Source organism: Zophobas morio, unplaced genomic scaffold (genome assembly GCF_036711695.1).
Source record: "Zophobas morio isolate AGI-343-1 ecotype UQ-CSIRO unplaced genomic scaffold, CSIRO_AGI_Zmor_V1 ptg000450l, whole genome shotgun sequence".
Lineage (NCBI taxonomy): Eukaryota > Metazoa > Arthropoda > Insecta > Coleoptera > Tenebrionidae > Zophobas > Zophobas morio.
The window spans coordinates 33878-105966 of record NW_026972553.1 but is presented as its reverse complement, the minus strand read 5'-3'; the positions used below and the strand labels follow the sequence as shown (position 1 = coordinate 105966).

Sequence of the window (72089 nt, the reverse complement as noted above, 5' to 3'; positions counted from 1 at the left end):
GTGTGATAGTTATATTATCTTTTGAACGTAATTTTATACTTCTTGTATATTATATATTTTTTAACTTTTTTAAAAGGACTTTATTGTTATTAAAAATATTATTTTAAGTTTTATGTTTTTGGTGAATTTATATTTGTAACTACTATTGTTTATAATAAATATAGCGTTTAGCCTGACTGTCGAGCTTTACAAGTGGATAAAGGACGATGTTCGTCGCTATATAAGTAACATAAAACCAGTTCAGGTGTGTTATTTTTCATGTTTATACTCGTGAAGTTAAACTAATAATAGTAGTAATAATAAAAATAGTAATAAGTAATAATAATAATAATTAATAATAATAATAGTAATAATAATCTAATAAAAGGCAAAGGAGCTCAATGTTGCCTTTGAAAATATAACCATAACTCCAACGCCCTTGCGGTTAACAAGGTTTTATTATTATTATTATTATTATTATTATTATTATTATTATTATTATTATTATTATTATTATTATTATTATTATTATTATTATTATTATTATTATTATTATTATTACTTTTAATACTTTTATTATTTATCAAGAACACAACAAGAATCGAACCCTACTTTTAAAGAAAACGAAGTTAATGATTTCAATAACACCAGTGAAAGCTCCGATGAAGGCACGAGTAAGTTTTAGGATTATTTTTATTGCATATACTGTACAATAAGATATATACGAGACTTTATAGAGGAAGGCTTTCTTATGTTTTATATATTTTCTAAATATACTTTTATATATTTGTGAAATTATATATATAACAACTTTTTATACGGGTTATGCAGGTTAAGAAAAATATAAATAATAATTTCAATATTTTTTATATGATAAAAAAATTATGAATATTTTTTTTAAGTTGTTATTATTGTTATTTTTCTTATTAATAAATTTTAGTGGTAATATACTTTTAAGTGCTTACAAATAATACTTGTTATTTTTGTTCAAAATAAAAAAAAAATACTGTTCGTATATATTATATTATAAAAAACTTTTATAACATGTTTGCAAAGTTATCAATTTATTTTTTTCTTTACGACGTTATAAAATATACGTTTGCAATATAATATATACGAAAAAGAAAATATCAATATAGACGTAATAATAAACAGAGGGATTATACTAAATATATTAATACATAAAAAATTATATAAATATTTAGTAAAAACCCCTTTAGTTTTTTTAACATTTCTATATAATAATTTACCTTTAATATTTGTCTTTGAAGTATTGCCAAAGTAAAATAACTTTTGTTACTTTATCTTTTAGAATTTATCTATTTATAATAATATTTTTGGAAATTTTTTGAAAGCTCTTTTAGTTTTTTGTATTCGATAATTTGTATTAATAAATAATATTTAAAAAAAGAAACTTTTATAACTTGTTCCTAAAGTTATTATATTTATTTTTTATTTTTTATATTTAAACATTAATTATTTTTTTTTACACATTAATATATAAGCAAGGGCAGCAGTTTTGGAGGAAATTGATATCCTTCAAAACTTGAATGACTATTTCACAAACATAGTATATTGTTTATGTTTATCACTTTTTTATTATACCTTTTTATATTAAATATAATATTTTCTTTAATATTTTACTTTTTTTTAAAGTATATCTTTTTATTATTTTTCTTAAAAAAATTATTAAAGTTTTATACTAAATAAAATATAGTCTGATAATCTATACTTTTATAAAAAGTATTACTTAATATTATTTTTTATTATTTTATTTATTTTGAAGTTTTGTTGAGCTTTCTGATTTGTATATAACTTTTCCCTCTTTATCTTCATGCAATCATAACGATAAAAGAAAGAAAAAAAATGGTCACTAAAACGCGACGCATTGGAGGAATTGACTAAAAAAGTAACCAATAAAAGGCTAAAGCAGGGCGACTTCACTCCATTGGTCACTTCATTAAAAGAAGTATTTTTAGAGTTATTTTTATGAATAGTGAAGATTTTTTTTTATTGTTTTATTATTTCTTATTTTTTTATTGCTATTATTATTCTGTAAAGTGCCTCGTTGATGTGAATGTGAATGTTTCTATTTCTGCGTTAAACTGCGTTGCTGCTCTTGCTAAAGGTCTGGGAACTGCCTTTTCTTCCTATGGCTTACTCGTTAGTATTTCATATCTAGGCTTTTTTTATTTTTACTTATTATTTATATTTTATATATAAGTAATATTATTAAACTTTTACTTTGTTATTATTTCATTATATGGTGAACAGGATAATAATAAAATTCTTAAAAAAAAAAGTAATATAAATGCGCTATTTTCAAGACAGTCATTCAGAAAGTGCATAAGAGAGTGTAAATACTTGCGAATTGTGAATTATTAGCTGTAAAAATTCTATAATTTGCTATATTTTGGGCTAAACAACTTTTGGGAAAGAACATGTTCAGCTGCATTACTATTATTATTTATATTAACATTATTTCTTTTAATTATTATTTTTGTTAGTTACTTCCTTGCATTTTTGATAAATGCAAAGAAAAAAAGAAAAACGTTTTAGAGCCTTTACGTTGCGCCTTGGATGCTATTTATGAAGTGGTATGAAAACTTTTTTTTTACTTCACAGTAATGCTAAACTTAATTCAAAATTTTCTATAATATTTCAATTTTTTTTATAATATTTTAGCTTTTATATAAAGTTAAATTTTATTATTAATATTTTTTTTATATACAAAAAAAAGGCGGAGATTAGCGAAGTGCTTGAGCTTTGCATAGAAGGTGGGCTGAGCCATAGAAATCCTAATGTGAGGAAGGAAAGTTGTGATTTTCTTACGAGGTACTTTCAATATTATAACTAAGTAAAAGAAAGTTCTAATACTCATTATTTAATTGTTTATTCGTTATTATTATCATTATATAGAAAAGTTGTGATTATCATTAGTTATCTAATGAAATCTGTATTTTTTATTTTTTTATTATTTATAAAAGAATTTAAAATATTTTATTCTTTTTGTATAAAAAAGTTATTATATTATTATTGTTATATATAAAAATTTGTAATCTTTATTTTTTATTATTTATTATTATATAAAAGAATTATAATTTATTTATTCATCATTATAATATAAAAAGCGTTGTGGTTATTATTTTTTTATATATATCAAAATTTGTAATTATTATTCTCATATATTTATTATTAACATTGAAATTCATTATCATTATTGTTATATAAAAAAAGTTATAATTTTTTTACGAAGACGTACCGTTACTTATCTATTATTATATAAAGAAAGTTGTTGATTTTTATAATTTATTTATTTATTATTAATAGAATATTTTGTTCTGTTGATAAGCCCATTCCGCCTACTTTTCGGGATAAACTTTGTTTGTGTTTACAGCAAGTAAGTTAAAATAATAACCAATAGTCGATTACACTTGACTGTTAAGCATTTTTCTAATATTTTAGTGATTGCAAAAAGTATCTTGATAAGAATATTATATAAAACTTTTAATAAATATATTTGTTTACGAATATTATGTATAAATTTGTTTGTTGTTGTAGTAAAAGTAATCTTTTCGGTTTTTGAAGAAGTTTTTAAAATATTTATATTAAGTGAAATAATGGAACCAATAAATGGTGTTCCGTTTCTCTAATGAAACTTAAAATATGAAATAATCAGTTTAATTTATGAATTTTCTTAAAATATAATTATATATTTCATGGAGAAGTAAAAAATACTACTATCATAATGATAAGAGTAATGATAATGATAATGAATAAAAATATTTTTCACTTATAGCTTTTGAATGACAGCACTCCGGAAGTTCGGGGAAGTGCCATGCAAACTTTTGGTATAATTATTTAGTGTGAAAACTTAATTGTTTTCCCCATAAAAAAAACTAAAAGCCTTATTATTGGTTAAATTCGTTTTACATCAAATATAATAATGAATGTGTAAATTAGAGTTACTGTTGACTCTTTTTTTAACATATACTGTGATTGGTTTATATTGTGCTCCAATATAATTGTAACGAATGTGATGATGCAATGTAAATCGGTTGGGCACTTTATAGACATCACTGATTGCTTCATAAATTCATATTATATTAAAAAAAATACTTTATTTTCAATTTTTTGACCAATAGGAAAATTCATGAAACTTTGCTAGAAGAGTTTTACTATAATAATATTGTCATTGTATTTTTGATCTCGTATATATATTTGTCTTTCATTAAAATTACTACCACTACTACTGATAATATATAGTAATAATAATGAATATTTCATAGGAACTCTTATTAAACTTTTTGGGGAGGCAGCTCTTTCAAAGTATCTTAAAGAGTTGGACACTATTAAAACTGCTAAAGTGAAAGAGTTCAGCGATAAAGCAGGTTGATATGAAGGCAGTGAGAGTTTTTTAATGATATAAATTTTTTACTATAATAAAATTGTTTAAAAAGTTGTTAAAGGAATGAAAAACGAAAATGTTATGAGGAATGTTCCCCAAAAACTTATCAGTAACAATTTTGTACTTTTTTTTAATGAATATATTTTGAAAAAGTCCCGTGCATTTATAGAGGAGCCGGCAACCAAGTTACCGGCTAAAGAAAAGCACTTGGCTAAAAAGCCTGCATTAAGCGGCTTGGCCCCCAAACTTGCAAGCAAAATTTCTATTAAGACGGACAGTTTGAAACGTCCTGTATCCAACAAAAAAGTTAACGAAGGAAAACAAAGCGTTACTAAGGAAAGCTGCTCGTCAAACTCTATTGATTATGATAAGGTTATTCATTATATTATTATTGTTACAAACCATTTTATTCTGTTACATAAGAAACCAAAACTTCCCGAAGAACAGCTATTGCAGGCTGAAGAGGCGATGAGAATATGTTGGCCAATAATAATTATTATGTTTATTTTTTATTTCAGCATAATTATAACTTTTATAATAGTGGACTCTACTATTCCCGCTTCTATCAAAACTGGACTGAACAGCAAACTTTGGAAGGAACGCTACGAAGCCTCGAAAGAGTTGCTAAAGTTTTTAGAGAATTCCGTGCAAAGTAAGAAGAGCCTCTTTGCTAAGACCCGTTCATTATTTTCTATGGCTCTTTATATTTATTATTATAATTATTTTTTTTTTATTACAATATTATTATTAGACTTCAATATGTTGTTTTTATTATTCCTTATTTCTTTTGCTGCATTCTTTTGTTTTTGATATTATTTTACTTTATTTGACTTTTCTATTTTATTTTTTATTAGTAATTTTTTTTATTTATCATTTCAAATATGTTTAATTCTTTTATATTTATTTATATTTTTTAATAAAATTGAAAAAAATTCTTGAGATGGAAATAAGATATTTAAATATTTATAATTTAAACAAAAAATAGCAAATATTAATATGATGGAGATATGCACAGAAAATTATGAAATAACTATAATAAATTACTTAGTTAATAATAAAAGTATTTACAATGACTAATATTTTGGATGTATTGATATAAATAGAAACGAAATATACCATTTTTTAAACTTATTTAACCTTTTTTGGTTACGCCATTATTCATTTTTTTATATATCAATTATTTATCGGTATATTATTATTATAAAATATATTTTTTAAGTACATTATCATTATTAAATTTATATAATAGGAAAATATTATTATTTACTATTTCTTATTTGTTATTACTACTAAGTTTTTCTTGGATATAATTATCATTATTCTTATTTTTTACTGTATATTATTATTATTGTCATTATTTATTTATTTAGTAAAAAACATTATGAATATTATTAATTATACACTAATTTTAATTATTCATTATTTTTTATTTTTTTATTTTTTTCAGGTCGATTACCTCTTCAAGCTTTTGCTCATTATATTATTCATTATATAAAAGATACAAACTTTCAGGTTTTCTATTATTTATAATAAAAACTGCTACTCAATATGTTATATTGTTGCTTTTTAGGTTGCCGGTACTCTTTTACAGTGTTTATTGCAACTTTTTAAAACGGGCAAGGTGACTATCCAATCAGTCTCGGTAATTTGCGAGGCTGTGCTAGATAAGCTTCCCGATATGAAGGTGAATTGTATTATAAAAGTTTTTTCTCGAACTTTTATGTAATTTTTTTTTAGCTATTAATATCATTTATGAAATGCTCGCAATATTTTTTGCTTATATAATTGAACTAATAGTTGAGCGGTATAAAAAAAGTTTTTGATAGTAAGCTATAAAGAAAAAAGTTATATAAATGTGTAATCATTATTTTTATACTTTTTCAAAAGGATTATAAAATTTTGAAAGAAATCATCCATATATTATTATCTATTACATATATATTTATTACTTATTTTTCATTATATATATATTGTAGGTAATAATATTCTTTTCATTCTTTTTTTGCTTCTTTTACCCAACAACAACAAAGACAATAATTATAAAAATTTAAAACCCAAAACAGAATGGAAAAGCCGCAGGAGAAATTCTAAAGCTGCTGTGCGAGCGCACCTCATTAAGCCACGTGTTTGAAAAAATTTATGGCAGCGCGCTGGCCCATAAGAATCCCAAAGTTTTATCTAACTGGTTTATATTTTTTTAATGAATAAAAAAATAAAAGAGTATATATTAATTATTATATTATTATAATGATGTTTTAAGAAACTTTAATAGCAAATAATAATAATAATCAAAGTTTTTATGGTATATAATACTTTTAAATAAATACTAAAGTTTAATAATAAAATAAAAGCATAAATATTTATATATATAAAATAAATAATATTCACTGTTTTTCCGTGCACTAATAGTAATATAATTGTGACAACCACTAATTTCTAAGAACTTTATTATACTATACTCTTGTGTATAATCTAGTACAGTTTCATTATAATGGATAGTTTTACGAAACTTCTAATATTTCAATCATTATAAAGATTAAAAATTTATTATTTTTTCTTCCTGTTGCTTCTTTTACTTTTTATAATAATATTTTTTACTCTCCTTCAATTATTTTAGTAATTGCTATTATATATTTATATTTATATATATAATTTTTATGAAAGTTTAATATGGTTGAGTGAAACTATTCAAGAGTTCGGACTGCTTTTAAATTTGGATAAAAGCATATCCTTTGCGAAGGTAAAGTGATAATAATATATAAATTCTAGTAATAGTATTCTTATAAATAATTATACTAATACTATATTAATATTACTTTTATAAGAGTTTATTGTATTTTTTATTATTTTTTTATAATATTTATTTATTATTTTACGTATTTTTTTTTTGAAAATTTATTTGTACCGATCTTTTCTTTATATATATATGTAACATATATATTGCAATATATTAATATTTCATTAAAAAAATTGATTGTTATTTCAGTTATTCAATATTTTATAATCAAGCTGACCAGATATAGTTTTCTGTAGTTTTTTTAATATATATTTTTATTTATTTTAAAATATGTATTATCCACAATAATTCTATTTTTTACTATTTCTATATTTATTTATGAGATTATTTTTGTTAATCATATTTATTTAACTTTTTTATATAAATTTATAAATATTAAAACATATAAATATTATACAAAAAGTAAATAATAGAAAAGTTATAATATTGTGAAAACTATGAAATTTCCTACCAGAGAAATATGCTTTGAAGAACCAATCATGCTACCTACAAGTTTTTTGATCCTTTTTTTAAAGAATAGCTCATTATTATTATACTTATAAAAAAAAGTTTTATTTTAGCAGTAAATCTTTTATAGTATTATATAATACTATTTAGTGTTTACTTGTAGTTCTTTAAAAAATTAAAACCAGTTATCGCTGTTCACTTTGTTTACTGGAAAAGAGCCTTTTTTTAGTAGTATTCTGATTAAAGTTAGTGAAGTTTGTTATTTATTATTTTACATTACGGGGAAAAAACTTTTTATAGCAAAAGCATGAAGATTTTTTTCTATTGTTATAAACTTTTTATATGATCCTCATTACCGTCGCTACTCACTCTTTTTACTAGCGCGGCGTGGCCAATCATATGGCTTAAAGAGATTTTTTTTACGACTAATTGGAAGTTGTATTTTCAACCGGCTTATTAGTGCTTTTTTATTGGGTGATTTCGTTATTTCATCCTTCGCACACATGCTTTCAATTTTTTGGGGTAAACAGCTGAATCGAATTACTTCCAGTCAATAAAACTCTTTTGGGTCGCCCGCCTTTTTTTATATTAAAAAATTCTTCTTTTTATTTATCTAGAAATTGTTAAATTTATATCCAACAAAAATGTGTGAAATTTTTCATAAAAATTTAAATACTATTAACAATCCCAGCAAATTATTATTGCATATTTATGGACGCAAAAGGCACTAAAAATAATGGGCTCTTTTATTATTTCAGAATTTATTGTATTTCTGGTATTATTATCTCTACAAGAGGCAGCCAATAAGCCTACTTAAATTTGAATTAGCCACTCAAATTTGAGAAGTAGATATTGCAAGTTAATGACTTCCTCGTGTGCTTCGTAGAATAGAGCTGGAAAATATATGCTATACATGACGGCCAGACTTAATCTGATTGGATTGTCTTTGCCTTTTTTATACTTTACAAATAATTTAATGATCTAATTTTATTGGCCAATGCACTGCATGTACGCCTTTATTTTATATCCATTTTAAAATGAATTCACGAAAAAGGCGTGCGTTTTCTGCCTGGTTTTGTTTATTATTATATTTACAGCCATTGAGCTTAAGAAATACTGGAATATAAATAATATTTGCTATATTTTTAAATTTAATTATACTTCTTTTTACTGCTTTTTACGTGTTTCATGATCATCATATTTTTTATTGTTCAGCTTAAATTTTATAAAAAATTCTGAAATCTTTAATATTATTGTTATTATTTCTATTTTTTATTGATTGAACAATTTTTTATAGTAGAATTAAAAAAAACAAAAGAAACTAAAAACTTGTATATTTTTTATCTTTTTTGAAGGAAAACTATTTATTCTTATTATTATTATAATTTCTATTTTTGTTAATAAAACACTTTTTTAGTCGTAATAAATAAAACAAAAGAATGCCTTAAAACTTCTATACGTTATTTATAAACTTTTTTTAAGAAAAACTTTTATTAGTATTATCGTTATTTGTATATTAAAGCATTAAAAGATTATTTTTAAAAACTTTTCTTGTAGTAGTGATTACAGAAAAAATTTTATTATCTTATTTTAACTTTTTTTAAGGAAAACTTTTTATTTATAAAAATTTATTAACTACTTTTACTGACGTAGTTTACAAAACAAAAAAACCTTTTTATAATTTTTATTATTAACTAATAATTTAGTATTTTCATTGTTTATAAAATTATATGTTTCATAAAAAAATTTTATCATAACTTTTTTTTAAAGAAAACTGTTATTACTTTTTTATTAATATAAATTTATTTATTAACCACTTTTATTATAGCTATAATAAAGAAAACAAAAGTACCCAAAACTTTTTTTTATTTTTTTTTAATTTTCATTATAATTATTAGTTATAAAATGGTATAATACTACGAATAATCCGGTACTTTTTCGAACGATAACGTTACTGAGGCGGTAAAAAGTACGGTTACTTCCTAAGTGCTTTAGTGATTGGTGTATTAGGATTGTGGTATAACGTTGCAGTGCTTTTCCGGTTATTCTATGGGTTTATCAACAGACCTTTGCCACTCCCTTGAGGGTCTCTTTCGAAGCTTCCTTCACAGTACTTGACGCTAATATAAAAAATAAAAGATACTAAAAACTATACAGACATATTACTTATTAACTTTTATTATTATTGTTATTGATATTATTATATATAAAAATTAATATATCGATATACCAAAAACTATTTATAATAATTAAGTTTTATTATAATCATTATTATTATTATTAATATTATTATATATAATAATTCACTGATTAAGCTACTAAAAACTTTTTTATCTTTAATTTTTAACCACTACTATTATTATTAGAGCTGCTTATGCCATAGCAATCCTATTGTTCGCAAGGAAGCTGTAAAGTTTTGCACGATATTGCGTTTGTTAGCTGGAGCGCATATAGAAGTAAAATTCCAGGAAGTTAAGTCTCCTCTTTTGTTAACGTTGCAATCAGAATTTTCCAAGGTTATCCTTTTTAAAATATTTTATTATTTTTTACTTTATTAACTAAACTTTTATTTATTTATTATTATGTGGAAGATTTACCGTTTCAAATATTTAAAGTAAAGAAAATTATGCGAGTATATATTTATTATTAGTAGTAAGGATCGTTTTAATAAAATTTAAAATAATATATTAATCAGTAAATTTTATGGAAATTGTCTCAATTTTCAAAGAAAATAATAAATATTTTCTTTAAACTTTTTTAAATATTTATGAAGATATCATTTCTGTATTCTGCGTAAGAAAAATTATTGTTGGAAGTTTTTACTTTTAAAACAAATTAGTAGTGATACTATAATAATAATATTTATAATAGTGATAATAATAATAATAATTAATAATAAAACTTTATGTTATTAAAAATTTTCCTTAAACTTAATAAAAAAGTCATTAAACTTTGTAATAAAAGCTCATCTACTTATCTATCATTATTTTTTTTAAAGGTTTCCGGTATGCTCCCCCCCAAGCCCACTAGAAAAATAGAAAACGAAAACTTTCTTCCTGCAGAAAAGTATTTATTATGACAACTTTTTATAAGAATTTACTTTTAACAAAATAATAATAATAAAATTGTTAAAGATATTAATAACTCATCTATAATTTTTTTACATTAATAATGAAAAGAAATAATAAATATGAAAGAAATACTCTTTGGTAATATTTATTATGTATAAAAGTTATAAACTTTATTATTAGAAGAATAATAATTAAAATTCATATCAATGTTTATATAAATGATATTTAGTGATATACATATTTATAAAGAAAACATACATTAAATAAAGTTTACTTAATATTTTATTTTTTATGAGAGTGAAAAATATATATAAAAGAAATATATTTACTTATTAAAACTTATATATATATTATTATTGTTTTATATATAATAATATCACAGAAATAAGGGAATATAAAGTTTTAAAAAATTATAATGAATTTAAAATATATTTAGAGTAAATTTTACTGATATATATAATAATATAAAACAACTTCTTTTCTATCTGTTTTGCTTAATATGAAAGTAATAATAAACTTATATATACGTACAGGGGAACTTTTAATATAGTATATTATAGTAAAATTTATACATAATAGCAAATGACTTAATATAAGTATAAAACCTTTATTTCTTTTAATTGTTTTACGTCATGTAAAAATAATAATAAATGAATATTTATGAAAGTATACTTTAACATTAATAAAGCCAGAAAAATTTTAAATAGAAAATATATATTATTTATGAATTCTAAATATAATAAATATAAAACTTTTTCTTTCTTTTCTTTTACTTTATATAAAAGCAATAATAAACTTAGATATTTATTAGGGAAACATTTAAACCAATAAAGCCAGTAAATATTACTGGGAATAATATTATAATTATAATTTCATTACGTGAATTTTATAAATAATATATAATATAATAAATAAAAACAACTCTTCTTGTATTCATTTAATAATAACCTTTTTTGTATATTTAAAGAAAACTGTTAGCTGAAACTATTACAAAAATAAAATATAATAATAGTGAATCCAATATTTTATTAGCAAATATATGAAAAGTATATTTCTTTAAAGAAGACTTTAATAAAAATATATAATTACTATAAAATATTATAATAATTAAATTTATTATTCGTAAATATACATAAAGTAAATAGAAAACAATTTTTTTAAAACTTTTTAACTTCATATGATCGTAATAAGAAACTTTTACGCAAACTGTAAAAAATTTTCAAACCAATACAAATTTTTATAATTATTTTAATATTAAATAAATAAATAAGTATATGTATTATAAAAATAAGTATATTTACATTGGCAGGTATTGGTTTGTATATATAATGATTATATACAGATCAATATCTATACTTTTAGTTATAAGTTATATTAAAAGTAATAGCAATTGTTATATTGAAGTATTAATAAAAGCATGTGTTTTAAAAAATCTATGATCAACAATAATAATAATCATAAATTTTACTTTATATGGAACAGTATTATTTTTTTATTAATAAAATAAAAGTTATGATGGTAATCTTTAAAAAAGTAATGAAAAACTTTTATTATAGTAATTTACTAGTTTATATCTCTTTTATAAAAGTTTTTAGTAGAGTAAATCTATAACAAAAACTATATTTTACATGGAAAAGTGTTTTTTAATTGATATAATAATAGTTATGATAATAATATTAATGAAAGTAATAAATAATTTTTATTATATTAAAGTAATAACAATTTATTAGTTAAAAACTTTTTTATAACAGTATTATATATTTATAAATATTTTTTAATAAGCGTTTACATATCTTAAAATCATTAAAAAATTTGCAGTTTTTATATAGTCTTGCACTTTTCTTATTATTTTACATTAAAGTATTTTTTTGTTGCGACTTTAATGACGTACACAGTAGCCAATCTATAATATTTTTTTGCTTTTTCACCAATTTATTGTTTCATTTCCACCATTAGTGAGACAATATCTACTGTGGAAGCGGCAAGAACGGATATTCGAGGCTTCCTAGCAAAAGAACATATTTGTATATTATCATTATCATTACTGTTATTATGATTTTTCAAGTTTTTTTGTGTAGTGATATTGCTCTTGTACTATTATTTATATATTTTTTATATTATTTATTTTTATAATAGTAAAAGATTTAAAAGATAGTAATTGGCGCACGCGGAACGAAGGAATGCTCAAGGTTTCTTAAATTTCATTACTCATATTATTTCAATTTCTATTAGAACATATAAAATATCTTTATTAATATACTTTTTATAAATATTAAAAAGACAAAAAATATAAAATATTTTTTGATGTTATAAAAAATAATAAATTAATAGTAAGAAAAGGTTTTTTATATTAATTTTATAATAACAAATATTTTTTTTAGCTTCAAAAAGTTTTCGCAAAGGCCAACTTTTGCGTGGAAGCGAACATAGGAGAACTACCAGAAACTTTGGTAAGTAATTTGGGTTCTATTCACTGTTTTTTGTACCGATAAAGGTATTTACTACCAGAACACTTGATATTATTATTTGCTGCTTGTTAGTAATTACACAATTTTTTTAACATGCCAGTATCCACGACTATTTGATACAAATAAGAACCAAGTTGCTTTGGCTCTCCACGTGCTTGGTGATATGGGTATGACCAAATTTTTGGGGATTGAATCTCTTTATAATTATGCTCTTTTAACCAAGTGCACTCATTGGGCTCTGCTTTTACAAAATATACCAAAAAATACATACCTGCTGTTTTGGTATGAATGGAACTTCATTTTGCAACTTTTTAAATTTAAATATTGTTGTGGTGTTTTTTTTTTAAACTTTTTCTATTTTTTATGAAAAACTTACTTTTCATTATTTTATGAGAATTGTCTCAGCGATAACAAAACAAACGTTCGAGAAGCGGCGCTAAAAGTATTAACCGCAATATCCAATGAAATAGCTTTAGAAAATTTGTTGGGTATAAGTTTAATTATCACTATCACTGCCACTAACTATTGTTTAATATCCATTCATTATTTTTAACGTACATTATAATAATTTATATATATATCATTAGTACGCTTTATCTCTTATACCTTATTACTTTATATTTTTTCTTGCTGTTGAGTATATTAGTGAACGATTTGTGTTATTTTATATATTATTTATATTTTATATGTACTTTTTAATATTTACTGCGTATCTTTTATTATATAATACTTGACATACTTTAATATTATTGTTAATTATAATATTTATTTAATTATTGTTGATTATTATTTTTAATATTCATTTATATTATTAATATTTAAAAAAAACGAAGGGAATGAAGACTTTTCAAAAGCACTTTTACAACCTCAACCTCTTCTTCGTGCGGAACTACTTTGCTGGCTTTCTTCTTATTTTTCAGAAAAGCCTTCAAGTAAAGCTCTGACTGAGACCGCTTCTCAGCTATTGGCCCCTGTTATTCACTGTTTTGAGGTTCCTTTATATGAATGGTTGATTGATTCAATAAGAGTACATTTTTTGCGTATCATATACTTTACCTTTTTTATAAATACCTACGTATTCTTTTTACCTTTAATTCTGTACTACCCTGCAAGGACCGTAACGCCGACGTACGCAAAAAGGCGGGCACGTTGCTTTCTATTTTTATGAAGTATTTGAATTATGAAAGGTTTTTTTTCCTTCATATTTAGTGTAGTTGAAGTTTACCTGCATAACACTTTACAAAACAGTATAAAAAGTAAAGTTGAGACAGCGCCAATCAGCAAGTTTTCTATAACATATGCACTTTCTCTTTTGGAAAAAGCAAAATCTGGCTCTGAAGTTTCTGTTAAAACTCTTAATATATATAAATACTAATATTGATAGCAGTTAAAAAAAGTTTAGATATTAACTTTTTTCCTTAATTTTTTTGCTAGTCTTCTCCCAACGAATCAAAACTCTCTTATTCCACGCGTCCGTCAGCCCCCGAAAATACAACGGCATCGTCAGAAGAGCCCGAAACGATCACTTGCCAATACCATTCTCTAACTAATGAAGAGCAGATTCCGCATGCTTGGCCATTAGTAGAGTCTAAGCCAATGAAACAACCCGCTTTTGAAAATTCTAACTCTGATATGAGGGTTTTTGTGTTTGATCCAGACGATAGCAGCATCTCATTCGACATTATTGTATCCCATCACCATTCAGTTGATGTTAATTTGTTGAAAAAATTGATGTTGCAATGCGTGCAACGTGTAATATATTATTTTTATTACTAAGACTCTCCACTTATATTCTTTCTACTTTTAAGGCACTTTTTTACCAACTTTTTAGTGAAGCCAATAGAGAAAAGTTAGAAGGGCTGCAAACTTTATGTGAAGCATGTTCTTCTGAACAGAATAATAAAGTTGTTTATTTATTAAAAAGTTTTATACAGAATTTTTACTTTTATACAAAGATATTTTTTTATTTAGTGATGTCTAATAGAATAATTTTACAATAGTAACAAAAAAAGTGATATAATATCTTTTTAAGTAATAAACTATTCATAATTATTATTTTTTTATTCTTTAAAATTTTTCTTTATAGGCTCTTGTCAAATGTTTACCTCTTTTATTATATTATGCAAATTGGCTTTTAACACTTCCCTCGTCGCCGCTTCATTTAAAAGTAAAAAAGTTTTATAATATATATAATATAAAATAATAGTAATTATATTAATAAAAATTATAAAAATAAGTTGAAAATATTAATTTTTTTTATTAATATATAAATAATAAAAGTTTTAACCAATTTTTATAAAATAAATAAAAAATAAACAGTTGAATAATAATAATTTATTAAAGTTTTCTTTGAAATTCAATCATGATAATTTTTGTTCAAACAAATATTATTATTGTTTTAAAAATATTATATTAATAATTCCATTATGAAATTTTTTTATAAAAAATTTTATGTTAAAATTATTCAAATAAAGTTATTAAGAAAATTTTTATTAAATTTATTAAAATAATAAATGTATATTAATTGCGTATTTATTCTTATTATTAAGTATTAACAAGTTATATATAAAAGTATAATGATGCTATTGATAATAAAATTGAAAGAAATCTTTTCATAAAAAGTATAGAACATGAAAATTCTAACGGGGTTTTTATCTGTAATGTAATATTAATAGAAGTTTAAATACAGTAAAAGAGTAATTATTGCTATTATCATTATATAATAAAATTCAAAAGATCTTTATATAAGCATAGTATCAGATGATAAATTCGTAAAAAGGTTTTTCTTTAACAAATCATAATAATAGTACAGTTTTTATACAATAAAAGGGTCATAATTACTGCTACTATCATTGTTATATAATAAAATTTAAGAGAAATTATTATAGAAAGTATGTATACTGAAAAATATTAAAGGTATTTATTTAAAATATAGTAATAATAATTATAATAAAGTTTCTCTCCAATAAAAAGATTACTGTTATTACTATTATAATTGTGAATATATTAAGGCACTTGAACTTTTAGAAAGCCTTTTGAACTGGACTTCTTATTTTGGCGGGCGGCTCAGCGATCAACAGATTTCTTTGTTTATTGGAGCGCTTTTTGAAAAAGTTTTCTTATTATTATTAATATTATTTTTAATACTTTATTATTATTATCGATAAACCTTATACTAAAACTTTTTTTATTTTATTATTTAAAAAATAAATTTCTTTATAGTTTACATAAATAAATTTCTTAAGCGATTATATTTTCTTAAAACTTTTTTATTTTATTATTTGAAAAATAAATTTCTTTATAGTTTATATAAATAAATCTCTTAAGCGATTATATTTTCTGAAAACTTTTTTATATCATATTATAATTATTATTTATGAACCTTTTTTTATTAATTATTTTACTTTTTAAAATATAAATTTTTTCTTTAATATTATAATTATTTGAAAATCTTTGTTTAAATATTTTTCTCTTCATTATTATTTATCCGTTTCCAATATTTATTACTATTTTTATTAATAATGTATTTCTATTATTATCATTCATATATTATCTTAAAACTTTCTCTGATCATTATAATTATTAACTTTTATATATATTTTAAAGTTTGAAGACGTTTCTACCTGCGAAAAAGCTAAACTTTTGCTACGCACGTTGTGTAGTTGTTATCCCTCTAATAAAGTTTTTCTTCTTCTTCTGGAAGCTGCAAAGTCGGAGAAAATGCTTATACGAAAACTTTGCTTTGAGGTATAATGTTATTTATTTATTTCTTCTTATTTTTATATTATCATAATTATTAACTATAGCACTATCAAAAAGTTAGTTCTTTTATTTACATTAAATTTTTATAAATATGAATATATATATATTTTTGTAACGAATATCTATAAAAAATAATACTTTTATTATTATGGCATTAATATAGAACTTTAAAGAAAATTCTATTTAAATATTTATCACTATAAATATTAAATTATTATAAGAAAATTTATTAAATATCATAATATAAATATCCATAATTTTATAATAAGTATTAGAATATCAATATTATAGTTATGAAATTAATGACTATATCAAAACAGATATTTATTAATTCTTATAATAAATATTCAGTTGATATTATTATTATTATGAGATTCATATAAATTTTAAATATTAATATATTTATAATTTTTATAACAAACTTAAATATAATAATACTATTTAAATTAACTTTATATAAATATATTCATAATTTAACGACTATTTTAATACTAGTGCTATAGTTATTTCATCTTAGGCAGGTTCTAGCTTACATGTGATCTCGACAAATTGTGTTATACTTCCAGGTTTCCTACGGTTTGACAATAAAAGATTCTAGGATTTGTTCTGTGTCATCTCTTGCATCTGTTGTTGATATACTAGCCGGATTGTGTCCGTCCTTTGATCTTTGAATCATATAAATATCTATCATCCCTCGTTGATCCGGCTGGGCCTGTGCTGAGCTTCCATTGTTTCACTTTTTAATGAGAAGCATCTGGGTGGGTTAAGCGAGATTTTATACTGCACCTTAACAGAGGCGAATAGTTCCGGATGATAGCTATGGGTGTGCACTCCAGTATTTGACTCAAGCGTCACGAGTTAAAAGGCTACCTCAGCGAGCAATCTTAAGTTGCACTATTGGTGCTTTATCTCGTCAGTGATACATTATTTGTATTGTATTAGTTAGTGCTCTGGTATTACTTTACGAAAATTGTATCTATATATTAGACGTAGATACTCTTTGGCTGAGGTATTTTGGCTAAATTAATAAGTTCTTGCTTCTAATATATAGTGCAATGGTTGTATAATAACATATAACGAAACGTTGTTACAATAGTGCTATTTACTAAAGTATACTTTATGGACACAATATCGGGGGGAGGCCGCCTTATATATATACATACACTGGTAAATAGCGCTATTGTGTCAGTATACTTTATGTCCTAATATTATATTACTGCATCATTAATGAGAAGCCGGCATTTTTTTTAGCCACAACATATATGAATATATTAATACTATTATTATGACTTTTATGTTAATATTAATGAAAGTATATAGTTTATAAAGTTTTATATCAAATATAAATTTTTTTTTATTAATATGATGAACTTTTTATATACTTTTAAAAAAATAAATATATGGAATACAAAAGTTATTAAAAAGTTTTTATACTAATCATAAAAAATTTATATTACGGCTATTATAAAATTTTATTTATATTTATATTATTTACAGAAATAAATAATGATAATATTTCTTTTTATTATTATTATTTACTATTTATATTTATTTTTATAGGAAATGGAGGGCGTTCTTGAGAAGTACGGAATTACTATTCTTCCTAAAAACTTTTTGGAACTTCTTCTTTTTGCATTTGACTCTGAAGATAAAAGTGTGAAGCGTTCCGTTTTTTCTTTTTTTAAAAAAGTTTATTTATTTATGATTATTATTTATTAATATATTTATAATAAAAATTATACTGTTTATTATTATTACTTTTTTTAATCTTCGTAAACCTTATATTTTTACTTTTTTAAGTTATTATTATTATATGTTTATTATGATAATAAAATTTGTTACTATAATAATATTTTTAATTTATTTAATTATTGGTTATAATTATATTTTTCATTATTATAATTTTATAACTGTTTAGTGTTATAGCAAAGTTGGACCGAAAATGCTTGAAAAGTTGAAGGGTTTATCTTATTCTTATCATAAAATTCTTTGCATAGAGCTTGGCTTAGGCGGTAATATATATTATTATTATTATTATGAGCCCTTTAAAAATTGTTATAAAATATTACATCATAGAGCGATAAAAAGTTTCTACTTTTATGTTTTATTATTTTTATTTTAGATTACACTTATAATTTTATGTAACGTTTTGCTTTGGTTCTTTCATTTATAAATCAATATATATATATATATAGTTTTTGTTTATAAGAAAAAATGTTTTATTATGTATTGTTATACTTTTAGGTATTTATTTTTATATAAATATCTGTAAAAAGTTTTCATTACAAAATATTTTTTATGTAGCGTTAAGCTTTATTTTTTTATTTTTAATATTCAAGTTTTTTATTATGTTCTTAAAAACTTTTTATATGTAGCGTTACGCTTTAGTGCTTTTATGTATATATAAATGTATATAATTTTTATTATGAAAGTGTATATTTTTATACTTTCTTTGTACTATTGTTGAAGTGTTATAAATACATTATAATTTTTTTTTATAGGACAATAAGATGTGTTAACTTTCATGCTTTAGTATTTTATTTCTGCTCATAAATATATTTAATAAATATTTTCTTCGTTTCAAAATTGTCGAATGTGTTTTAAATAATTTGTATAAATATTTTTAATATAGCAATAATAAGTTTTTAACTTTTTTGTTCAGTTTCCGCATATAGTAAATATATATATTATATAACTTTTTCTTATTTATAAATAATGAAAATTTATTATTTCTATTCATGTATATTAAAAACATTTTACTTTTTGGCTTACTGTATACATATTTCTTATACTTGTATTTTATAATAAAAATTTTGACTGGATGGGCTAATGGTTATTAGAACTAGACGTCGTTGAGCTTTTTCGCTCTTTCGCTAATTAGCCAGATTTATGCGTGACTGTTTAAATAAATAAAAGTGTTATAAAAAATAATAATAGTTATTTCATTAAAAAATATGTTTTTGTTAACAGCAATTAACTTAGATTTTATAATTTTTTATAGTTTGTTATTATGTAACTTTTCTGTTTTAAGTAAATATATATTATTATATAAACATTTTTTTTATTAACAATTTATTTTAACACTTTTTTGTTATATTTGTTGAAAGTTATCAATTATATTTTCATTTATATTATAAATAAAGTTTTTTATTACTTTTTTCTAAATAAGTTATCTTTAACTTTTTTGGTATTATTTATTATATTTATATTTATTTCATTTTTGCAAATCACAAAATGTTTCATTAAAAAAACAAAGTAGCCGACCTTTTTTAAGAAAGTTATAAGAAATAAAAGAAACAAAATGTATAAATAAAAGTATTTCGTATACTAAAAAAGTAAATTTAATTTTTTTGTTACTTTTGCTTTAATTTGTTAATTTTATTTTTTGTTATATTTAGAAGCTGAAACCGCTTTAGAGAAGAATTTTAGTGTGAACCAAAAGTAGTATTATATTGTTATTATATTAATATTTATTTATTATAATTATTTATGAATATAAATTTAAAAGTATTTTTAGAGGAAATATAGTTAAACAATAATTTAATAGTAAAAAATAAATAATATTTAAATAAATATTCATTATTATTATTCTCATTATTATCACTTATACGTAGAAGCAACACGACTCTCTCAACTAATGAACCCAATAATCCCGACACCACTGCGGTGATTGGTTCAGGTGATCACTAAAAGAGCTATAAATTTGATAAAGAGCCAATACTGTTTATTTTAAGTAGAAAGCAAATCTCTTGATTTGTTGTTGATTGATATTTTAAATGTGGAAGATATTACTTCGACGATTTCTTCCTTGGAAGACCTTCAACGTCGACTACTTTCTACTAATAAAGTAATATGAAAAGAAAATTAATATTTTTTTAATAAATATCCATATTATTTTTAATCCGATAATTATAAAAAAATGTATAATAGGTAAATATTTATTAAAAAATTTCTTTAATAATACACAATTGATAACTAATAATAGGCAATATTTATAATGCTATTATGTAACAAGAATAAAAGTTTTTTAAATAATAATAGTTAAAAAATTTATTATAATGTTGATATAATTATAAATAAAAATAATGAAAAGTTATTATTTCGATTATTTTTTTACTATCAAAGTACTAACAATGTAATAATAAGTAAATAACGAGACAAAAAATCAATATTAAAAGATATATCATTATTATTTATGAAAACTTCTAAATTTTTTATTTTAGTTTTTATAATAATAAATAAAAAAATTAAATTCAAATATAAATATAAATGTAAGAATAATAATAATGAAAAGTAAATATTTTGACTATTTTCTAATAAAGTATAAATAAATAACGAGTCAAAAAATAGATATTAAATGATATGAATATTTATGAAAAATTTTAAGATTTTATTCTTTTTAGAATTTTTATTGATAACGCTTACAATATTTAAAAAGAATTATTAAGAAAATTTTTTTCTTGTTAAAGTTATATTGAATTTTATTAGCGGTGTTACTATTATAAAACTTTTTAATGAAGTTATTATATATATATATATATATTACTTTAAGTACTTATTTTTAGTATTTTATAAATAATAATTATTAATAATATTATATGTAATAGGGGGTAAAGAGAAATACCAGTATTATAATAAAGGAATTAATAAAAATAATAAATATTACACCGAAGTAATGCATAAATATTTACAAAAATTATTAAGAACTAACATAAGATTTTATCGTTAGTATTTTTCACTGAAAGCAATGAACTAATATTTTAAATTCCAAAAAAATCATAAAAATGTTATAGACAATAATAATTGAAATTTATAAATTTATAGCCAATTAACAACAAAAAAAAAATAATTTTTATAAAGGAGGTGGCGGATTATCCCTTTTCAAATATTCTAATGCCTTTAACTATACAACTGAAGTTTTCTTTGAGAAAGATTCGCGATGTACGTTTTTATTATTTTTTTTGTGTATAATTATGATTATATTATATTCTTACTGCTTTTTTTATTATTTGTGTCTAATTCTATATATATTTTATTTTATCTCTTAATATTATTATGGCCCGTGTACAATTTTATATACATTTCCTTAAATGCTTTAATACAGTTATATTCAGTATGTAATTATATATATATATTAATTATATTCCTTTAATGATATTATTATTTGTACGTATTTATTAAATTTCTTTATACTTTTATTATCATTATGTATACAATTTTATATAAGTTTAAATATATTTCGTAATACACTTATTATATGAATATAATTTCTTTAATTTTATTATATACTTAATAAGGATCTTGTTAATATTTTATAATTATATTTAAGTTTTATTATATTGTATAATACTCCCTATTCCTCATAAACAAACATATTAGTCTGCATTATCTAATCATCCTGATGATATTAAGAACGAAATACAACTTTTTCGCGCTGTTTACGGTCTTATTATTATTATTATTCTTATTATTATTATTTATTATTATATAAAGCTTTTATAATAAATCCTTTAAAAAATTTAGCACTGTATAATATTATTATTTCTTTATAGTTTTATATATATTAATAAAATAGTATTAAAAAAATTTGATTTATATATTTAAATGAAAAAAAGAAAGAGCGATACTTTTTTATTATATAATTTAATATATATTACTAAATAATTGATTTAAAGCGACAAAAATAAATATAAAACATGAAAATTTGAATATATGGATGTTATAGATAAAAATATGGAAGAATTATGTATTAAATATAAAAGTTTGGGTTTAAATATTAATACTAATAATATGTTAGATATGTCAACACATAATAAAAGTAAAAATTTATATTATACATTTTTTGGGCCATTTTAATATTATCATTTCCCCCCCTTTCTTAGGTGCACTCGTGGTCTTAATAGAGCGCCACGGCGGTTTTAAAAGCATCACTAGCGAGGAATTATCTCCGCTTATTCGGGAAGTTTTGTCTTTTTTGTCCAATCAAACTGCCTGCGTTACTTGTGATGCGGTTCAATGATACTTGTTTATTTAATTTATTATTTTGTTTTCCTTTTTTTCTTTTTTATTTATTTGTTATTAATATTATTATAAATCATCTTGATTTATTATTATTTTTGTTCTTCTACTTAAAATTTATTATTAATATAGTAAATTATCTTTTTAATTTTTTTGTTTCTATATTCTTCTAAATATTATTATTATACCTTTCTTCTATATATTACTTATAACTGTTTACTTATTTGTTATTATCATCTTTTTTAAAGAAAATTTTCTCAAGTTTTCCCCTCTTTTATAGCACTTTGGGCCTCTTGTTACTAGAGCTGTTAATGATCTGGCCTCACACATATTAAAACTTTCCGATAAAACTATTATGTTGTGGTAATTTTTTTTTTAACCTTTTATAAAAATAACGAAAAGTAATAAATATAAAGTTAAAAACTATATTAAACTTTTGTAATTAATAATAAAAATTATATTAGCAAATATCGAATAGGAATAAGTAAAAGTGAAAAACTTGAAATTTGTAAATAGTAATATAAAAATATTTAATTTAAATATTTTCATTTCATTTTTTTAAGTATTTTATTAAATTTTCTTTTTTAATTTTTATGAATTTATTATGATTAATAAACGTTTCGTAACATTTTTTGTGCGACACTATTTTAAACTTATATATTTCTTACTTTTGTTTAAAATAATTTTATTTTTTAAGTTTATATATTAAATATATTTTTTCATTTTCTAATTCACTAAAAAATTATTTAACTGTGCTTCATTATTTATACTGTATTTTTTTAATTTTTTTTTACTTCATTCAAAATTGTGAAGTTTTTCTAATTTTTTTTGGTCCCTTTTTAATGGATACTCTTCATTATTATTTCCCTTTTTCTATAGTAAATAATGTTATTATTCACAATATATTTTGTACTAAAACATTCTGAATTTTATAACAAATATATATTTTTAATTATCACCAAATTTTTTATTTTTCTTTCTATTTAATTTTTTACTTAACTTTTCTTAGTACAATTCTAATTCCATGTGTTTTTATATTTTCTAGCACATTATTGGACCTTCTCACCGAATCAGCTAGATTTTCAGATGTGAATTTTGTTCATTTTGTCTTGAAGGGCATGTGGAAGTTATGCAAGCCAATGAAGGATAAACCAGGTTCGTTATATTGCCTTTATTATTTTATTTCATTATATTTCTGTTATCATTAGAGCTGGTGATGTCATTGGACTGGAAAGTGATATACGCCTCGCTTAACCAATTTTTTAGGGCGCATCCAGCAAAATGTTGGCAAGAAATATTTTGGAGGTACTATTTTTTATATTCTCCTAAACCGTTATAAATAATTATATAACTTAAGAGTTTTTTTAGGGCTTGTTTTTTTATTTATAAAAAATAAACTTCATATGCAGTTTTCTCATATTATTTTTTGAAAATAGTATATTTCATTTTTTTTTTAATATTTTAATATTTGTTTACCTTAGAAATAAAGAAGAAGATCAGCCTTGCCGCACTGCAAAGACTATTGTTTCTTTACCAGTGCGATATTTTCCTGCAGGTTTCATTATTATTATTATTATTATTATTATTATTATTATTATTATTATTATTATTATTATTATTATTATTATTACTATTATTATTATTACTATTATTATTATTATTAGAATATATAGAAAACACCTTAAAGGAACTAAATGTTAAAAAAGGAGAAATGCTATACGAATATGCTTTAAAATTTATTCGAATTAAAAATCCGCAATATCAATTTTCTTCTGCTTTCACAAAAGTATAACTTCCTTATAATTTTTTTGGATCTATAAAAATATTAACAATTTTTTTAAGTGCCCTGAACAAGAAGTCAGTGATTGTAATGAATCTGAAATTGCGCCATCTACACTCGCATTGGTCAGAAATATTTTTGAGCGTTTAGAAACAAAAATTAGGCAGCCGGCATTCGAGGAATGCGAGCTTCAGGAGGTTTTTATATCATTCTTTATAATTTTATTTATATGTTTATTGGCTTTTCAATATATTATTTTTCATTCGCTGTACTTTTTTTTATAAATTTGTTTAGTGATATTGATTTATTTAATATATTCCTTCAGTTCAAACAGTTTTTCATTATTTTTTTAATTATTATATAAATTACTATAATAATTACTTTTAAACTTTAGTTTATATATATTTTTTTGCTATATATATTTATGATTTTTATTGTTTAGCTTGTAAAAGAACTTTTTCGAATCCAACGAGAGTTTCCTGAAAGTTTAAAAGTACTACCAAAGCTTATTAATAAGTTTCCTAACTTTTATAAAGTAATTATTTATTTTTTTACTTTTTTATATTGCAACTATTTTTATATAATGTTTGTTATGAAATATTTTTTTTTATTTTATGTATAAAAAGTTTATTATATTTTACTTGTTCATGTATTTATACTTTTAAATAAATATAAGTTTACATCTTTACTGTTAAGTATATTTAATTTACGTTTTTCTAATTTTTTAATGAAAATTTAATATTAATATTTTATTGCATTTTTTCTACATTTTTAGTGTAATTTTATAGTTTAAGACTAATTTCTTTAGTGATTATTTTATAATATTTTTTACTGCCTTTTCACTTTTTTCTTTTTTTTGAATAAATTTTTTCTAATAGTGTCTATATATTGCTCGAGTGTTTCGTTATACTTTTTGTTTTTTTTTGCTTTAGTTGATATTAAGTACACTTTAAGTATGTGCTAAACTTTTTTACTTCTCGTTCATTAAATTCATTGTTATTATCATTTTTATATATTATAAAAGATTTATATTACTGAATTTTCTTTGATATTATTGTTTTTACTGCATATTTACTTTTCATAAATAATACGTTTATAAATATATATAGACATACATTCGTCGCAATCTTGATTATATGCAGCACGAGCAAAACAGTTTATTAACTTCTTGTAATGAATATTATATATTTAATTTTTTATTAGTTATTTATTTTTTATAATAAATATAAATTTATTATTGTAAAACATTAATTTTTTATAACGGAAATTTTATTTTGCCATTATTGAATACTTTTTGAGTATTTTTTACTTTTTTTTTTTTATAATAAAAAATAAAATATGAATAAATACTTTATAAATATTATAACAAGAAAAAATATATATAAAATATTAATATATAAATATTGGATAAAAATATAAAACTAGTAATACGAAATGAATAAATAATAATTTTATAAAAATATATATTTTTATAAAAACTTTGATAATAAAAAAAATTTAATAATTGATTTTATTATTTTATTATAAAATAATTTTATAAATTTAATATAACTAGTTCCTTTTGCTCTTTTATAAGAATTTAATATTAACTTTTTATGCTAAATATACTAAATTATAAACTATTCTTTTAAATATATCCAATAAATCACAAAAACATAAATCTTTTATTCATGTACCAGTTCACTAATATAACTTTATTCATTTTAAATTTTTAACTTTTTCAGCACTTCCACTGCAGGGAAAAGCTTTTTTAAATGAGGTACTATTTTTTTTGCGACTGTGATTAGATAACTCTATAACTTTCATCTCATTACAGTTTTATGTTTTCTTTTATTTATTCTAAATTTAGAATGCTTAAGTCTTTTCATTAAATAAACTTTTGTTTTCCACTATGATTTCACAAATTATTTTTAATAAGAAATTAAAATTTATTTTTTTTATTACAAAAGCTTTTGTTAATGAATTTTATTTTAACTACATTCTTAATAGTTTATTTTATAAAAAATTTGCTATGATTATTTCTCATTGTGAAAGCTGCTTTTAGTAGTAACTTTTATTTTACTAATTTAATATTTATTTATGTACTAAAAATTTTAGAATAATTATTTTTTTTACTATAAGATTTTTATTCGTAACTTTTATGTCACTACATTTTGATGTAATAAAGAAATTTAGAATGATTATCTTTTTTTACTAAAATACTTTCATAAACTTTTATTTCACAGCAATATTTAATTTTTTTATTTAATAGTAAATTTAGATTGCTTTTTTCTTTCCTTTAAGGTTTTTATTAATAACGTATATCTATAATTTTATAAATTTTTTGTGTTTTTTTCCAATTTAAAAAAATAATTTTATTAATAATTTTAATTTCGCTCTAATTTTACAAGAATTTTTACTTCTGAAAATTTTAATTTTATTTTTTTCATTAAAAAAGATTTTATCAATAACTTTTGTTTCATTGCATTTATAATTTATTTTTTTACTATATTTTTTTAATATACCCATTAATAGGTAAACTTTTTTGTATCAATTCAATAGTTTTATTAATTTATTAAATAAAAATAATAGAAACTATTTTTCGTTACAACTTCATAATTTCTTTAAATAAATTAGCATTTTTCCAATTTGAAAAAATTAGGATGCTTGTTTTAAAACAATATATATATATATATATTTTTAAAAATCTTTTACTCAGGAATTTTATTATATTACAGTTTTACTAATGTTTTTTAAATAGCATTATTTAGTTTATCAAGAAATTTAGAAAGGCATTTTTAATTTAATAAATTTTTTTAAGTGAATTATTTCATTATAAATTTATAGACTATTGAATTATACAAATTAGTTCATTACTTTACTTATTTCTAATAAGACAATTTTAATTATTAAATTAATTTTTTTTAAAAAAAAATTCAGACAAGCGGCAAAGATGAAATAACGGCGAGACTCGATAGACTAAAAAGAGAAACTTTTATGGACGTTGATAAATAAAAATTTAATATATACTAAAACTTAATAAAGTGAATCTACGTCTGTGATTTACCTTCCTTTCATTATAATTGTAGTGAATTACACCCGAATAAAAAATTTTATATATAAAAATATTGACTTAATAAGAAATAATAATTTGTTTCATTTAATTACTATATTTATAAATTTATTTATTAAGTATTTATAACTCTACTGTTTAATATAAATTAGTATATAATTTTTTTTCGAAATATGATTTCTATAGCGTAGAATTAGTTCAGTAATCACTATTATTCATAAATTCATTAATAAAATTTATTTTAAATTATTATTGTATATTTCCAGTAGTAAATTTTGTCCTTTTTTTTAAAATATTTCCGACAGAAATACACTTCAGTCGAGATTTTATAATTGTCGTTTACTTTTGTAATATTAAATTTTTTTGATTATTTCATTTTTTTATAACAATCACGTTATATAAAGAAGTTTTAAAAAAATCATTACAAAACTTAATATATTACTGTAGCTTTTTTTCAAGTAAAGACGTTGCGTTAGTTAAGTAAAGTTAAAAACGACTCAAAGTTCATAAAATTCTTAAAAGTTATAATATTAATGCACTTTAATAGTCATTGCAATTCAAATTTATAATAAATTTTTTTTATTGTATATTCTTTACGGTTTATCAAATAAATTGTTTAAATTAACATTTAAAATAAACTTTTCAAAGAGTTGCATATTTAATCAAAAAACAGCTGGTAAATAAATAAATTAAGGACAGAACAAAATTATGTTATCGAGATATTTCTGTACATTTTAAGTAATAAAGGTTTACTTTTAAACTTTTCAATCAGATAATCTGTTTATAAGAATATTATTTTTGTAAATAAAAAAAATATATATTTTTACTATTAACTTTTAGAAATTTTATATATTTAAAAGAAACTACTTTACAGGCAATTATCGAAGCATATTTATAATAAGCATTAATATATAAAATGAAGTTTCAATTAAGAATTTTAAAAAAGCAAAAAAGCAAAAAAGTAAAAACATTAATTATACAATGTAGAAGAAACAGAAGCTTACTAAAGAAAAACTATAAAAGTGGCAAAACGGAATATACAAAAAAGCTAAAAATAGGGAATTAAATAAACATTGCAAAGAATAGATGGAACGACAATTAAAATAATTTATTAGTAGCAATTTTCACTTCAAACTGCACTTAGAAGACTTTCCTGTACTTTAATTTTTTTTTTTTCCTTTTTATATTTTTTAAACTCTAAGTTAGAGATCTGGAAACCACCTGAGACTGTTGTAAATATAACATCTGTCAGAATCATAGATTTGCCAGCTTCGATATTAGAAGGCATCGAAAAAAAATAAATTTTTAAAATTAATTATTTTTATATTTACAAATAGCTGTTATTCCTGGATTTTTATGGAGTTATTCGAAATAAGTAATAGGCTATAGGGAATAGCTCTTACCAGAGAGAGCCAGGAGGGTCAAAGTTATTACTACAGAAGTTACGTTTTTAAGAAACCGAGGATGAAAAGTAATTGACGAGTGGACTAAAATTGCAGGTTAACTCAGTTAAAAAAAAACACCCTTCGAGAGGAAAAATTTATGCTTTAATCTCTATAAAAATTTCGCTATTACCGTGTTAAAGTTTCATATGATCTGAACAGAAAGCTTAGTTAAACTGTTTAAACTGAGGGTCTATATATATATATATATTTTTTTGGGATAAGTTCGAGGTACCTGATCTAAGCCTTTTGAATTTTTCAGCCAATGGATTTTTCCGAATTTATGTTAAAACCCGAAAGTTTGTGATCTTGTGCTTTATTGTAGGGAAAAACTACCAAATAATTGATTAAAGAGGGCGTTAACTCTGATAAGTCACGTGCCCTTACCACTCGTCTGTGCCAATGCACATTGTATGCCTGCCCCACCCCTTCTCTACGAAGCAATAAATTAATTGTTCTTCCTATTATTCTCCGTTTTATACAAAATTTTATAACGGCAGTTTTAGAAAGTATTGTGGGTCTAATCATTGGCTTAAATTAATTTTGCAAAAAATTACGAATTTTAAATTTCGCTAATTTTTTTAAAAATCGAGATATTTAAGTTCTAAAGCGATGCTCTGCTTTTAGTGGAATGCAAATAATTCGTCTTACTAGTATCTATATTATTATAATTCAACCCAAATAAATTGTTTAAGAGGTGCTTTTCCTCTAACTTTTTATTGAGATCTAATAAGATTTAAAGCAATGTTAAAAAAAAAAAATTGTTTTTTTTTCTTTGATGGCAGGCTTGCATGTAAATTAGTCTTTCTAATAAATGATATAAACTTTGTATAATAAATCCTTGTTTACCACCAAAACACACGCTTATAAAAATTCTTATAAAATTTGTTGTGCTGGTAATAACTTTATTGAACAGTCATATTTTTCTGGCAATTTTTAAAGTAACTCAGTTGAGTGTTCGATGTGGTTTCTTTTATTTGGATGACCACCGATTAATTGTTATTAACATGATTTGAAATTTTGTAAATCTAAATTTAAAAATATTCGGATGGAGCTTTATTAATGGTAAAGTAAACTTAGACTATTAATTGTGCTAACAAACTTTATATGAAAACTGAACTTGTGTAGAAACTCTTTTATGCGCAGCCTTTAAAGCAAAAACTTTTACTTTTAAGACAATTTACACGATTTTGTATGCAGTTCTAATCTTTAAAGAGATATTAATTAAGAAATTTATATATCTATATGATAATTTAAATAATTATTAAGCAAGTTAAGAAAAAAAATAAAAAGTTTTATTCTTAAATTAAATTTTGGAAACATCTATAACTTTTAAAACATCCTTTTTGCAAAAAAAGCAGGATCTTTCGTTCAGCAGATGCCTTAATATGCATTGGGCGCAAGACATGTGTCCGCTATAAATTCAAAAAAAGTTAAAAAAGTATTCCATTGAGCATTGGTGGCTTTATAAACCAATGAAAAAATATAAGCAAAAAGTAAAGAATGTTCTTATAAACACTTTTATATAAGGAAATATTTAAATTTACAAATAATATAAATTGTAAGTAAATATTTATATAAACACAATATAATAATAATATTTCCAGATTACAGTACAGTTATATATAAAAGAAAAAGTTAGTATCACATGCGATAAAAATATGTGAAATTATTGGTTGCTCTTTAAACCAATGAAAGGGTAAGGAGACACTTTATGTTAAAAATAAAATTAACTATATAAATAAAATAGTAAAAAGTTATAGCACGAGCAAAGCAGCATGCAGCCTACCATGGCTCAAACTTTCGATCAATAGTATTGGTACAACAAATGGAACAAACTTCTCCCATTTGCTCAGCTTCCTCACTGCTCATATTCTTATCATAATACAAAAAAAAATAAAATGTAAAATAAACTGATATTAATAAAAAATGTTATATAAATAATTATCCAATAAAAAATATGAATAAAGTGGCAAAAGAAAACACCTTTTTGAGCATATAAACTTCTCGAATATTATCCAAAAGTAATGAAAAGCGATCATAATCAGAGCCGTGAAACGATACTTAATAATAATAATAATAATAATAATAATAATAATAATAATAATAATAATAATAATAATAATAATAATAATAATAATAATAATAATAATAATAATAATAATAATAATAATAATAATAATAATAATAATAATAATAATAATAATAATAATAATAATAATAATAATAATAATAATAATAATAATAATAATAATAATAATAATAATAATAATAATAATAATAATAATAATAATAATAATAATAATAATAATAATAATTCATACGGTCATGCTGAAGTTTTAGTTTTTCAAAAACCTTTTCAATGTTGTCCATGTGGAAGCCGGGATCGGACACAAGTTGCTTTAAAAACACGTGCCCAAATTCTGTTAAAAATTTTTATAATGATAATAGTTAATGAATTTATTAACAAATATTATGACTATTTTTATTAGTAAAAGGATATACTAATAAAAAAAGAAATGTAAAAGGTAAGCATAGCAATAAGTGAAAAGGGCAGTATAAGTAAATTGACGCCGATTGTGTATAACCAGCATTCATATTGGCAAGTAAACTCACAACCGGTCGCAAAATAAGTAGATCATCAAAGCCTATTGGATGCCAAATAAGGAATATCCCGTCCGTAGGAAGATTAAAAAATTTTAATATACCTTCCGTAGTTTGGTGGCCAAGGGTCCGCTGAACCACGTGGAAGACAAGCTGCGACAACCGCGTGGTGTTTATTTGTCCAGTAACCTCGTCCAAAGAAAAGTATTGGACAGCCAAACGGGTGACGGTTTCCAAGTGCTTCAATGGTAAAGAAAATAAATAAATTCTACATACTTTCGATATATGTAAAATAAGTCTATATAACGCTACCAAACAAAACATTATCTGGCAGGTTATGAAGTCGAATAACCAGTTCATTTATAATAAGTCACAAATAAAAAAGACCGTACAGAAGGCTCCAATTTTAATAATAAAATATCCCCAATTAGTTTAATTTGCCACACTTGCACTAAAAAAATACAACTTTATATTAACAAACTTTTGTAAATGTAGTTTTGTTTAATTGGTATTTTTATATAAATTCATTAGTATTACGTCCTCATTATAATAATAATATAAAGCTTTTATTGCATATTTTCATTATTTATGATACAAAAAATTACATAATTTCATTATTTTCAAAATAGTTTAATGTATTTTCTTTACTTTTTATTTTTCTTTAATTATAATTCTTACTTGGTTACTATTAATAACTTATATATTACTGTTAATATTAAAGAGTATTTTTTTACTTTACATTATTTTTTATAAACTTTTTATTATTTATAATTATTAATTAATTATTATTAATAACTAATAAATTTTTTGCTAAAAAAATTTTTACTTTTTTTCTAATTTATTGCATTTATGTAATCATAAATCAAATTAATGTGCTAAATAATGTTAGTCCTATATTAAATATGGTAATAACAATTATAACAATAATAACAATAGTATGTATACTTGCAACAAATTCACAGTTATTTCTGTAAACATATTAGATTCTTGAGTGAGAGTATTTATTAAAGCGAGATTGTCCGCCATTTCCAACGATTCAGATACAGTAGCGGAAAGCTCATTAAATATAATGAAGTGGAATAATAATCATAAAAAATAATAAAAACTGCTATACTTTTTGAAGAGTAACAAATAATTCGGTAATAACCCAACAAGAAAGATTAAATAAGTTGTTAATAAACATATTGAGCGTTTCTGGTTCGTTAATAGCAAGACTTTGAAAGCATTTCTGTAATAATAATAATAAAATAATAATTAAAGTAATAATGCTAATTATATAATTTTAACCATAAAAACAACAATAATGTTACAATAATTATTAATAATGAAATAATAATAAAAGTAAATTTTATGATATAATAACTAATAATAAACTAATAATGAACAAAAATAATAAGATGAAGAAAATCATTAGTAATAACATAATAATAAAACATAATTAACATAAGAATAACCACAACCACAACCACAACAGAGTAATAATAATAATAAAATATCAACAACAGTTAATGATAACATATATATAATAATAATAATAAAAGAAGAAGAAAAAGAAGAAATATAATAATAAAGAAATATTATTATTAAAATTATAAATAAAATAATTGTAATGATTTATAATATTAATAATAAAATAATAATAAACCTGCATAACTATACTTGGCCGTGCCAGTAACTCGTTATTATAAATATCACTACTTCTGGGGGAAGAGCCCTAAAAAAATATAAAGAATACAATGATAAACGAATAAAAAAATAAACATAAATAATAAAGAAAGTATAAAAGATTAAAAATTTAGTAAATAAAAATATAAAATATATAATAAATACTAAATAAGAAAAAAAATAATTAGTAAAAATATATAATAAATATAAAAAAATAAATAATAAGATAGAACTGAACAAAAAAAGTAATATAAAATAAAGAAAAGTGTAAAAGAATATAAAAAATAAAAAATTAAATAATAAAAAAATATAAAAAATGTAAAGAAGAAAATATATACATTATAAAAAAAAATGTAAAAATATAAAAGTTGAGAGAAAATAAAAAGTAAATATTTTAAAAAAAGGTAAATATATATATATATATATACTAAGATATTTGAGAAAAAAGTATTAGAGTATAGAGGATATAATAGTAAGTCATAATAAAAAAAAAATAAAATTATAAATAAATATATTTAAAGAAAAAAATATAAAAAGTACATAAAATTAAAAACAATAAATGACACGAAATAAAAAAAGTTTTCACGTTTAATAAAGAGGAAAGTGCGAGTGAAACAGTAACCCAAAAGCGTGACTTGAAGGCTAATAGAAACTTTTTCATAAGAATCTTTGAAAGAAAAAAATATATTTATATATAATATATATTTTTATAAGTTTTGATAATAAAATGTTTTTTAATTTAAAAATGATAAATTATATATATTTTTATAATGTTTAATAAAAATAATAACTTTTTTATAAAAATAAATATATTATATAAAAACAATAAATTATATATATTTTTATATCAAGTTTGATAATTAAAAGTTTTTTTTTTAAAAAAAATATAATGTTGTATAAAACAATAATAATATATATTTTTTTAAATAAATTTTTATAAATTATCATTTTTAAATATAAATATATTTATTTTTATAGAAAAAGAAATTTATTTTTGGTTTTATTATTTTTATTACGTACTTATATTATTTACTGTAATTTTTAGAATAAATTTGTATTACATAATAATTTTTTTTGTGCGTTTTTATTATTACAACTTTAATTATTAACTTTTATTATATTATAAAAAATATTAAAAAAATAAATATTTTTTTATTTAAAATAGTATATACATATTATGAAAAAAAATTAATACTATAACTATACATATTTATCAAGTAATAAGTTAAAAGAATAATACGCACTAGAGAAAAGAGAGCATTAAAAAATATTTAATATAAAAGTACTAACATATTATAATATATATTCATAATAAACTTTTTTAAAAAAGGAATAAAGGTAAATATAGAATATATTAAACTTCAATATAAAATAAGCGAAAGAGGTAATTTTTAATAATAATAATAATAATAATAAAAGCGCAATAAATAAATAAAGGAGTTAATAAGCAGTATAAATAATAGTAAATATAAAATACTATTATAAATATTTTTTTACTATTGATAACATATTATAAAAGTATATAGAATAGTATTTACAATAAAAATATTTTTAGTGAAGCATATAAATATATGAATTATTATATAATTATTGATAATAACTGTATATATATATTACATTTTCTTCTAAAAAGGTTTATAAATAATATTAATAGGGGTAAGTATAATAAATGAAATAAACTTTTTACACATTTATAATTATAAATTTAGTAATATATTACTATTATATAATAATATTTTTAATAATAAGCAAAAAATATTAGGATAAAAAAAATTGTAACAAATATAAATTAAGTTTAGCTTTCTAAGTATTTTTAATATCAATAATAATAAGTAAACAATAAAAGTATATAAAGAGTAATAATCAAATATATATATTAAGTGAAGAAAATTTTATGAAAATATAGATTCGTTACAAATAATAACTTTATATATATATATATATATTAAATACTTTATAAAAAAGTTTATGTTAGTTTAGAATTTTTAAATGAAATAAAGCAAACTTTACTAAAACTTTATTGTTTATTATATAATAACTTATTTACACAAAAAAAATATTTTGTTAATTATAATAAAGAAAAATGAAAAAGTTAGTAAAATTTTATATTCATTTTTGAAAAAATTAATAATTATTACAAAATTTAAAAATTTTATCAAATAAAAAAGAAAATGTTTGTATTCCTTTAATATAATAATTAAAACTTATTTGTAAGTTTTACTAAATAATAATATTAAATAAAAGATAATAAAAATTAAAATAATTACATAAATTTTAAAAAGTTTTACTAAATAAAAATATATAAGAAAATGAAAGTAATAAAAGTTTATATTTATTTCATTTAAGTATTATTATTAAAATGTTATATAAAAGTTTTATTACATAATAATAAGAAAAAGTTAGTAAAAGTTCAGTTTATTTTTATAATACTAAAAATAATTTCTTTTAAAGTTATACTAAATATCAATAATTAGGATAATAGAAAAGTTAGTAAAATTAGTAAAATTTATATTCGTTTTATATAAAAATAAACATTTATTAAAAAGTTTTACTAAAAAGTAAAAATAGAAAAATTTTTTAATTCATATAAAAAATGTTAATAACTAAAAGTTTATTTTAAAATTTAATAAACAATAACAAAAAGTAAAAGTTCTAAATCATTTTATATTATTATATGATCATTAATAATTTATTTAAGTTTTACTAAATAATAAAAATAAGAAAAAGTAAAAGTTCTATTCGTTTTTTTGTATAAATAATTATTAAATTTTATATGAAAAAATCACTAAATAATAAAACTGATATTTTATTTAAAAGTATTACTATATAACAATAATAAAAAAAAGTTAGCCGAACTTTTAATTCTTTACATATAATAATAATTACTTTTCTTATAAGTTTTACCATATAATAAAAAAAAGTTCCAATTTTTTTATAATATTAATAATTTTATAATAAAATTTTCCTGAACAATAATAATGATAAAAAAGTAAAAAGTTCCTTTTTCTACGTAAATAATTAAAATTTATTGATAAGTGTTGCTAGCTATTAAGAAAAAAAATTTATAATACTCATATTTATTTTAAATAGTAATAATAAGAAAAAATTAATATACGCTCATATTTATATTTTAAAAAATAATGCAAATACGTAATAAAAAAATTAACTGATAAAAAAATAACACCACCATTTTTAATGAACTGGTGTTCTCCAGCGTACACAAGTATACTTCCGACTTTAAAAGTTTGCATAAAGTTTGCAGTATAAATTCTTTAACGTCTTAAAAATAATAATAAACTTAAAAATTGTAAAAAATTAATAATAACGATGATTATAGAAAGATGAAGAAAAATAATCAAGTACATTTAATAATGATAATAATAATCATAATACGACCACAATCATGATCATAATAATAATTGTGACAGCAAATAGTTAAAAAGTGAAATCAAAATGCTCTATTCAGTATCTATATAAAAGGGATGCGTACAAAATGGACTGGTGGTAATATGTTATTATAAAAACTGTCAATCAAAACGAAACTTACATGTTATATATTTATTATAATTTTGGTAACTATTTTTTATTATTACTATTATTACCAGGATTGCATATACGAGCATCTCCAAAGTGATGAACAAGAAATGAAAGCACGTGTTCCGCAATGGGCAAATAAGCTAAAAATATATAATTAAATATTAAACATGATTAGCTAAAAACGATTAGCAAAAATAATAATAACAAATATAATTGGTAACCGCAGATTTTTAAATGTGAATAATTGGCCAATAAATAAATAAAAAGCTAATAAATACTGTATTTTTTTATCACAAGAAAAGAAGTTAAAACATTTTATAAGGTTTATTAACAAAAATATAGGTAAATTATTTACTTTTACTACTAGACTCGTAATTTTTCTTTAAAGCCAATACAGAATTAAGTAAAGCATCAACGTAGTATTCCGGTATAAAGGCAAACTCCTGATATAATAAAAAAATATATAATAGTAATAACAATAATAATAACAAAAGTATTATAATAATGCATTATTAGTAAAGACACGAAAACTTATTTATATAAAATAGCATAAAATAAATAAACGATTTTAATATAATACAATAAATATAAATATAATTAAAAAAAAATAGAAAAACTTCTTGTTAATATAAGAAAAGTATTATAAATTATAAGTAATTTAAAAAATGAATAGTATTTATATAAATATCAATAAGTAAAATAATAATTTTAATATTAATAATAAATAAAATATATATTATAAGAAAATCCAAAACTTCATATATAAAAAAAATAATAATAATAAACCCGCGACTCAGAAAATTCTGATAAAATCTCCAAAAGTGATAGGACGAAGTTGTGCAAAATATAAACATTTTCCTGGAAACAGTATAAATTGAGCATAAAATAAATTTATCAAAAGTATTTTATTATTACTACTATTACTGTTAATTATAATAATAATAAAGTAAACCTCCGAAAACATTATAACTTCCGACCACATAATGTCACGCGAAAGTTCGCGAAGGTCTTCACTTAGCAAAGAAAAAGTTTTCAGAATATATTTATTTGGCTTTTTATTCTAAATAGTTAAGCAGTTTTTTTGAACAAATAATAAAGTTAAGAGTATATAATAATACTAATACTGATACTAACACTATTAATAATAATAATAAAAATAAACCGAAGCATTTGCCCCTTCAATCTTTGCATAAAGTACAGAAAGTTGTCTTTGCGTGCTTTTTAATTCTATAAGTTCCTTCCAAAAAGATTTATACCGCAAAGCCAAAGAAGACTGAGTAAAAAAAGGTAATTTGACTGAATAAATATATATTATAGAGTAATTGGCTATAATTATACATGAAATAATATGACTGCGCAGTTAAATAGTTTGGCTCTGTAGCGAATGGAGGGGAAGGATTTCTGAAAAACGGATCGATAGTCTTCACTTTCGTCTCTTTTCTTTACCGAAAGATCGTCGTTCAAGTCTTTAAATATAAATAATAATAACAATAAAAGTTTTATATATAATAATACATAATAAATAAACACAAGAAAAAATTTTTATAAATATTAATATCAATAAATAATAATATTAACAATAATTATAATATTTTCTTAGATATTATTAATAATATATATATTAGAAGTAATACATATTAACAGAAACTTCTAATAAATTATAAAAATAATGTTTTTCTTAATAATGCATCATAAACAGAAGAATAGCAATGAATATTAATATAAAATAAAATAGAGAAATATATAAAAACAGGAATAATAATGATAGTATTTATAATTAATAATGAATAATAAGTAAACGTAGGTAGGAAATTATTATATATATAAATATCAATTTTTAAATAAATAATAAAAAGAATATTTATATATCATTCATTAAAATATAATAAATTATAAAAAATTACATATAAAACTGCTTATAAACAATAATAATAGTATTTTTTATTAATAATGCTTAATAATATATACAAGAAAAATATTTAAATAAAATATTAATACATAAACGACATAAATAAGTAAAATAATATATTTATTATATATAATAAAAATAAGTATATAAAGATCTTATAAATAAACATAAAAATTTTTTAATTAATAATAAGAGCAATATAATTCATAATGCATAATAAATAAACATAATATATATTTATATATACAAATATTAAATAAAAAATTGGATAATAAATAACTGTAAATAAAGGCAAAATAATATATTTATTATATATATATAAATATAAACACAATAAATTTCTAATAAGTAATAATGATAATTATTAATAGTATTTAAATAATAATAATAGTAATAATAATAATAACAATACTAATATTAATAATAATAATAATATAATATGTGAACCATCAACATTATAGTCGCCTTTACTGGCGCCCGGAGAATCGCAATCTTTATATAATAAGTATAGTTATAATAAATAATAATAATAAACTTTTTTTATATAATAATTATAAAAAGTAAATGTATAAAAAAAATAACCAATTTAGCAACTTTGAGAGTACAATATAGAAGATTATTTAAGGAAATTAAATGAAAAAATTAGTCATATGCGTTACTTTTAGTTGCTTTATAAAAATTTTTTCTTGTATAAGAAATTTTCTTATTTGCATATTAATTAATTTTTTTATAAGTGATAAAAAAACTTTTCAAAATATAATTTTTCATACTAATTTCTAAAACTATTTTTAATTGTAATAACAAAACTTTTCAAAATATAATAGTTCCTATCAAAATTCGTTATTCGGTTTAAAATATTTTAATATCATAAAATGTATTTATTAAAATTGTTTTATTATAAATTTTTGTTGTAAAAAGTTTATAAAAAGTTGCTTTATAAATTTTTTATTTCTTCATTGTAATAAAAAAATTTAATAAATTTTGAATTTTCATATAAAAAATGGTTCTTCTGGTTTTTATTTTTTATAATACTAAGTAAAATTAATAATAAAATGCTTTCCTGACATAAAATTACTTTTATTAAATTGCTTTATTATAAAATAATAGTAATTAAGTTTAAAAAAAAGTTGCTTTATATATTATTTTTTTATTATTATAAATAGTAAACTTTAAAAAAAATAAGTTTTCATGTAAATTATCTTAAAGATAAATAATTTTTTTAATACTTTTAAAAAAAATTATTAGAGTATACTGTAATGATACAAAAGTAATACTATTATGTTGTGGTATATATAAATATTAAAAAAGTTGGTAGAAACTATTATATATAATTTATTTTTATTTTTTATGATAAACGAAGTTCCTAAAAATATTAATATTCATATACAATTTTTTATTCGAATCGTAATTATTAATATTTAAGAAATTATTATATATACTATAGAAAAATGTGAAAGTATTACTATAAAATTTTATATTAATAATAAAATTTTAAGTTGCTTGCAAGATATTTTATTTCTATTTATAGTAAAAAAATTTGTATATTCTTATATATTATAAATATATAAAAGTATAACTATCTTATTTGTTTCATATATTAATATTAAACGAAGAGGACATTTTAAAAGTTGCAGAAAAAGTGTATTTTTTATTTTTTTCGGTAATAAATAAATTTTTAAAAATTAAAATTTCATATTAAATTTGAAATTCATAAAAAAAATAAAAAAAAAATTATTATATAAAATATATACAAAAAATATTACTATTTTTTTGTTTTATTATTTTTTAAGTTTATTGTATATTATTATAATATAATAAAAAGTAATTCAATATAATAATAATATTCATATTAAATTTTTAATTTGATTAAGTCAGAAAAATTATTGTCAAAGCATAAAAGTATTACTATTTATGATTTTGTTATAGATACATCAAAATACAATTTCAATATTAATTAGAGTAATAAAATTTTTTTGTCCTTTATAATTTTTTATTTAATTATAAAAAAAAAGTAAATATATCGTTTTTTTGGTAATAAGAAAAAGGTATTATAAAAAAAGTTTTATTAATTTTTATTATATTATAAAAAATACTTATTATAGTTTTTATAAATATTTATGTGTTTCTGTTTTTTTTTTTTTTAATTTATTATTTAATGAGTTATTTATTATTATAGTCGTTGTTACTGTTACCAGAATAAGCCCGAAGATGTTCAATGGTTCCTTTTAGACGAGCAAAAGTAAAAAGTGGTTCATCAAGAACGAAAAGGGATGAAAAACTTTGTATATATGCTATATAATAATATAAATAAATAAAATAATTATTAAAATTATAATAGCAGTATAAATAGTTTACTAATTAATTAATAAAAGATATAGTGAAAATAATAATTATAGTGTTTACAATAATAATAATAATAAGGAAAAAATAGTAGAAATTATCGTAATAATAGTGAAAAGGATAATATTGAAAGAAAAAATCATCATAATTATCGAAAAGATTATAATTGTTGATATAATAAATAAATAAAAGTATTTATAGTTTACTAGAAAGAAATAATTATTTATAATACTAATAGTGAATATAATGGTAAAAATAATAATTAAAGTAATAATAGTAATAATGATGATAATAGTAAAAACAGTATTTACTACAGTAATAATAAAAAGATAATAGTAAAAATAATAATAGCAATAAGGAGAATTATATTAATTATATAAAGTATTATAATAATAAATATAATAATTATAACAATAAATATAATGATCAATATTATAAAAACAATAATTATATATAATATATATAATTATTTTTAGCAATAAATATAATGATAAATATAATGATAACAAAAAATATAAGCAATAAAGCAATAAATAATATTATGATAACAATAATTATAGTATAAATGTATGATAAATATTATAATAAAAATAATTATAGCAAACATAACAATAATAATTGATTACAAGTTAAAGGAGTATTCTGAAGAAGCTGAAGAATTATAAAAAATAAGTTGGCGGCCACATGAAACTCGCGAGTCTTTCATATAAATACGGGCCAGTCAGAATAGTTACCATAAAAATTGGGGGTTTCTTCATTATTTTTTATTGTAACGTTGAACAATAAAGTGCAATAAATAGAAAAAACAGAATAGTTGGTAGCAATTAATACTTTTTTAAAAAATAAGGGCAACCTTCAATATTGGGGAGAAAAAATTTCATTAAAAATACAGGAGAGCAAAAAAGCGCAAAAAGGAAAATAATCATATAATACAATGAATTATGAAAGTGAAACTAATGAAAAGCAATAAAAATATAGCGAATAATAATAAAAGGAACCTCGTGGAAGGCAGTCACATCTTGAGTGAGAGACGGTAGCCACGCAAAAAAAAAGTTTTCACAAGATTTATTGAAAAACAGTTTAAAAAATTCAAGTTGTTCGTTTCTATAAAAATTGAGCGAATTCCGGAGCTTTTGGCGCCATGCAACAAATTCAGTATTTTCCTTGAACGGAAAAGTTGAGCGAACCGAGGGCAGCCAAGCATCCTATAAGTAATAAGAAATTTATATAAATATAAAGTAATAATAATAAATAAAATATTTATATTTATAAAAAAATTTAGTAAAGAATAAATATTTATAATAATAATAGTATTAAATATTATTATAATCAAATAAAATTATTATATTTTACAATTATTTAACTTTTAGATAATATAATAACTGATATATTATATCTATTTATAATGTAAAAGTAAACTGTAATGATATACAAAAATCAAAATTATGAAAATAATTATTATAATAATAAGCATAATAAGCATCAATAATAATCACATAATTATAATAATAAAATATAGTAAACCGGAAGAAGTAATTTTAAGTCTTCAGAATTCAATATTTTAAAGCCCACAAAAAAAGTCATCGCATCGAAGAACGAATAGCAGCCATCAAAATTTTCTTGAATAGTTTTGTTATTGCTCAGTTTTTGGGAAAGTTCTGTTTTATTATTATTATTATTATTATTATTATTATTATTATTATTATTATTATTATTATTATTATTATTATCACACCTTATATAAACAACAAATATAATGAAGTTCTCACAAAAATAAGCATTCTTTTTTAAAAAAGTTTAAAAAACATAAGAGCTCTTGAAAGACTTATTTTTATAATTATATTATTCAATATTATTAATAAAGACAATAAACTTTTTTCCCTAAGTTTTATAGAAAAATAAAATTTACATATATATAAAGAATGCCAACATTTTTTTAAAGGAAAAATTTCATTATTTTTATAAACTTTTTAAAGCTTTAAAACTATTATTACACGTTTTTCTTTAAACTATAACAAATGGTTAACTTTTATTATAAAAAAAATAGAGAAATTGCTATGAAAAATATAAAAAAATTAAAAATAGTTATTTTTCTATAACTAAAATATTCATATTAACTATTTTATTGGAATAAACAAAATTTATTAAGATAATTTTTATGCTTCACAAAATATAATGAAAAATTATTATAAAACTCTAAATAAACAATTAAATGGTTAAAAGTTTATGTAAAATATATTATTAATAAATTAAAAAATTATATAATATTATAAAAATATTTAAAAATAGTTATCATTATTTTTTCTTAAAGATTTATAAAAGTTATGATTGGTTAAAAAATTCTATAAAATAAAAAAGTTTTCGAAATTAAACCATTTTTATCGGTTTAAAAAATTTAATAAGAACTCTAAATTTTTTTGCTTTTCATTAATTATAATGAATAAGATAAATTATAATCAATTTCTTTTAAAGTTTTTAAAATGCTATTTTATTGGTTAAAAAATAACTATTTTCTTAATACCTGCTCATTATATATAATAAAGAAAAAATATATAAAAAAATTTCATTATTTATTACTATAAACAATATTTTATGGGTAAATAAACTGCTAAACTACAAAATTTCCACTATAAAAGTTTTCTCTTGAGTATAATAAAGGAAAAAAAACTATTATAATTTATCTATAATTATATAAAAAGTGATAATTATTTTATAATGTGTACCATTTATTGATAAAAGAATAATAGAATAATTATTTTTGTTAATGCTTTACATAAATATAATGAATAATAAAATTTAAAAATTATTATACTGTTTACTATAAAATCTATTTTATTGGTAAATGAACTGATACCGTTAACAAAAAATTCACTAAAAAATTTTTTCTTATGATGAATATAATAATGAAAAAAAATAATTAAGATTTATATGAAAATATTATTTAAAAGTTCATATTATTTTATACTAAAATTTTAGGGTCATTTTTTGGTTAAATAAAAACTGTTTAACTATTTAGTTGGATTTTGCTTTCATTTAAATAAAGAGAGGGTTATCCACTATAAAAAAATATAAAACTAATAGAGTAAATAAAATATTATAATAAATATATAAATCGTATAAAAGTATTTCAGTTATTAAGTATACTTTTTAAGTGCCGTTTCATTGGCTAAATATAAATTATATAACGATTGCTTTCTTCGAATATAAAGAAAAATTTTTACTATATAACTATTTTATCAGTAAAAAAACTAATAAACTTAAAAAATTCAGTAAAAAAAATTTTTTTTTAGGTACAATTTTGTTAATTAAATAAAATTGTAAAATTATATTTTTAATAATATACTGCTCTTCATTAAATGCAACGAAGTTATATTTTTATAATTATTCCATTATTTTTACTAAAAATTTGTTAACTTTATTAGTAAAAAAAATTTTCAGTGAAGTATTTTTCTTGATTATTAAAAAAACATAAAAACAATTCATAGAAATATCATAAACAAGAGTTTCAACATTTTTATTTACACTTATAACCAATTTCATTGGTTAAAAAAATAAAATTAAACAAATTTTTAGTTATAAATATTTCATTACCAGTGAAAAAACTATAAATCTTAGAAATTTTTAGTAAAACAATTTTTTCTTCAATAATAAAATGAAAACACTTATAAAAAAAAAAAAGTTGTATATAAGTAATATTAAAAAATATAGTTTTAAAAAAGTTTAAAAAAAATTATTTTATAGCTTTAATAAGCTCATTACAATAATAACATAATTTGCTAGAAAATAAAAAATATGTAGATACTCATTTTATTCTAACGTTTATATAAAAAAATTTAGAGGTAAAAAATCTAATAAATATATATTTTTTTCAGTAAAATTTTTATAACTATTAACAAGAAATTTTATACGAATTTATATATATAGAGTATTGAGAAGTATCTAAATTTTTGGCTAAATTATTAGATAAGCTATTTCATTGGTTAATAAATTATAATATTTATTTTTAATTCTGTAAAAAATTTGCTCTTAATTAAAAAAATTTATTATAAAATATTTTATTATTCATATTAAAGCTTTTATTAATTCTTTAAAAGTTATAAGTTTAAATAAAATTTAAATTTTTAATGAATTTCAATTATTTCAAAATTCACGATAATTTATAACAGCTGAAAATTTTTTAAAGAATATAATAAGAAAGTAAATTTTGCATGTAACCAAAAATAATTTTTAAACTTTGTTTTCTAATATTATAATGAAAATAATAATAAATTTTTCATTAAAAAAAGGTTATAAAAAATACTTAAAAGGTTTATAGCTAATTTAAGAGCGCAAATGGACTTCTCAAAATATTCAGGCAAAAAAAAATTGTGATGAACTTCAATTGATAAATATAAAAAAATATTCCCAATAACTTCCGATATTAGTGCTTCCTATAAAAAAGTTTAATTATTATTATTATATATTATTATCATAATTAATAATATTATTACTAAATAATTATATTATTTTTCTATATATATAATAAAAGTGAAGTTTACTATTTTTAAAAGCTCAATTATTAATATTTCCCTTTCTAACATTAATATAATATTTTAATTAGTATTAAAAGTTAAAATTAATATTATTATTACTGCGTTATAACTATTATCACTAAAAATTATTCTTATTTTTTTTATATAATATAAAATATTATATTTATTTTTAATTTTTTGTAAAACTTCCAGAACTTTTTAAAAAAAATAGAAGTCACTATTCCTTTTATTATCACTTTTTTAAAATATATTTCTGTTCTTATTTATAATATTATTATAAACTTAAATAATTTTTTATAAAATTTTTATTATTTCTTCATTATATACATTTCGTATATTTCTATTTATTATTATTCCTAACTTTAATGAATGTTTTTTTTTTACAATATTTTTATAATTATTTTTGTCATTAATTATATATTTCTATGTTGTATTATTATTCTAAACTAAATAAAAAAATTTTTAAAAAATATATATAATTTATTTATTTATTTATTTTTAAAATTGTAAACTTTTATGAATTTTAGAAAATATTTTTTATATATATTTCTTATTTCTTTACTATTTCTAATAAATAATATTATTAACCTTAAAAAATATTCATATTTCCTTAGTGAAAATAGTTATTAGAAATTATATTATTATTACTTATTTTCTAATGATTAGTCATATAATTCTAATAATTCTATAATAAAAATTTTAGTTAATAAAAATTTCAAAGTTTTATTATATCAATTAAAAAAATATTTATTAATATTATTAATACAGAAGTATAATAAATACTTAATACTTATTATTATATTATATATTTTTTGTCTATTATAAAATATAACAACTTTATATTTACTTATTAATATCACTATTATTCTATTTTATAAAATTTTAATTGTTATTATTTCTATTACTATTCTGTATTAGTATTTATATGTTATTTATATAATCACTTCTATTTAATTATTATTATTAAACACAAAATTAAGAATATCTATTATTCATTATTATTATTTTAGATTTTTTAAATTAACCTAATTTTTACATATTAGTATAGCTATCAATTTTTATTTGATATTAAATTGATTTTAATTTGTTTATTTATTTATTTATTGATATTATTATTATCATTATTATTATTATAAAACTCACCGGAATAAGAGAGAAAAAGATATAAACCACATAATCAAACAAACTAGCAGGAGCAGCTAATAAACGCGTGAAAAAAGGAAGAATCCAACTATACAAAGTTTTCAGTGAAAGCTGTTCAGCAAATAAAGTCAAAAATTCCACAGAAATAACGTCGAAAGCAAGTTTAGTTTCATAATTAAAACGATCCTTTAATAATAATAATAGTAATAATAATAATAGTAGTTATAATAATTACTTGAGAAAGTAATAAATAAGAGTATAATTCCAACAATTCTTTATAATAGTTTTCCTTTTCTTCGTAAATGCAATGAAGCGGCTTGAAATTTTCAACGGGATATTTAAAACAGAACGCACCAAAATTTACGAAACATCCTAAAAAGGATAATAATAATAACATTTCATAATGAAAAACTTTTAAATAATTATAAGTATAATTTTTATATAAAAAATTTATAGTAAAACTTTTATCACAACTATCCTTCCTGATTCTAAAATATCATCTTCATTTGTTATAGTGAATATCAATTGTTATATAAACTTAATAATTCATTTATATTTAGCATTATTATATATACATTGAAATTTATAATATAATATTAACAAGTATTATAGAATATTTAAAAAAGTCAAGAATAAAAAAGATCATAAAAAATTTTTATAGTTATTCTTAGAAAACATTAAAAAACCGTTATGATAAAATATAAAAAATTTATAATAAACTTTGGTGTTTGTAAAAATGTGTTAAACTATATTCGTACTCTTTTTAAAATAAATAAAATTTTAATGACTGATTCGCTCTATTAATGTTTTATGATTGGTCGTTGCAGACTTTTTTAATGCATTTAATTTTTCCTTTTTTATCCAACCAATTGAAAAAGAGATTTTGAAAACCGACCAATCAATTTCTTCATTTTACAGTTTCTTAACTTTATCAATTTTTTATAGGTGCAGTTTACATATTGTTTAAACTGGTTTAAAATTACCCAAAAAATTTAATGTTTTATTAGTATGAAAACTCGCAGATTATTTTTAAGCACGCCAACCAATAAAGAAGGTGAAGTTAACTACATCTAAGACAAAGTTGATTGGTCTAATATAATAATTTTGAGTAATATTGCTTTTGCCATTAGCTAATGATAAACCAAAATACAACCAATAAAAAAACTATAAAAATAAAAGACAAAATAATATATTCTAGCACAAACAGTCTTTAATAAAAATATAGTGATAGACCCAAAATGTTTTAATTAACTGTGATTTGTTGAAAAGTTTAACTTTTTAACAAATAAAAGAAGACCATTACAAAAACTAAACAATGAAAAACGATTTGAAAAAAAAACCCAAAAACAATATCTGGTTAGTACAAAATAAGTTTAATAAGAAAAATAATCAATTAAATTTATAAATTCATTAAATTATAAATTCATTAAATTTAACATTATAACAAATAGTTTTTTTTTTAAAATATTACTTTTATAATATTATTATATTTTATACAGTAAAGAATATTATTATTATTTTAAATTCCTATTATATAATTTTGGTAATATAATAATTATTCTGTTATAACTTTAATTTTTTTATAAACTTTTATAATTCTAAATATTTGCATTCACTAAATATTTTGTTTAGAAAAATAACAAATAATAAAAAATATATAATATTGCAAAAATATAAAACACAAACGTTATATACTTTCTTACTTTAAATATTTATTATAAAACTTATATATAATAAAAAGTATATATAAAAAAATCTTTTTATGGTTTTTAATAATTTACATATATATAATAAATAATAATATATTTATATAATATTTTATACTAAAAAAATTGTGAAATTTTAATGTTAAAATTTATATAAAAATATTTATAATATCGGTTCAACATTCAATAAACTTGTTTTAATATTAAGTTTAAATAATATTTTGTATAATAAATAAACTTTTTTGCAAAAAATAGAATATAACAACTATAATGACTCCAATATATCAATATTAAAATTTTTAATAACTTTTATGAAATACTATTTTTTCTCGCTATAAAATTTATTAAAAAAAATTATTCATATAAAATAATGAAGACTAAGAAGAAAAAAATTTTGAAATTTTTATATTTAAAAATAAATAAGACAACACCAATCAAAACACTCACTTTCACCACGTGCTAATGTAAGCGCGGGAAAATAAACCGCCTCTTTACTATTAATTCTTATTGGATAAAAAGCAACGCCCAAGTTTTTTCCATTGCGGTAAAACGAAACCTGTAAAAATATATATTAATAAGAATATTATAACAATAAGTAAACATAATAAAACAAGAATAAATAATAAAACAAAAAATAATTTTTGATATAAAAAATGGTAAAATATAAAAAAGCAAAAATAATGAGTATTATTAATTTATACAGTAAATTATAATAATAATAAAACCTCTCGGTCTTCAAGGTTAATACAAACACCAATAATATCGCCCGGCGTCCATGTCTCACCTATAAAGTTTCGAGAATTAAATTTATTCACCAACCATTAAGTTCGCAAAAAAACCGTATTCAAGAGCGGCCACATTCCACTTCTTCTTTCTTTTTCCATCATATGCAAAAGAGTCCGGAAAATCGCCCACACCGTCCTTTACGTTTTTAAATAAAAGTTTATAAGAAATATAGAAAAATTATATTTTTTTTATAAATTTATGTAAAAGTTATTATAAGTTATAGTGTGGATTATAATAAAAAAAAAAATAAATAATAATTATTACAAAAATACATATTAATTTATTATAAATTTTTCAAAAGAGAAAACTATAAAGTACAACTAAAAATAATAATAAATAAATATCTTAATAAAATAATTATATGTTAAAAAAATATCATTTTATAGAAAGAAAACTTTTTACATTATATTTAAAAATGAAAGCTTCACTAAATAATAACATTATAAAGAAAAATAAAACCATTTAAAAATATTTATAAAAACTTAATAATTCACCAAAAAATAATAAATAAAGTTATAGAAAAAATACAAAATGTATATATACATAATATATATAATAATAATATATCATATTATTTAATTAAGTATAAAACTTTTATTTCCATATATACCTTATATAAATCATATAAAAAAACTACAAAAGCCAACTAAATAAGAATAATATAGAAAAGTTATAAATATACAACTACATAAAATCATATAAATTTAACAAAATATTAATAATAATATATAAATTATGAAAACTATACAATATAATTAAATAAGAAATATATTAAGTAATATTATAGAAAACTTTATATATCATAAATAAATACAAAAAAAAATTTAAATAATAATAATATAGAAAAGTTATACGTGCATATTATATATGAAACCTTTTAATATTAATTATAAAACAGATAGAAAAACCTTAGAACATGACTAATTAAATAACAATAATCAAGAAAAAGTTATATAAATGATATAAAAACTACTTAAAACTTTAAAATATATTGATAAAATTATTCAATCCCAATAAAAACTGAATTTATTAAACGTAAAAATAATATAAATAAAAAAATTTATTACGAAAAAAGCAATTAAGCAAAAAAAGTATAAAAATGTATATAAAATATTATTTTTTAAAAAAGTATAAAAATATATTAGTTTTACAATAATTATTATTATATAACATAAACTAAAAAAAGTTTATTAGAAATAAAAAAGTAATAATAATATATTCGATTATTATAACATTTAATAAATGTAATTAATAATATTAATAAAAGAATAAGAATAATAATAAAGTAATAATTATTTATAGTATTAAAAAACTAAATATTTAGTATTATTATGAAAGAAGTATAAAAATTATGAAGTATTAAAATATTATTAAAAAATAAAATAAATATATTAAATAATATTATCATTAAAAAAATAATATTATATAATATATTTATAACTATAAAGTTTAAAAAATGTAATAAAGTAATAATAATATAATATAATAACAAGATAAAATAAATATATGTAATAATAATAATGTAAATATCAGCAAGGAAATAATCGTATCCTATAAAAATAATATTTAAATATTAGATCATACTATAATTAATTATAATAATCTATTATTATTTAATAGTGTATTTTTATAAGAATAAAGTAAATAATATTTTTAATATCGAGACTGTTCTCTTATTATAACAAATGAAGTAAATATGAAAAAAATTGAATTTTTTTTTAAATTGTAATTAAAAATGTTATTATTATTTTAAAGTTGAGTAGAAAAAATATAAAGTTTATTAATATTATTTAAAAATAATATAATAGTATATAATAATAATGTAAATATTATATTATACTTTGATAAATATTAAAATATATTTATTTATAATTAAAGTTAATAATAATACGTTTACTTTATTGTAAATATTATATTATATTTTTAAATATTTATGGAAAAAATAATATAAAGTTTTATTAATATAATAATAATATGATAAAAGTAATTTTAATTTAATATAATTAAATATATAAATCAATATATTTTATAATAAATAAAATAAACAAAGAGGGTAAAAAAATATATAAAGAGTAACATATATTATATATTAATATAAATATATATATGCAATAGAAAAAAACAAAGATAATAAAAATATATAAAAAGTTATAATTTATATATAAAAAATATAATAAATATATAAAATGAAAATATATATAAAAAGTAAAATAAATATTATTATAATATAAATATATATATAAAAATAAAATACACAAATAAAATAAAAACATAAATATATATTTATAATAAAATAAAATAAACAAGTAAAACGAAAAATTATATATAAAGTTAAAATTTACATGATAGCAATAATAATTATAATATTAATAATAATAATAATACTAACTTCATTAGAAAATGGGCAGTCCACAGTTGCCCAACCTATGATAATTATAAAAGTGATCCAATAACGATTTGATTTTTTATTTTTTTAATATATTAATAATAATTATTGCATTAATACCATTTTAAAGTAATAATAAATAATAATAATTTATAAAAAATAAAATACAATATAAAATATATTGATAAACGTTAGAAAAAGTTAATTTATTATATAAATATGTACTTATAAGAGTAATACTGAGAAAAATATTTTTTTAAATTAATTTATAAAATTTAAAATTAGTAAATTATAAAAAAATAAGATAATTTTATATATAAAAATTATATATTTAAAGTAAAATGTAAACCATAACAAAAGAATTTATAAAATTATTCTGATTAGAAGAACAAAACATTTATAACCGATTAAATGTTTCTAAAAATAAAAAAAATAAAAATTTTCAATAAATATAACAAAAAGGAAATTGGTGAACAAGAAAGATATTATTAATAAAATTTTATAATATACATAAATTAATGCAATTCATGGTGAATTAAATTAATTAAAAAATATATGTATTTCAAAAGATTAAATAGAAAGTAAATAATTATATAAAAATATATATAATTAAGAATTAATAATAAAAAATAATAAAAATTAAGTTAACATTCTAATTAAATATTTACCAGATTTATAATGAATAGTAAAAAATATATATATAAAAATTGAAAATTAATTAAAATGAAAAAAAAAATTCCTAATTGGTGAAGTCCAGCGGTTAAAAGGGTGACTTCGTACATCCATTTTCCCTTAAAAACGCACACATCTGCTCGGATGCTAAATAAACCTTCAAGAGATTCAAGCTTCAAATTTTTTAATAAAAATTAGTAAAGAAGAAAATTATAAGTGAAAACGAAAAAAAATTAGAAATTTATAACGTATAATAAAAATTAAATTAGTATTTAAGTTATTTTTTTTAAAAAAAAATACTCTCGAACTCGCAAATCTAAACACAACTTCTGTATATGATTATTAACAAAATCCCCACAGTAAAAGTTTTAAAAAAAAAGTTAAATTAAAAATAAAACGGAAAAAATCTTTCTATAAATTTTTTTAATGCTATTTAATACCATAAAAGAGTTTATAGCAAACTTTACTCCATTAGCACTAAATTCATCAAAGCCAACTCCAAGAGGCCCAATTCTTCCACTAATTTCATCTTTAGCTAAACAAAAATATTATAGTAGTAAAAAAATCGAGAAAATAAAATTAATTATTATAAGAAAAAACTTAGTGTCATCAATTTTGAGCCCTTTTTGGTTGATAAAATTGAGCATAACTGTGAAAGTTTTCGAAAGCTACATATTTTTATAAAAGAAAAGAATAAAACTGTGAAAGAAGAGTAACCTTCCAAGTAAATCATCAAATTCGCAATATTTTTCAAAGCTTTTCCAAGAATCAAAAGGTTCAACTAAAAAAAAATTAAATTAAAAACTACTACAGAGTAAAAAATGGAGGTATTCTTTAGTTAAAACCAATTAAAAATTAAAAAATTTAAATTAAACGTATATATACACACACCCTTTCAAAAAAAATTTTCAGAATTAAACTGTAGGTATATACAAACCTTTTAGAATTTTTATGTCAGCCACACTCATATTTAGAAAATAAAAAAAATTAACCAGACAGAAAATTTTTTTATTATCAAAAAGTATTTATAAGAAAAGAGTGAGTGGTTCCAAGAGTTCTTATGCTTTCCACCTGAACTTTGTAACCTCAGAAAAGTTTTGTTTCTTCCGCAGGAAATAAGCTTATTAACTTTAAAAAGAAACATTTTTATGAAAAAGCAAAGATCTTTTTTCTCTAATGAAGAAAATAGGTAGAAATTTAATTAGTTTCCGAATTTAACTCCGAAAACTTTGTAAATTGCCTTTCATTTTTTTTGAAGGAATAAATACTCTAATTTTTTTTAATCCTAATAAGAATCTTTTAAAAAATATTGTTTAAATATTTTTTTTTCGTCTTTAGGTTATTATAATTTTTATAAGCCTTTTTAATAAAGGTTTAAAATATTGGAATATCTATATGAACTAACTATTAACATAAATTACAAATGTTTGCCTTAAATATGTACAATTTTATTAGCATAGTCTTAATAATAATACTTTTCGTTTTACATATTCCAATGTAATTCACTCTATAAAAACTTCGCGAATTAACAGTTATTCAACTCCTTTTATAAAATTTTAATTAGTCTTCCAAAAAGAAAAAAACCTAAATAAAGACATAGGCAAAGATAAAAATAAATAATAATATTTAAAGTATATTCAACACCAACAACGTTATTGGGAAGTACCAAGCTAAACGCTAAAACTTATTCAAAAGTAATAACCTGCTCCATCCTTTTTTATTAGGGTTTTCTTTAAGCAACATTTAATGACTCATTTTAACAGAGTTGGGGATGTTTACCCAAATATTGTTTAAGTTAAAATTGTAAATATCCTGACCTTCTATATATAACGCCTCAGTTGCTTTAATTACAAAAAAATATATATAATTGTTGTATACTTGTTTCTTCCTGCGTCTAAAGCAATGGATAAAAAAAGATCCTCAGATCATATACTAAGTTAAAATTAAAATTTTAAGTACTGTACGTTAATTTCTTAGCGTTAGGATTTAAAAAAATTTAAATACAAATCTTTCAGCTCATATAATAAGTTAAAATTATAATTTTAAGACCGTACGTTAATTTCTCAGCATTAAGATTTAATAAAATTTATATGCAAATCTCCATACCTGTACATCATTCGATATATAAAGACAGCGTTAAAGAACGTAAACTTTATACTCAACCATTTTGCAACTTTTCTATTTAAAACTAAATATTGCCAACAAGCGCTTTATAAGTTATTAGAAAGTTTACTTAATCTTTTTGGTTAAAGCCGTTTTGATTACACATATTTAACCAACAAAACTCAGAAAAAGTTGGTTTACGTCAAGGTTGACCTTAGTTTATTTATTTACACCACAAACGGTCTTTTAATTATTTATTCTTAAAAATGTTGTCCATTTGCTGCATTCTTGTTAAATGCACATAGTTATAAGGAAAACTTAATGAAGTTTTTGTTTTAGGTCGGGGGCTTATAATTCTTTAGCATAAAAAGTACTGATGCGTATTCGTTTTATTAATAGTTTTTTCAATTATTGTAGCTTCCTTTATCTTTAGAAGCTTTTTAGCACGATGTACCTGAAAGTATTTAGAGAGTTAGTAAATTTCACGAGGTAATCAACTAATTACTGCGGTTTAAAAAAATCCATAAAGATGAATGGTAGACTAACCTAAAAGGAATAAACTCTTTCAGAAAATAATATTTATATAATTATATCAAATTTTTATGTGTGCTCTAGTGCCGCTGTTCCACGTATATAAAGTAACTTTTTTCTTCAGCATTGGCAAACTCGGTCGGTCTTTATAAGACCAAAAGCCGCTTAATCTGAATTCCCTTTTCTGCAGGAGTTGGAGCACGAGCGCACACCAGTGTCGCTCTTTAGGGTGCAATAATGGTTGTACCGAAGAACTGCAAGGTGAAAATATCAGGGCAGGGCCCCCGCCATTCGGCCCAGTGTGTTGGAAACCGCTAGAAAACCACATCCGGGAGAGGTAGCCTTAGGCTCAAGTCCAAAGGCCTTCCCAATAAAACTGCTTAACCCCACCGAGAGAGGCGTCCCTTAGGCACAAGACCCGAGGCCACCTGGAGACACCGGCCAGCACCACTGCTAGCTAGTCCTCCCCGATTATGAGCTACTTATCAGAAGGGAGCCCAATAATAAAGTAACTTGTTTTATATCTTTAATTAATATACATAGTTTAATTTATATACTACGTGCATGGGTGAATGTTGCTTTCTATTACCCACTGTATAGCAAAGTGAAAGACGCCAGCATATTAGGTTTTTTAGGACCAAAAGTATTCTTATTGTTCCCTGAATGTTTCCTAATAATTTGTCAACTCTTCTCGATTCATATTACAAATGGATTTGGTTCTTTTTTTAAAACTATAGCAATCCTTCCCATACTAGCTGCTACCCATTCTAACCAGTTTCTACCTTTTGATTTCACAATGGTATTTTTGATAATACTCTACTTTAATTGGCTTATCTCAATAATTAAACAGTACATTAACGCACAAACGACACAAGCTCGAATACAGTTTTGGTTTCGTTATCTTTGTTTTTTAAAATGATTACTATGTCTCAGTAACAATTTTCCTCTATATTCCAACTTCAGAATTCCATTATTTAAAATCTCCAGCAGTCTAGCGAAACCCTTCCAATTTTAACTCTTTAATCTCCCTACGGCAAAATCAATTTTGTTAACGACTCTCTTCTCGTATTGCCTTTTTTTTTCATAAACGTTTTAAGCTGCTTTGTTTACCTTTCAGTCCTCTTTTAACTTCGTAATGATTTCGAAAATGTCAGCGTGTCTTTGTGGAAATTACCGAGAGTATGGTTACTTTACTCCTGTTCAGCAATTTTTTTTTAAACATCATAAACATTGGACTGACACCAGACACCTTAAAAATTCTGTTATGTCTATAGTTGTAATTATTTAATAAAGAAGTCCATACCATTTCTCTTACACAACTAGCTTAAAGCTTTTTAATAGCTTGAGTTGCTTGGTCACCCAGACCGTTAGACCGATGGTAATCAGTGGTGTTAAAAAATGCTTAATCTACTTTAAAAGACAGATTGAAGACTTATAGTTATCAGTGTTGGTATTTGCCATTAAAGATTTTTTAGAAACATTCTATAATTAACTTTTGTTTTTACTTTTTGTAAACGTTGGACTCAACATAACAAGTACATCTATAAACTACAATAGTCGAAAACGCTATTATGGTTTTCTGTGGATTGAGGCCTTACCATTATATTAACGGATAAGAGTTCTAGCGGTTTTTTAAAGAGTTCTTCACAGGGCTTACCCCTTTTGTTTTCAGATTTATGATAGAATTCGCATTCATCCACAACCTTATCTATACGCTCTTCAAAACTTCTTTTAGCTGCTGTTGTAACTTCTTTTTTCCTAAGTAAAACCGCTCTTGATCTACATCTCTTACTTTTTGAATCTTATCGTTTTGTTCAACCATAGCGATTACCCAAGCTATATGTATTTTTGGGAAGTCTCCTCAGTAGGTAAGCGGGACACCAAATCGACAATAACATTGTTTTTTCTCCGAAATTTATGTTTTTAAAAGTCGGTGAATATTACTCATCATAAGCGTACCACGGCTAATTTTCTTGCCTCTCAGGGTAATAGCTTTGTGTTTGTTTAGAAAGATATGGAGAATGCTCTCATGGTTAGCTTCTATAACCAACGTCCTTATGGTAAGTTAAACGTAGCCCATGGGTTTGTTCGTGCACCACCCTACGGCTCAAGCTTCTACCGGTGATACTATACTTTTACAGAGCATCGTTAAACTTAGAACTGACAATCGCTATGTAATACAATCATCCATTTTCCCCTATATCGACTTCATTTGCATCAATTATTTTTTTCATTTTCCACGCTCAATCTTCATTTTAAGAGGCGTCATATGGTATTCCATACAGCCTCTTGATCGCTGTTCCAATGAAAATCAGCCTATTTTCTTTAAGTTTCGTAGGGGGTTCAGTTATGGTGGCACTATTAAGAATATAATGATTCCAAAACTTCAGTGCTTAAATAAAACATTAACCCCTTGTTTTTCGGTCTCGGCCTTATATTTAAACGGTTGCACTTTATTTTCACTCTTTCTTACAATTGAATTTGTATGTAATTAAATTACACAACCTTTTATAATGTTCCACTTTAGAATTGCTAATCATTAAATAGTCGTCAGCGTAAATACCTGTATAAATAAGGTCAGCCGTTACACAATCCATACTTTTCTGGTTTTCGAAAGAGTGTTAGTAGCATGTTCCCGAATGTGTTCGTTATTATTCCTAGCATGTGCCTTAATTTAAGGGTATAAATAGATGGGAGACTACGCAAATGGTCTTTTCTTGTGTGCGTGGAAGCTGGCGGGAGGGTGCATTTTGCGTAATAGTAGATAGGTGCGTGTTTGTTAACATTTCGGGCAAGCAACGCAAAAGAAATGTACATCTATAATTCTTGTTAGTTATTCTTCGCTACCTTTTAGGGGCGCTATAGTTAATCACAACGCGAGCACAGTTCATCGCGTCGCCCTACCGTCCAGTATAGTAAATGCAATATATTTTCTTGATGCTGGACGTATCCCTCTTTAACAAAATCCTTTACCATTATCTAGGGTGCTAAATATCTTTTTCTCTTTTCGAAATGTTAATATCCTCTCCCGACGCCCGGTATCTTTCCACTGCACACTTGTCATTTAACCCTTGTAAGACGGCACACATTCTCAAATTTTTGTAGTGTTTGCTGGGTTTTTTCTGGGTTAGCACCTTTAATGTGTTTGACTCTACACCCTAGCTTGAACATAATTCAATAACATGTTAATTGTTTCCTCTGAATATCCCGCTCTCAATAGCATCTCGCACTCCCACCTGAGCACTTTCACCATTGTTTTATTCTAAATTTCGTATTTAAATTAGGCTGCAGAACAGTTTTCTTAAATTTAGACTTGCAACGGTGCCCATTTCATTACACCTTTAACTTCGAGGTTCCAACTTTAGTGTATTCTTCGGGCTCGATTTTTAACATTTTCCTTTTAACCCTTTCGCAACTCCAGACCTTTTCGAAGCTCGCTAGACCGCCAACCCTTTTTACATAGAACATTTGCTCTTTATCGAAAAAGATCTTTTTCTTGCTTTCTTCCTTTATATACTGTTTACCATTACGATTTGTATCATTAAGACCCTTTATCCAAAACCGAAAACTCATAAAATGCTTTTTTTTAAAGAGTAGGTCCAGTTCTATTTCTAGTGAAGATCCGCTTAACTTCTTGAAAACGCCAATGATGACAAGTTAACCGTTACGACATCTAGGAAATTACATGTGCCTCCTTCAAATACAGAAAATCTTGTTCATAAATAAGTTTACTTTTAAGTTCATACTTGTGAATGGTTTTTTTAAATATAATTTAATTTTTTAATCTTTCATAACTGTTTAGTGATTGCTTTCTTAATTTTTATTCTGATTTGTTGATAAAACTTTCTTACTAAGGAATTAAGTGAAGGATGTTTTTTTTTATAATTTAGAATGTTTTATAGAGGGCCTTTTCACTTTTTTATTATAACAAATAAATATAATATAGTTGCTTATTAAATATTATCTTTAACACTGATAAAAAAGAAATTAACTTTAACTTAAAAATTAGTAAACAATAAAATTACAAAAACTAAATAATTTTTCAAAATTTTATTAAATATTTTAATTTTTAGCAACACTTCGCTTTTAATGGTTTATTCTCAGTTTGCTTTACTGTTATAAGCTCTTCCACGCAATCAAAAGCTTCTTGTGCACTTTTTACGTGAGCCATAAAGAACGCCTCAAAAAAAATAAGAAAAAATTTAACATACATTAAATTCTAAAAAATAAAAACCTGAAACGACGCCATACTAATATTATATTTAGAAGTAAATTGGGAAAACTTTTTCGCAAGTGCGTCATGTTTAGGATAAAATTTTAAAAATAAATAGTAAATCTGTTTCTCTGTTGCTGGTCCTTTTCAAAAAGAAAATTAATATAAAAAAAATAAGAAAAAATTTAAAATTATTACTGAAAAAATAATAAAAACAACTAAAAAAGAAAATATTAAATAATTCAAAGTTATGAAATTATTAAATAAAAATAAAATTAATTACAGGAAACGCAAAAGTATTTTAAATAATTTAAAAAAAACATACCAATTTCTGTTATGACGTCTGCTCTTCCAGGACGAATCAACGCCGGATCTAAAGAGTCTAAAAATAAATATAATTAATGATAATGGAAATTAAGTATAAAATTATATTAAATTTATATAAAAAGTATTTTTTTCGTAAACCATTTTATTCTAATTATAGAAAAAACTTATTCATGTAAACTTTTCTGAAATTACTCAGATTAATTAAAAAGTAATATTTAAAAATAAAGAAAAATATAAATAAAAAATTTTTTATTTACATAAAATAATAATTTTCTGAATAAAAAATATAATAATAAAACTTATTAACAAAAATAGGTTATCAAGAGAATCCTTTTATAAAATTAAAATTATATAATATAAATATTATAAATAAAAATTTATAATTTTTGCAACAATCTTGTAAAAAAATTACTATCATTATATAATTCAAGGTAAATATTTTTTTAAAAAAAATAATATTTTACGGGAAGGCTAATAAATTTTGCACTATACCTATTATCATTATCTTCTATTATAAAACACTTATTTTTATTTTATATATAGAAGTTGTCTAATAAAAAGTAAATAATGGCTAAATCTGATATTAAAAATACATAAAAATTATATATAACCGTAAAATAATTATAATAATAAAAACAATAGAAAATTAATAATAATAAATAATAAATAATGAAATAAATAAAAAAGTCAAAAGTAATAAATAATATACAGTGAATAATATTTTTAATTTATTTTAGTAATAATATAAGTAACAATTAATTAACAATAAATAATTAATATAGACAATTTTTGCTAATTAAATAAACTAATATATAATAAGTAGTAAATAGTAAATATTAAACAATAAATAAAAAACAATAATAATTTATTAAAAAATATAATAATAATATAATAATAATAAAAACCACTAATAAACAATATATAGTATTTAGTAATAAATAATAAATAATGAATTATATTTAATATTAATAATTTATTTAATAATATTAAATTAATAAATAATAATTAATAAACAATAAATAATAAATTAATAATAATAAGTAGCAAAAATTAAATAAATAAAAACAATAATATATAGTAATGAATTAATAAATGAATAAATAGTAAATAAATTAGAAATAATATAAAGTAATAAAGCGTAAATAACAGATGATCAAGAAAAAATAATAAATAATAAATAGTAAATGATAAATGATAAAAAATAATAAACTGTAAATAAGTAATAAAAAGTAAAAATAAATAATATATAAATTAATAAATTATAAATATTATAAAATAAAAAAAATAATAATGGTGATAATAATACTAATGCTAACACTAATACTAATAATAATAATAATAATAATAATAGTAATAATAGTAATAATAGTAATAATAATAATAGAGAACAGCGAACTACCGATATGATTAGTAGTCATAAAAATAATTCGCTCTTCACCAGCAACAATGCCGTCCAGAACATTAAGTAGTCCACTAAATGTAACATTAGGACCATAATTCTCATTTTGCTTCCTGCAGATAATAATGATAATTAAAAAAAAATAATATTATAATAAAAATTATTAATTAATATATAATAATTAAAAAAAGTAAATAAATAAATATATTATAATATAAAATATATAAATAAATATTTAATGATAATGATAACAAAAAATACATAGATATATATAAAATATTAATAGTAACAAAAAATAAATAAATAAATAATAACAAAAAATAAGTAATAAATATATAATATTAATAAATAATTAAATTTTTGTAATAATAATGATAAATAAATATATATACTATTAATAATAAAAAATAAATAAATTAATAAATAAACAATAATAATATTTATAAAGTAAAAAATATATTTTTCTTTTAAAAAAAGTGCGCACGTGCATGAAGCAAAGACCTCGTGGTAAACGCTGCATCGATATCTTCAAGAAGGATAATGCTTTGAGCTGGTGATTCGCTGAGGGAATGTGCGAGTCGATCATCAGAAAGTCCGCGTTCGTTTAGATTTACAAGACAAATATTATAATCTTAATTAAATAATAATAATAAGTAAAATAAAAATAAAAAATAATAGTAAATTAAGTATTATAAAATTCGCAATAATATAATTATATTAAATTTTTAATATAAAAATATTAATAATAACAAAATAGTTTATAACAAACATAAATTTATAATAGTAATTACAAACAAACTAATAAATTTCGCAGCAATAATTAATAAATAAAAGTTTTTATTGGTGACTTTAAAAAAATAGAAAGAACAAGTTTAATTTTGAACGCACTTCACAATAATAATGAAATAATTTATAATTTTACTTGATTAATAATACCAATGAAACTATACTAAATTAAAATTTTATAATAAAAGATTTCAAAAAAGTTAAACAAATTAATAATAATAGACTAATTTCTCCAGCGAGAGCCATAACAAAACTAGATTTTCCCGATCCTGGCGTCCCGTGTAAAAGATAGCCCCTCCTATACGGAATTCCGCGATCGTTGTACCACTTTTAAGAAATTATAAATGTTATAAAAAATATAAAATGAACTCATAAACTGCTCATAAATATTTTTATCTAAAATAAAATAAATTTAATTTAAAATAAAAACTAATTGTTTTTATAAAAGGATCAACACTGCTTATAACAAAGTAGCAATAAAGTTTAAAGATTAATAAAAATAGTTAATAAAAATTTAAAGTTAAAATAAATTAAAATTTAAAATCTTAAAGTTTAATAAAATTAATTTTAAAAAAATATATAAAAAGCAATTAGAAATTGTGCAAAAATAATTTAACATACAAAATCAAAATAAAACTTAAATTTAAATTTCATCATAACAAAATTAGTAAATTAAAAAAAAGTTAAAAAGTAATTATTATTTGTTTATAAATAATTTAATCTAGAAAAAAAATTGAATAATAGTAAAGCTTAACAAGCTAAAAAAATATATTTACAAAATTTAAATTTAAAAACTTTAGGTTGATTTAAATTTAAATTTCTTATTTTTAACAAATTATATAAATTATAAAAAACTATAAAAGGATTCATAAAATGCTTAAAATAAATCTGGAAAAAGAAATTAAATTTAAATGTAAAAAATTAATTATTTTATATGAATGAAAGCAAACATCGCTTTGTAGTTGAAGCGCTGGGAAAGGCGCTAGCACTCACTTTTTTTTCCCCTGTGGAACTAATTTTTAGTGCTGGGAGGAATGCCTCTTCCTGCGAGGGGGGGTATATATATATGGATGTATAAATTTTTTTTATCAGCACTGGGGATGGTAACTGATTTTTTGTAGTGATGGGGCAGCAGAGGAGAGAGAAATAATAGCAAAGCTTAAAGAGTTGAAATATAATATAAAGTTAGTAAATTTACGTTTAAAAAATCTTTAAATTGAATAAAATTAAAATTTTTTTTTTAACAATGTAATTAAATTTAATAAATATATGTAAAAGGCATTTAAAAATAGTTTAAAAATAAATTAACCCAGAAATAAGATTTTGCTTATAAATAATTAATTTAGAAAAAGAAAATAATATCTAACAAAATGAAGACAAATCCTGCTTAAAACAAATAATAGTAAAACTTAACGATTAATTAGAAAAAGTTAATAAAAATATTATCTCAAAGTTGAATAAAATTAAAATTTCTTTTTCTAAAAAAAATATATAAGAAAGGCAACTAAAAAAAAGTTCAGAAATAAATATTAACCCTTAAAACCAAAATAAAATAAAAGTTAAAATTCTTTTTTAGCAAAAAAAAATTAAAACTTAAAATAAATATAAAAAACTCATAATCTGCTTAAAAATAATTTAATCTAAAAAAAGAAATTAAAATTCACAATAAGATTAAACATTCTATTATTAAATTGTTTTTTTTTAAGAGGTTAATTAGATTTAATATATATAAAAGGCATTTAATATTATTTGTATATAACAAAAAAATAAGATTATATAAAGTTTAAATTTCTTCTTTTTTACAAATTAAAAAACTATATTATAAGAATTCATACACTGCTCATAAATATTTAATCTAGTAAAAGAAATTAAAATTTAAAAATAACTTTAATAGTTTTTTATAATAAAAGGGAGGCAAACAATACTTATAACAAAAGTTAATACCATTTATTTAATAATTTAATAAATGAGTTAGTTAAAATTAATTTTTCTTTTATACAAATTATTTAAAAAATTAGAAATTTAATAAAAATCGCAACCTTTGAACTTTTTATAAAATTTTTCACATCTTGAACCAAATTTTCTTTTAAATTTCCCTCTAAAATTACAGAATCGAGCGGCCTTCTCAGTTTTGGTCTTCCAAACTGGCGCCATTCGGTGCCCCAAAAAGTATAAATACAAGTTTTGTCTCTGATTTCTGCAAGTGCCTTCCTTTGCGCGTCTCTTAGAAGCCCCTAAAAAAATTTAAAAAAAAAAATCATCTTTTTATATTAATAAATTAATCTTTTAATTTTAAAATTTACTGGTAAATTTAAAGATTTCTACATACAAAAAAATCTGTAAAACTGCTCAACTAAATTTATATGTACACTACACAATCTTATTTACATAAATTGTTAAATAAGATAATCAATGCATTAATTTAGAAACCCATTTTTTAAAAAATTTCTAATAGATATATAACAAAAAGTATCTCACTTCCAAGAATTGCCGATCCCTTCCATACGTTATAAGAGTAAGATTTTCCCAAGCAGTTCCCAAAGAAAAATCAACCATTTGTTTTTCGCGAAGACGTTTAACTATCAACCATCTTATAAAAAATACGCATCATCTAGTTTTGGAGTTATAAAAATAAAAGCAGTATAAAGATGATTTTTTTTTGTTTGTATAAATAAAATTTAAAAACCTTCCTTTGTAATTTATTACGTGCGTGCCAGGAGAAGGTATAAAATGAAATTCAGTTTTTACATTTCCCGTTTCCTTCGAAAGAGAAACTGTTTCCACTTCTACATGTTGCATCATTATAGAAGAACTCGACTCGCTTTGTGAATTGAGCCATTTTAGTACCCAATGATAACTAGAATTAAGGTAACATAAATAATTTAATAAAATTTAATTGAAGTAATAATAAATTAGTAAACATTCAAGTTTAATTATACCTGGGATCTCGTTTAGTAATCTCAAGTGTTAAAATATAACGTTTCTTAAGTAAATGAAAAAGCTGCAAAGATAATTTTCTACTCAGTGCTAAACCAGCTCCTAAGCAAGTCAAACCAAAACCAGCTTGAAAGTAAGGATTGCTTTCAAGGGAAGTATCAATCATTTTTTATTATAACAAAAATAAAAAAATTCAAAAATATTTTAGTATTAGATGAAGTTGAGGGCTTTATAAAATTAAAAAGCATAGTCTCAGCTAAAAAAATACTCGAATCCTTAGCAGGTTTGCGTGAGGAGTAAGGAAAATCATAAAAGGGTTGCATCTGCTACTAATATTGTATATACGAATATCTTAAATTTTGTGTTAAAAAGAATATCAAGTGTTTGTTATAAACGGTTGTTTGTTTAAACAATAGCCTTTTAAAATACTTTATGAATATACGTATACACAAAGTTTTGTCCATCAAATCTCTTTAACTGGTACGAGTGTACACTGTACTTGATTTATGTGTAGCGACTGTAATGTCTTAGTATAAACCTTTTTTCTAGTATTATCACTAATATATCTCTTAATTATATAAGAATATTATTTATAGAAAAGTCTTTCTAATCCCACACTGTACAAAACATATATATACTGGATTTAGTTAAAGGATGAAGCCTTTTAACAATTTACGTTGCCCCTCTTCCTTTAAAGTTGATTTTTGTATTAATACAATCACAAATAAATAAAAATTGTGGAGTTAAAAAAAATAGATTTATTATAAAATAATTACCCGATTATATTATTTTCCAGCTATTAATATATAATGTGTTTATAAAATTCTAAAGTAGTCTAAATTAGCGTAAAATAATAAATTTCTTTTAGTAAAATGACTCATTCTTTAAATTACTTAAAATAAATAATATTGGCTACTTTATGAAAGCCTCTATATCCAATACATTTAAAAATATATAATAATATGTTAAGTTATTTCTTTTATTAGATTTATACTTCTAACAAAATTATTTATAGATCTTTGACTTATGAGAGGGGAGCGGGGGGGGAGGTAGTGTACGTTGATAGAGTTACACTATAGCGAAAAAAAGAAAAAAACTATTTATTTTAATATTGATATATTTTATATATATCAATTTATTTGTAATTGATATTTATTATAAAATAAATATATTTATTACTAAAATAAATAGCATAACCATTTAAAAATCAACAAGCCGACTTTAAGAAAATTATGAATAAGCGGGGAAAAACATAAAACTAATCTTTTTTTTTTTTAAGCTATAATACTCTTTATTTTATAAAATTTTTAGCATTTAATATTTATTATACAATATATTTTATTTATTATTATACTAAAATAGAATAACGTTAAAAATAAACAAACTAATCTGTTTGATAGAATTACAGCTGAACGAGAAATAACAAATAAAACTAACTGTTTTAAGTTGCAATGTTTCATAGATTTAGTAGTTTGTTAGTATTTAATATTTATTACAAATATATACTTTATTTACTGTTAAACTTAAATAGTATAATAAAAATATAAGTACAATCAAGAGAGAAAAACAAATAAAACATTGTTTTTAAGCAATAATACTTTTAGTTTAGAAAAGTTAGTTAGTATCTTACTACTCATATATAATATAATTCACTTGTTCACCTGCTAAACAAAAATAGAATAATAAACCCCAAAACTAAAATTGAACAAAGCTTTAAGCCCTCGGAAGAAGTTTTAACAGTACAATACCGCAAAGTTTAGTAAGGCCAACCGTAAAAGTTGTTAGGCATGGACTTTAAAGGTTTCCAATGTTTTGTCTTCCCTACTATTGATATTGATCTTTTTTTTTATATTTTTTTGAGATATAAATTTCAGCATTAACTTTATTCAAATCTTAAAGAATTGCTTAACACTAAGTTACACTCCCTTCCCAAATGGATTGCTCAGAACGTTAGTATGTCCAGTGTGAAGACTACGTTTATTGAAGCTATAGAAACTTATAGGTCGTATTTGTCATAATAACTTGATGGATAGTTCTAAAATTAATAGTGTAATCATCCTCTCGCTCTACTAGAAAAAAATATATAGTGCCGGGGAAATGTAATCCTGTGTTCCATTTTGCTTTTGTTTCGGGCTTAATTTTTTATTATTTCTCGCACGACCATATAAAAGGTTTATTATAAAAATATATTTGAATTTAAATTTAATTTGAGTTTTTGTTTATTTTTAGAGGTTTCTCATAGAAACCACTGAAATACAATTTTTTTAAGCATTTATTATCTCCTTATGGCGCTTAACTCCCTTAAAATTTAAATAATAAATCATGTTGACACTAATAATTGCGTTTTTGCTTGTTCTCTACTCCACTGAGTATGCTTAAAAAATTATCTATAATGATTCGATAACAATGTGCCGTACTTTTGGCAAAGGGCAGTATTACTACTGTTATAGTATGATGTACACTACAACTTACAATTTATTAATTTTTTTGTATAAAAAAAAGTTAAAAAACTAAATTTTAAACGTAAATTTGTTGTTGATTTGAGATGGTTACTGACATTTTTTAGTTAAAATGTTTAGAGAATTTCTAAGAGATTTCATAACAAAAGTAAATATATATTATAAATAAATGTGTATTTAAGGCTTTGACCGGGAAGAGGATATGTAAAAAGAGAAAAAAATCCTTATAAAGTAATTAAAAAAGGGCAGTGAAATTGTAAGAAATTACTTAAAATAAATTAATATTGAAAGCGAGTGTATCTATAATTTTACAAAAAATTCATCCTTTAATAAAACAAAACAATTTATAGAAACTATAAAACAAGCTTTTAGTAACTTTAAGGTAAAAATTAACTTTCTCGTAGGTGTACACTGAACTTATTATGATGGCCATAAATATACTGTAACTATGTTGAACGGTCGCCAAATTTTCCTATGCAATATAGTCTAAACACCGTAACGTTTATAAACAGAAAAAAGAGACCTTTTTGTATATATTACGGCGAAGAAAAATATTAGAAAGATCCCTCTATCTAATGAAAAGCTTATAATGATAAGCAAATTGCAGCCAAGAGTCAGAAGGTTTTTTATATTAATAATCTAATAATTTCTTGGCAGCTGTTTAATTTTTTTTTAAATTCAACTATATTGCTGAGTAAAGTTAGAGTGAGACTTGCGGCTTTGCCTTGTATTTAATTTTAACTTTTTCAAACAAATGAATAAGTAAATTATGTGGTCTTTGATAACAAATAATAAGTTATTCAGTTTAATAGTTAAAAAACAAGCAAATTCTCTGTGAAATCTGTAACCTCAAAAAAACTTCTAGTTCTCTACCAAATAAAGCTAATCTAGTGATTCGTCAGAATCATTTGTCCACTTTAAGGCGGCCGTGGACTCGTTGAAGATGATTCTTTTCCAGTCCCACCAAACAAACATAATCTCTTTGTATGTAGACAATTGGCTTCGAAAAATAGAAAAAGGAGGCTCATTTCTCATGCTTATTGTTTTTTTTCACTCTACTTGTTTATACTACTTCATTTCCTTGTAAGATGTTTTTAAAGATGGGTTAATACGTGGTGAACTATGTTTTACTAAAAAGTTCACTTAAATGTTACCCATAATACTTGGATATCGCCAAAATGTGAATAGCAATTATTAAAGTATGGAATTTGGCGAATTTCCCTTTACCTGACTGAAAGCTCAAGTAACTTTCACTTAAACCAAAGTAGGGTATTTATTTACTGTCCGATATTATAATATTTTTTTACCCGAGGATAATAAAAGGTAAGAACAATTAGATTTTATATGTAAACTTATTCACCACAACAAAAAAGGGGGATCGCTCTCTTAAAACATTTGTTATCAATTGCTGTTCACACCCACTTATACTAAAGCTTTTGATCGGTATAGATAATTTCAAAGCTACTCCCAAGATTATTTTTAGTAGAATATTATTTGCTTAACAATCGGAAAAGTTGTGCAGAATGTATATATTATTTTAAAAGTTAAATTGTATTTTCCTTTTGCTAATCATTTAATAAAAGGATTTTTAAAAGCAATTATATTCTAAACCACAATATTTAACAATTCTCTTTACCGCGTTATAATTCTTTTATCGAGAAAAAGCATATGAAAAGAAATTAAGTTTTGGAATCTTTATTTAAATAACTTAATAGCTTTAATAGGGGATGCCACTAACTTAAGTACAACTCAATATAAATTATAATAAATAAAACATGTCCTAAACTTTTAATCATAATAACTTAATATTCTTTATTACGCTCTTCTTTATAACTGTTCTCTACTAAAATATTTTTTAAACAAGTATGCAAGTTTATGGTCATTTAAAAAGATATTAATGAGTAGTTATACTTTAATCATTCGTTAATTTGGCATAGCTGCTTAAATAAAAAAAATTTCCGTTTTGCTTACGTTACCTAAATTCCCTCTAAATAAAAGAACTTAATAGTTTCGATATTTATAAAACTTATATTTTGCACAAAACAGAAAGCGTATAACAATAGGGGTTTTCGGTTAAAAATGTTAATATATGTTTACTAAATATTTTAGTAGAAGCACTAAAAACTTTTATGATATTTTTTAATCAAATATTTAGTTTCTCATTAGCTAATAAGTAAAGTACAAAATTAGCAAACTGGCGCCAGAATCCACATACAAATTTGTTAATAAATTTGAAATTAAATAATAAAAAATCATATATAAATTTATATGAATAAATATAACTATTCAAATATATTCATAAACTTGTATATTAATAATTAAAAAGTATATGTACATTTATATGATTAAATATAATATAAAAATATGTTAATAAATTCGTATATGAATAATAAAAAATAAATAAATGTTGACTTTAAGCTTAAATATTTTCCCAGTAATTAGTAAATTAATAATTAATAACTATAATAAAATTTTATTGTTAAAAATTGATTGCCCGGCTTATCAGTTAGAAAGTACAAAGATGGAAGCGCAATCACTTTTTCCTAATATCGTAATTTTAGTTATTAATAAGATTTTCGATTAATATTAATCATGTAGTTGGCTGTTCTCGAAAATAAGTAAACTTTCAAAGTAGACTCAAATGCAAGATTCAAAAAACATATTGTACATAAATATGCTAAAACAATAATAAAATGGCGTCATCAAACTTAATTTACGACGAACTTCACGGTATCAACTAACCTTATTATAACGAGCTATTTAAAAAAAATATATTAAGTAAAACTGTTAGAACAATTATATTTTTAGTTATAACAAAATTTAATTCTTTTTCCATATGCTTATATATTATCGAGAAGGTAGTTTGTCCAGTTTTGAGAAAGATTCTTTTGACTGCTTTGAAGAACGCATACAAATTCAAAATGACTCATCAAGGCGTGCACTTTTACTTCTTTCTAAACAAGAATATCGTGAATCTCTTCTTCCCATTCTTTGCTCTTTTGTTCCAAGACATTTATTAAATCTTATAAAAAATGAAAATAATCAAGTAAGAATTGTAAATGAGGTTCTGTTTATAACCTTCAAAATGCAATGAAAGCAGCTAATTTTTGAAAATGATAAAATTCTAATAGACAAAATTTCTTGCTGTAATCTCAATTGTAGACATTAGCGGATTTACGGCATTAAGTTTACAGCTTTCTTTTCTTGGAAATGATGGAATTGAAGAATTAAAAGTAGCGTTAATTTTTTTTATTGTTAAAATAAAAGTTAGTATAAAAAAATATTTAATTATAATTACATTTTTTTAGGGGCATTTACATAATTACTTTGCGCGGTTAACCCTAAAAATCAATGAGTATTCTGTTATTAATGAAATATACTTCATCCATTTAAATTTTTTATACAATTTTTTTTTTTTAACCGTAATAAAGATTTGGGGGAGATATAATTGCTTTTGCAGGAGATGCGTTAATATGCATGTGGGTTATCGAAGATAAAGGTTTGTAATTAGAAATCTTATTCATTTTTAAATTAATTAAAATAATTTAAATCTAAATTTTCTGAAAATAGTTATAAAATTTTAAATCCAATATGTTTAAGTAATTTATTATAAAAAAATTATAAATTATTTATGGGACAAATATAACTTGAATTTACTTTGAAAGTAATATAATTTTTAAAAAAAGTTAATAGTTTTGAATTAGAAGAAAAACATTTTTATTATAAAACGAATTCAATTCAAAATTATAAAATTTATATAAAAGTAAGTTAAATAAAAGAGAAGTTAATGATTTTTAAAAAAATTAAATCTTTAAAGATTATCGTATTGACAAAAACATTTCCTGTAAAATATTTTAAATATAACAAATAATAATTAAATTACTCATAAATAATTAATTATAAATAATTTATCTAAAAGAATTTCATTCACAAGAAGTAATCTTAAAGAAAATAAGAGATTCTGCTATTATATCTACGCAGTGTGCATTGTCGATTCAGAAACATTTAGGATCTTACGTTTGTGAATCAAAGGTTTACTTTTTTAGGTTTTATGTAATTTTTGCTTATTTTAATTCAAATTTTGAACTTTTTAAGTATTTTCATTTCTTTTTAGACGCGTTCTTAAAGTTAATTTAAAAATTTATTTTTGTATAGTTTATTTTAATTAAATTTTATATTAAAATTTTTATATTTATAATACAATTCATACTAAAATTTATACTTAATTCAGTTTAAAAAAGTTCTTGTCATTTTTTCTTTCATAAATTATAAAAAAATTAAATTTATGGAGGATTAAGTTTTCAATTCGACTTATAAAATTCATACGTTTGTAAATTAAAGGTTTTCCTTTGTTTTAGAGCTCTCAACTTTTAAAGTATTTTCATTTATTTTCTAGTTCGTTCTTTAAGTTTATTTAAGGGCTTAATTTTGTAGAGGTTATTTAATTTACATTTATCGATTTTGAAGTTAATTTTTCATATTTATAATAGTTACACTAGAATTTATATTTAATTTAATTATGAAAATATTTGTTTTGAGTATTTATAATTTTTTAGTTCGTTTTTTAAGAACTTAATTTTGTGTAGTTTTTTTTAAGATCAATTTTTAATTAAAATTTTAAGTTGCTTTTTCTTCTAAATTTTATAGTTTATTTAAATTAAAAAAGTTTTTGTGATTTGAATTTTTTCTAATTTTTAAGAATATAAAAGTTATTGTAGAAGATTAAGTTTTTAATTCATTTCCTGAAATTCAAACTTTTCTAACTTTAGGTTTTCTTTTTTCTAAAGAATTTTACATAAAATTTTCTTAAACTTGATTCATATTTCATTT

The 72089-nt window shown here is 20.9% G+C and overlaps 4 protein-coding genes and 1 long non-coding RNA gene across 6 annotated transcripts; 2 read left to right on the top strand and 3 right to left on the bottom strand.

The window, feature by feature from the left end:
- Positions 1-641: 641 nt before the first annotated feature.
- On the top strand, positions 642-27724 carry LOC135120912 (cytoskeleton-associated protein 5-A-like). The gene is made up of 48 exons (XM_064045241.1): positions 642-653; positions 1835-1948; positions 2041-2142; positions 2487-2576; positions 2720-2814; positions 3310-3379; positions 3779-3830; positions 4269-4370; positions 4440-4496; positions 4557-4759; positions 4811-4865; positions 4929-5039; positions 5835-5899; positions 5958-6071; positions 6451-6572; positions 7052-7127; positions 9998-10147; positions 10630-10697; positions 12659-12726; positions 12839-12891; positions 13084-13152; positions 13271-13337; positions 14091-14161; positions 14284-14357; positions 14419-14515; positions 14605-14922; positions 14979-15074; positions 15257-15337; positions 16182-16283; positions 16777-16917; positions 18493-18621; positions 18851-18944; positions 20331-20373; positions 20547-20611; positions 20670-20779; positions 21793-21873; positions 22312-22375; positions 22815-22942; positions 23231-23313; positions 23996-24105; positions 24159-24255; positions 24432-24505; positions 24615-24736; positions 24793-24927; positions 25173-25265; positions 25840-25900; positions 26455-26489; positions 27650-27724. Exons 1-48 carry the CDS (start codon positions 642-644, stop codon positions 27722-27724), a joined length of 4494 nt encoding a protein of 1497 aa, XP_063901311.1.
- A 2780-nt stretch (positions 27725-30504) lies between these two features.
- On the bottom strand, positions 30505-32829 carry LOC135120905 (E3 ubiquitin-protein ligase RNF123-like). 2 transcript variants are annotated; one of them, XM_064045234.1, is made up of 7 exons: positions 32774-32829; positions 31933-32068; positions 31813-31872; positions 31549-31647; positions 31211-31287; positions 31014-31099; positions 30505-30639 (listed from the first exon to the last, which is right to left on the bottom strand). In XM_064045234.1, exons 1-7 carry the CDS (start codon positions 32804-32806, stop codon positions 30531-30533), a joined length of 600 nt encoding a protein of 199 aa, XP_063901304.1. In that variant the 5' UTR covers positions 32807-32829; the 3' UTR covers positions 30505-30530. The 2 variants fall into 2 exon arrangements, with proteins under 2 accessions (XP_063901304.1, XP_063901305.1); XM_064045235.1 differs by lacking the exon at positions 32774-32829 and adding an exon at positions 32141-32161.
- A 107-nt stretch (positions 32830-32936) lies between these two features.
- On the bottom strand, positions 32937-42863 carry LOC135120911 (uncharacterized). The gene is made up of 15 exons (XM_064045240.1): positions 42804-42863; positions 42278-42484; positions 41906-41978; positions 41132-41230; positions 39387-39431; positions 38369-38496; positions 38193-38303; positions 37983-38090; positions 37817-37888; positions 37386-37473; positions 37096-37170; positions 36681-36772; positions 34080-34160; positions 33474-33542; positions 32937-33056 (listed from the first exon to the last, which is right to left on the bottom strand). The coding sequence occupies exons 1-15, from the start codon at positions 42861-42863 to the stop codon at positions 32937-32939; spliced, it is 1428 nt and encodes a 475-aa protein (XP_063901310.1).
- A 16344-nt stretch (positions 42864-59207) lies between these two features.
- Positions 59208-64966, bottom strand: LOC135120910 (mitochondrial chaperone BCS1-like). The gene is made up of 10 exons (XM_064045239.1): positions 64803-64966; positions 64550-64720; positions 64342-64453; positions 63903-64097; positions 62088-62190; positions 61579-61708; positions 61078-61190; positions 59677-59733; positions 59373-59494; positions 59208-59318 (listed from the first exon to the last, which is right to left on the bottom strand). The coding sequence occupies exons 1-10, from the start codon at positions 64964-64966 to the stop codon at positions 59208-59210; spliced, it is 1278 nt and encodes a 425-aa protein (XP_063901309.1).
- A 1557-nt stretch (positions 64967-66523) lies between these two features.
- Positions 66524-66964, top strand: LOC135120906 (uncharacterized). The gene is made up of 3 exons (XR_010278785.1): positions 66524-66600; positions 66700-66802; positions 66874-66964. It is a non-coding gene; the product is annotated as an uncharacterized LOC135120906 (long non-coding RNA).
- The last annotated feature ends 5125 nt before the right edge of the window (positions 66965-72089 follow it).

Excerpts from the sequence above, each read along its gene's own strand:
- LOC135120912 (XM_064045241.1), top strand. Across the intron at positions 2,577-2,719 it reads TGGATGCTATTTATGAAGTG|GCGGAGATTAGCGAAGTGCT; the intron begins GTATGAAAACTT and ends TACAAAAAAAAG. Across the intron at positions 23,314-23,995 it reads GATAAAACTATTATGTTGTG|CACATTATTGGACCTTCTCA; the intron begins GTAATTTTTTTT and ends TATATTTTCTAG.
- LOC135120905 (XM_064045234.1), bottom strand. The coding sequence starts at position 32,806 with ATGTTTACAGAAATAACTGTGAATTTGTTGCAA. Across the intron at positions 31,648-31,812 it reads ACTTGCCAATATGAATGCTG|AATTTGGGCACGTGTTTTTA; the intron begins GTTATACACAAT and ends AATTTTTAACAG. Across the intron at positions 31,288-31,548 it reads ACTAAAACTTCAGCATGACC|TATCGTTTCACGGCTCTGAT; the intron begins GTATGAATTATT and ends ATTATTATTAAG.
- LOC135120911 (XM_064045240.1), bottom strand. The coding sequence starts at position 42,863 with ATGACTTTTTTTGTGGGCTTTAAAATATTGAATTCTGAAGACTTAAAA. Across the intron at positions 39,432-41,131 it reads ACATCTTCGGGCTTATTCTG|ATTGCGATTCTCCGGGCGCC; the intron begins GTAACAGTAACA and ends TATTATATAAAG. Across the intron at positions 38,304-38,368 it reads GCGCAGTCATATTATTTCAT|TCTTCTTTGGCTTTGCGGTA; the intron begins GTATAATTATAG and ends TTTTTTACTCAG.
- LOC135120910 (XM_064045239.1), bottom strand. The coding sequence starts at position 64,966 with ATGATTGATACTTCCCTTGAAAGCAATCCTTACTTTCAAGCTGGTTTT. Across the intron at positions 64,454-64,549 it reads GTAATAAATTACAAAGGAAG|ATGGTTGATAGTTAAACGTC; the intron begins GTTTTTAAATTT and ends ATTTTTTATAAG. Across the intron at positions 59,734-61,077 it reads TATGACTACTAATCATATCG|ACTCTTTAGATCCGGCGTTG; the intron begins GTAGTTCGCTGT and ends ATTTATTTTTAG.